Raw genomic sequence first — 72,089 nt, forward strand, 5'->3', positions numbered from 1 at the left:
GGATTCTCAAATTGTTTTAAACCAAACTCAGCACGCATAGCTTAAGATAACATGTTATGTATCCAGAAGAAGTAAAAACTCTCATAAAACGGAAAGATAATTTGAACGTTCCTGTGCTTTAATAGGCATTGTACTGTGAGATTGTACGCACTTTCGTATCTGCGAGCAGACTGACAGCAGTCCATTTCAGGGGAGAATATAGTTAAACACAGAATCTGAAACGCCGTTCACGTATCTTAACTGATAATGATGGTACAGTTTACGACAATCCAGTATCATCCCACACCAGAACAAAATCCTAGGGTAACTGGCGAAAGGCCTGGCCCTTTTAGTCTTGCCAGTTGTCATATAATTGTTGTTAGGTTTGCAACATGTGCATAGCGCAAAACCACTACCTGCGGCAGGCACTTTAGGCAGACGGTGACGCCGGCTTGGCGTGCTCCAGTTGACACGATGACATTTGCATTGTCTGCGCGCGCCGCATCAGATGACATCCGGCCACAGCGACGCGACACCGCTGCTCCCGTCAGAGACCACACCAAGGTCTCCAATATACTGTTTATCTGGCTACCATCTCAATTACAGTTACTGTCATCTGTCACCTATAGGAGTGTCTCGTAGCTTGTGACTGAACCGCCTGAATGACACGTGCAGGACAGGTAATCTTTAAATACTAGCCTAAGCTACTTTAAGATTCAGAGAAGACCAACGTACAGCGTAAAACGTGGGTTTTGGACTTAACAACAGGCTCTAACTTGGCCAGGCTAACTACCGTCTTAAGATTTGTCTAGTAACCAGATAACAACTGAGTGGAAATTTGTCCACTCACAGAATCGAGTCAAGAAGCTGCTGCTTAAACTACAGATAGTGGGGTCTACGCACGTAGGAGTCTTTATAAAAATAATGATGGGGAATATCTACATGTGTGCGGCATATCATACAGCCAGGAGCGTTTCAGTTGTATCCGTTTCACATGCATGAAAACAGACGTACGTAAAGGCCATAAAAAGAACTTTTAAGCGGACTACGTGTGTCTACTACTTAAGCTTTCAGTTTTAAGATCTAAGAACTACTCTCTTTTATTAACCATGCGAACGCGCACGAGATACTCGCGACAAAGATTGTTTGAATCAGAATAGCGCGAAATGCGGTTTTCTGAATGAAATACACTGCGGAAAAACGGAGACAGCGTACTTCATGGCAGAAAAGTGTAATTAATGTCAAGTAAGATAAAACAAAGTCAGAATGCGCGGAGGACTTCAAAGGTAAGTGGGAGATGGTACGGTAATTGAATGCTTCAATTGAGCAACCCACCATTTATCGAAGTGTCGGGCTATAGTAATTAAACTGCAGCGGTGATTTGGAAGATAGGGAGAAGCAAACTTTCAATACAACAGATAAGACGGATGCGCTGACTTTTTGTGCGTTTTATGGTGTGTGTGTGTGTGTGTGTGTGTGTGTGTGTGTGTGTGTGTGTGTGTGTGTGTGTGTGTGTGTGTGACCTCACCCAAGCGCGGCCGCCGCTCTTTGTCAATAAATTTCGGAACTCTAGAAAACTGTTCAAAGATTGTGGTGCTTATCAACGAAGGAAGGAAGGAAGGAACCCAGTTATTATCGGTGCATACTGTATCGTTTGAATAAGTATCTTGACGTAGTATCTGTAAGTATCTTGACGTAGTATCTGTAAGTATCTTGACGAAGTATCTGTAAGTATCTTGACGAAGTATCTGTAAGTATCTTGACGTAGTATCTGTAAGTATCTTGACGTAGTATCTGTAAGTATCTTGACGTAGTATCTGTAAGTATCTTGACGTAGTATCTGTAAGTATCTTGACGTAGTATCTGTAAGTATCTTGACGTAGTATCTGTAAGTATCTTGACGTAGTATCTGTAAGTATCTTGACGTAGTATCTGTAAGTATCTTGACGTAGTATCTGTAAGTATCTTGACGTAGTATCTGTAAGTATCTTGACGTAGTATCTGTAAGTATCTTGACGTAGTATCTGTAAGTATCTTGACGTAGTATCTGTAAGTATCTTGACGTAGTATCTGTAAGTATCTTGACGTAGTATCTGTAAGTATCTTGACGTAGTATCTGTAAGTATCTTGACGTAGTATCTGTAAGTATCTTGACGTAGTATCTGTAAGTATCTTGACGTAGTATCTGTAAGTATCTTGACGTAGTATCTGTAAGTATCTTGACGTAGTATCTGTAAGTATCTTGACGTAGTATCTGTAAGTATCTTGACGTAGTATCTGTAAGTATCTTGACGTAGTATCTGTAAGTATCTTGACGTAGTATCTGTAAGTATCTTGACGTAGTATCTGTAAGTATCTTGACGTAGTATCTGTAAGTATCTTGACGTAGTATCTGTAAGTATCTTGACGTAGTATCTGTAAGTATCTTGACGTAGTATCTGTAAGTATCTTGACGTAGTATCTGTAAGTATCTTGACGTAGTATCTGTAAGTATCTTGACGTAGTATCTGTAAGTATCTTGACGTAGTATCTGTAAGTATCTTGACGTAGTATCTGTAAGTATCTTGACGTAGTATCTGTAAGTATCTTGACGTAGTATCTGTAAGTATCTTGACGTAGTATCTGTAAGTATCTTGACGTAGTATCTGTAAGTATCTTGACGTAGTATCTGTAAGTATCTTGACGTAGTATCTGTAAGTATCTTGACGTAGTATCTGTAAGTATCTTGACGTAGTATCTGTAAGTATCTTGACGTAGTATCTGTAAGTATCTTGACGTAGTATCTGTAAGTATCTTGACGTAGTATCTGTAAGTATCTTGACGTAGTATCTGTAAGTATCTTGACGTAGTATCTGTAAGTATCTTGACGTAGTATCTGTAAGTATCTTGACGTAGTATCTGTAAGTATCTTGACGTAGTATCTGTAAGTATCTTGACGTAGTATCTGTAAGTATCTTGACGTAGTATCTGTAAGTATCTTGACGTAGTATCTGTAAGTATCTTGACGTAGTATCTGTAAGTATCTTGACGTAGTATCTGTAAGTATCTTGACGTAGTATCTGTAAGTATCTTGACGTAGTATCTGTAAGTATCTTGACGTAGTATCTGTAAGTATCTTGACGTAGTATCTGTAAGTATCTTGACGTAGTATCTGTAAGTATCTTGACGTAGTATCTGTAAGTATCTTGACGTAGTATCTGTAAGTATCTTGACGTAGTATCTGTAAGTATCTTGACGTAGTATCTGTAAGTATCTTGACGTAGTATCTGTAAGTATCTTGACGTAGTATCTGTAAGTATCTTGACGTAGTATCTGTAAGTATCTTGACGTAGTATCTGTAAGTATCTTGACGTAGTATCTGTAAGTATCTTGACGTAGTATCTTCACGTATACTTCACAAAATGTAGGAGCGACGCTAAGAACGTCAACGTTAACTACCATACAGAATTCCACAATTTCCCTAAATACCACCTAACAAAAATCAACTGTATTTTCATCTAATTGTGCTGTGCTCTAACTTCTTTGGACTAGCACACACTGGTTTACAAGAAATATGAAACACTCAGAAGAGGAGGAAAATTTTACAGGTTGACAGGTTGCATGTTATTTGAGTGATTACAAAATCGAGGCAAGTTTATTAAGAACCAGGCTGCATACGCCCACCTCGCAGTACAGTACAGTGTTCACCCGTATGGCCTGGATGTGTGCACTGATGCCGGTTGGGAGGGTTGTCGAAGCAGTTTTATCCTTTCTTGGGACAAGCTGATACACAATTGTTTTAACTGGTCCTTGATATCCTGGATGTGGTCACTGGGACACTATTTACGTTTGAACTGGTACCCCAGTTGTACCTATCCGACGATGGTCATTCGGGGTAGCACAGAATCACGATTCGTTGCTGAACAAAACGGACGCCATTCATGAATAGCTCATGCTTCCCTGTCACGGCACCACTCCAAACGCAGCAGTGTGTGGTGGTGTATTAACGGCAACCTACGCTTGGTACAGAAATTTCCTAGTCCGACTGGTACTAATTTCTGACTGGTACTAATTTCTGACCAGTGATGCGGATGACCATGTTGCTGGGAATCCCGTATTACTGCTTGCATGGAGGGCCCACGTGTGAAGCGGTTACGATGTGCTTGGTACAAAATACAACGGGCTTACCTTCTGGTAGTCTAAGGTGGCCAGCCGGAACCTTTGAGAGAAGTAAGTCTGCTTTCGTGCTGGACTGCATGCGATCATTGGGGCACTGTCACAAAGTGTCCCATGAATCTGGCTATAACTGGATTCTACCAGCTGCCAAATGGAGATTCACAACGAGGCCCCTTTGTAACTGTCTAGTGCTGATAACTGTCTTGCTTGACTACGTGTTCGGAGTAATCACTCTCAATCCGACGCTTTTCACGCCATCTTGTATACCCATCAGGCCTGGTAGCAATATAAGTGCACTCTGGTGTCTGTTCTACGTGTCAGAATTAAAACCCCATTTACGCACCCGCCGACGGAGTGTATTTGTACGAAGTTACATTGACATCGGACCATGTATTGTGGTTGCTTCCCATTTTTAGATAGGCAGTGTAATTGTCCTGGTTAAATAAAAAGTGGCGGTGCTTACCATTACGGTGTGAAGTCCAGTGGCAGCCTACGTGTCAGACTGGGTCACGTCCAACAACTGTAAAGGAAACAGAACAGCCATATTAGAGATGCTGAACTAATAAGAAAATATATTAAGTATTACGTACTACAAATGTACTCAAACACATTTCGGTGTAGAATGTAAGAGAAGACATCTACCCGTACCCTATTGCCGTAACTTGTATACAGTGACACACATCTGTGTAATTGCATCGAAACTTGTTTTCGTTTGTTGGTGAAGAACTTTACCAGTCACAAATATTTTTTGAAAGCTGTTATGCTAATCTACAGATGCTTTAACGGTTCCTGTTACATTAATTTCTCAGCAACCAGAAACCCGACTCTCCAGCACGTTTCAGTGGACGGCGCTGCTACATGCTTTCATGCTTCGACTTTTTCAGAACGGTGAGGAAATTGTAGCAATACAAAGATGACACACATTCTAAATGAATCAATGTAGAAGGTGAATAGTTCATAATATACTTAATATCTGCTTCAGCGTCAGATAAGAGAGTATTATGACGGAAATTTATTTATAGCGTGTGTGCTGTCACCACTGCTACAATTTGTGCATCATCCTGAAAATATTGGAGGATCAAAGGAAGACGAAACGCCGTCCACTGGAACATACTAAAAGACCGGAGCCGGCCGGAGTGGCCGTGCGGTTCTAGGCGCTACATTCTGGAGCCGAGCGACCGCTACGGTCGCAGGTTCGAATCCTGCCTCGGGCATGGATGTGTGTGATGTCCGTAGGTTAGTTAGGTTTAATTAGTTCTAAGTTCTAGGCGACTGATGACCTCAGAAGTTAAGTCGCGTAGTGCTCAGAGCCATTTGAACCATTTGAAGGACCGGATGTCATGCTGTTGAGAAATAAAATATGTAACAGGAGCAGTTATGCATCTAAGGGTGATCGTAACAACCAGGAACCGGCTGCGGCATTAAAGTAAAGCTGTTTAAGTATTTGCAGCTGGTTGCTCTCTAGACCAACAGTCATTAACGGTTGCGACCGAGATACAGTATGGATAAAATTGATTGTATTGCGTGGGAACTAAATTTTAAATAAATTTGGCTTTAGATAGCGTGAAATCTGAACATTCACGATCATGCATTAAGTTAGTGTTAAGGCTAAGAACATGCCCCTACAATAAAGGTTGCGAGAAATTAAAACGGTCCAGTCCCATTCGTGCGAAAATATTCTGTTCAGACATCGTGTAGGCAGTTTGGCACCACGTTCCAAAATATTTTCCAGCCTATTTCTACATCACAGTGTTCGCAGAATCAATGCCATATTTTTTTATATACGAGGGAGCATTATTTCATGTCTTATGGAGTTAGACAGTCCTCGCTGAACTTCGCTGTGTTCATTACTGTTCGTGATACGATGTACGTCAGGGAGGAAATGTTTCTTCATGCTCTTTACCTCACTTTCGAAAGGAAGCGAGTGCCTATAGAAGTACACACTAATCATGGCGAATTATTTCGACTGGGATTAACTGAAACATTTAAAGATAGAAAGTTTTGCTGGAAACACACAGGGCCTTCAGTACAGACGAACGTATACCATTAGAATGGCAGCTTGCGCTTCGTACGAGGTATGTACGTAAGAAATTAACAGCAGCCGAGATTGAAATAATATCTTCGACTGTTTAGATATGTCGAGATAGTTAATATTCAATAGCTGAACTGAAGAAGCCCGTTGTTCACGTCTGAAGACACCTCTCAACAGTCTGCTCAAACATTGATAACAGACCGACGTGACGTGTTTTGTTAAGAACAAACATCAATCGTGTATTAAATTATTTTAGGTTTTAGGCCGCGTCACGATGAATCGCCGGAACTATACACATAAAAAAAAGTTTTGCATCACCCCAGTTCGCAGAACTCCGGAAGATAGACATTGACTGTGGATATTTTACCACAGACACAGTACCTTTGACTGTTCAGCATTGTCACTAAGCCCGCCCAAAGATTAAGACAACCATGCATGAACAGCGCCTATTGAACGCAGGGGTCCGACAGCCGATCAGTTCCAGTCATTCTACCAGAAAGGAGGTACGACGACTTGTGTTGTCTGTATTTCAACAATGCCTAGACGGTGAATACCGGGGTTCGATCGCGTCCGCATTGTTACTTTGTGCCAGGAAGGGCTCTCAACAAGGAAAGTGTCCAGGCGTCTCGAAGTGAACGAAAGCAATGTTGTTCCGACATAGAGGAGATACAGAGAAACAGGAACTGTCTATGACATGCCTCGCTCAGGCCGCCCAAGGGCTGCTACTGTAGTGAATGACCGCTAAACACGGATTGTGGCCCGGAGGAACCCTGACAGCAACGCCACCATGCTGAATAATGCTTTTCGTGGAGCCAGAGGCTTCGTATTACGACTGAAACTGTGCGCAATAGGCTGCATGATGCGCAACTTCATTCCCGACGTCCATAACGAGGTCCATGTTGGCAACCACGAGACAATGCAGCGCGGTACAGATGGGCCAACATGCTGAATGGATCGTTCAGGATTGGCATCACGTTCTTTTCACCGATTAGTGTCGCATATGCCTTCAACCAGACAGTTGGCGGAGACGTGTTTGGAGGCAACCCAGTCAGGCTGAACACCTTAGACACACTGTCCAGCGAGTGCAGCAAGGTGGAGGTCCCTGCTTTTTCGGGGTGGCGTTATGTGGGGCCGACGTACGCCGTAGGTGGTCATGGAAGGCACCGTAACGGCTGTACGATACGTGAGTGCCATCCTCCGACAGATAATGCAACCATATCGGCAGTATATTGGCGAGGCATTCCTCTTCATGGACGGCAATTCGCGCCCCCATCGTACGCATCTTGTGAATGACTTCCTTCAGGATAACGACATCGCTCTACTAGAGTGGTCAGCAAGTGCTCCAGACATGAACCCTATCGAACATGCCTGGAATAGATTGAAAAGGGCTGTTGATGGACGACGTGATCCACCAAGCACTCTGAGGGATCTACGCCCAATCGCCGTTGAGGCGTGGGAAAATCTGGATGAACAGTGCCTTGATGAAGTTGTGGATAGTGTGCCACGTCGGAAACAGACGTTTCGCTGTATGGTAGTACAACATGCAATTTGTGGAACTGTTTATCTTGTTCTTTGTTCCTATTTTCTGTACAGGTTCCGGAACTCTCGGAACCGAGGTGATGCAAAACTTTTTTGATGTGTGTATTACACAACATACATCCCTACCTCTTTTGCGGCGATGTTCTCCAGGGCGACTGAACAGCAGTTTATCAGTTCAGTCGATTTTGAGAGAGTAGCTGCGATGACGGTTGAAACGTTGGGTGCTAGTTTTTTCGGTGTTTCATAATTGTGTGTGTCCTAACACCCGAAGGGATGTTTTCAAATTGACGCTGTTTAGCCCACGAAGGCTGAGGCCAATATCTCGGCTAGTTAATCAGAATGTATGGCGTAGAGGTATAAAAGGAAAAAAAAAAAAACGTTAATTGATCACTAAGAACTTTATTGTTCCCAGAGCCAGTGTACAGAGCATACGGGGAGTAACTGTTTCCCAGTGGTACGTGATTAAGTTGTAAGTGCACACCCCTAAGATAATGAACCGTCCAGTGGACAGGGCAGCCGTAATCAACGGCGGTCGACCGTGCAAACTGAGCGCTTTGACGCGGCTAGCGGAGCCGCTAACAATGTTGTGCCAGGCACGGGCGTACGTATTGACGCAGCAGCGGGTTTCCCCGCGCACTGAGTCAGAGGCGGCGCGCCGGACGTGGCCACGTTTCCCCACGCCTGCTGCGGCCGCTGCTGGTCCCGCCCTGCCGAGGTCCCCCACACAACGCCCTTTCCCTCCAGCCGCTCACCGCCAACAGTCAAGCCGCAGCTCCCTGCGTAACACAATGGACCTGCAACTGCGCTCGGTCGATGTACCGAAATAGTCACTGAGTGGAAGGTGCCATACGAGTCTCTGGAGCACTAACTTCTTCTTCTTCTTCTTCTTCTTCTTCTTCTTGTTGTATTAGGCAAATTTCTTATTACAGTATTCATCTCTTGCATCCTCTTCCGGCATTTCTTCTTCCACTGCATTTACAATTTAGGGTATTTACCGGGAACCTTTCTCCACCCGTACTTTCTACATTTTCCTTCGATTGTCTCCGATTTTCCTGTATTTTCTCTTTCGGTTATATATTCCTGTATCTTTCCTAATATCTTTTCGATCTCCCCCTGTACGGCCTTCCGCTCTGCTTAGAAATCTCATTTCTTGAGCTTGTTTTCGCCCAAGCCTCACTTCCGTAAGGCAGGCTTGGTCCTGCTACCGTTTCACGTAACTTCAGCTGGGTTTCTTTCTGGCTCTATTCTGCAAACTTTTTAGGCTGGTTAACCGTATGAAATTTACTTTTAAGTCCAGGTCATGGTTATATTTCAAAGTGATGACGCAAGTAAAACATTTTAAATATCTATGATGCGTCAAGTTTTTATCATTCGAGACAGTTTTAGATCTTACTGGCTGGCTGTCTGTCGGTAGACGAAACGAAAGCGATTGCATTTCAGGGCAGTTTTAGGTTGTCATTTGTCACTATTTGCTGTAACTTTTTTCCTTGTACTCGTTTTTCGTGTTCATTGGCTTTTTTGTTATATTTTCCATACATGTAACAATTTCCGCGTGTGTGTATGGACTCTTAACAATACTTAAGAGGTCAGATGAGTAACCTCGTTAAGCCATGGTGTTCCATAGCGTTTCTCTGCTGACATAATGGGGAGCTTTCTCGTCCAGTACCCTGAACTCAAGGGTAATGGTCTCGGAAAGGTTGGGGACCATTGATTGCAATGAAATATTAGCTAACCCCCCAGTTTTCCCCACCATCAACATTAGCACGAACTACAGAACAAGAAACAACTTTTTTGTATTCCTGTTTTTGTAAACACTTAGGGTAACTGATTTCATTTCCTAAGATGGTTTGCTAAACAGCGAGCTATCCTGTCAGTGAGACAACCGGAACTACTTATTTGTTAGAATAGTTCTTACAGAATGAAACGAACCTCAGTGCATTGTTAATATCACCTTGAACTACTACTCAGAAAATAAAATGAACTACCATATTGAGGACACACGCTTATTAGCAAACCTGCCTCCTTTGCACCTCTTCTCTCCCTAGCACCAATTTCCTCGCCCACTATCTCCATCACCATTTAAAATTAACCATGTTATGCTTAGTTTGGAAATCTCGTGATTGTTGGAGTCACTTATACTGAAATGGCAGAAATTTGAAGACTTCAGGCTGCCAATGCTTCGATTATGAATACTGCCACTCCCCTATACTACTACGTAAGACCAAGTTGTTTCACGTTGTTACCAAAAATCCCTGAACTTAATCGGCCAGTAACTTCCGAATTTTCACAAAATTCACTAATTAGTGTTCACACGAATATGGGCTTTATATTTTTTCAGACAACGATCCACCGGTTTTCCGTTAATAAATACCACAAGAAAGAAAATGCTGTGATATGAAAATGTGCGGACAAATGTGAGTGAAGAAAGGAGATTAGTATGTATATCCAATTTTTTACACGTATTTAGCAGCTACGAAGTATTAATGGGTTTGCTAATAATAATAATAATAATAATAATAATAATAATAATAATAACAACAACGTTAATAGTAATATAGTTTGTAGACCCCATGGCAGTGTAGCGTCCATTGCATGGTTACTATTATGCTGCGCCGCCTTTAATTTCAATTATTTTTGAAAAGTCAATAATTAAGCAATTTCTCGTCTATCGACAGAAGCACCACCAACTCTTAATACACTTTCATGAGAAACTTGAGTTAATATTGGGCTGACTACTAGATTTAGTGGTGAGATTAAAATACCAGGCAAATCAATCGCTTTCATGCTATGTTTCATGGTCTATCTCTTTCTATATTATGTAATTTGAATTTTACTTTATATATTAAGGATCAAGAATATATTAATGTTCAAGAATCATAAAAGAAGGTTGTATACATGGAAGAATCCTGGAGATACTAAAAGGTATCAGATTATATAATGGTAAGACAGAGATTTAGGAATCAGGTTTTAAATTGGACATTTCTAGGGGCAGATGTGGACTCTGACCATAATCTATTGGTTATGACCTGTAGGTTAAAACTGAAGAAACTACAAAAAGGTGGGAATTTAAGGACATGGGATCTGGATAAGCTGAAAGAACCAGAGGTTGTACAGAGTTTCAAGGAGAGCATAAGGGAACAATTGACAGCAGTGGGGGAAAGAAACACAGAAGAATAATGGGTAGCTCTGAGGGATGAAGTAGTGAAGGCAGCAGAGGATAAAGTAGGTAAAAAAGACGAGGGCTGCTAGAAATCCTTGGGTAACAGAGGATATATTGAATTTAATTGATGAAAGGAGAAAATATAAAAATGCAGTAAATGAAGCAGGCAAAAAGGAATACAAACGTCTCAAAAATGAGATCGACAGAACGTGCAAAATGGCTAAGCAGGGATGGCTAGAGGACAAATTTAAGGATGTAGAGGCTTATCTCACTAGGGGTAAGATAGATACTGCCCACAGGAAAATTAAAGAGACCTTTGGAGAGAAGAGAGACACTTGTATGAATATCAAGGGCTCAGATGGAAACCCAGTTCTAAGCAAAGAAGGGAAAGCAGAAAGGTGGAAGGAGTATATAGAGGGTCTATACAAGGGCAATGTACTTGAAGACAATATTATGGAAATGGAAGAGGATGTAGATGAAGACGAAATGGGAGGTAAGATACTGCGCGAAGAGTTTGACAGAGCACTGAAAGACCTGAGTCGAAACAAGGACCCCGGAGTAGACAACATTCCATTAGAACTACTGACGGCCTTGGGAGAGCCAGTCATGACAAAACTCTACCAGCTGGTAAGCAAGATTTATGAGACAGATGAAACACCCTCAGACTTCAAGAAGAATATACACTCCTGGAAATGGAAAAAAGAACACATTGACACAGGTGTGTCAGACCCACCATACTTGCTCCGGACACTGCGAGAGGGCTGCACAAGCAATGATCACACGCACGGCACAGCGGACACACCAGGAACCGCGGTGTTGGCTGTCGAATGGCGCTAGCTGCGCAGCATTTGTGCACCGCCGCCGTCAGTGTCAGCCAGTTTGCCGTGGCATACGGAGCTCCATCGGAGTCTTTAACTCTGGTAGCATGCCGCGACAGCGTGGACGTGAACCGTATGTGCAGTTGACGGACTTTGAGCCAGGGCGTATAGTGGGCATGCGGGAGGCCGGGTGGACGTACCGCCGAATTGCTCAACACGTGGGGCGTGAGGTCTCCACAGTACATCGATGTTGTCGCCAGTGGTCGGCGGAAGTTGCACGTGCCCGTCGACCTGGGACCGAACCGCAGCGACGCACGGATGCACGCCAAAACCGTAGGATCCTACGCAGTGCCGTAGGGGACCGCACCGCCACTTCCCAGCAAATTAGGGACACTGTTGCTCCTGGGGTATCGGCGAGGACCATTCGCAACCGTCTCCATGAAGCTGGGCAACGGTCCCGCACACCGTTAGGCCGTCTTCCGCTCACGCCCCAACATCGTGCAGCCCGCCTCCAGTGGTGTCGCGACAGGCGTGAATGGAGGGACGAATGGAGACGTGTCGTCTTCAGCGATGAGAGTCGCTTCTGCCTTGGTGCCAATGATGGTCGTATGCGTGTTTGGCGCCGTGCAGGTGAGCGCCACAATCAGGACTGCATACGACCGAGGCACACAGGGCCAACACCCGGCATCATGGTGTGGGGAGCCATCTCCTACACTGGCCGTACACCTCTGGTGATCGTCCTGTTCCAACAGGACAATGCACGTCCGCATGAATCCCGTGCCACCCAACGTGCTCTAGAAGGGGTAAGTCAACTACCCTGGCCAGCAAGATCTCCGGATCTGTCCCCCATTGAGCATGTTTGGGACTGGATGAAGCGTCGTCTCACGCGGTCTGCACGTCCAGCACGAACGCTCTTCCAACTGAGGCGCCAGGTGGAAATGGCATGGCAAGCCGTTCCACAGGACTACATCCAGCATCTCTACGATCGTCTCCACGGGAGAATAGCAGCCTGCATTGCTGCGAAAGGTGGATATACACTGTACTAGTGCCGACATTGTGCATGCTCTGTTGCCTGTGTCTATGTGCCTGTGGTTCTGTCAGTGTGATCATGTGATGTATCAGACCCCAGAAATGTGTCAAAGTTTCCCCTTCCTGGGACAATGAATTCACGGTGTTCTTATTTCAATTTCCAGAAGTGTAATAATTCCAATCCCAAAGAAAGCAGGTGCTGACAGATGTGAAATTACCGAACTATCAGTTTAGTAAGTCACAGCTGCAAAATACTAACGCGAATTCTTTACAGACGAATGGAAAAACTGGTTGATGCGGACCTCGGGAAGGATCAGTTTGGATTCCGTCGAAATGTTGGAACACGTGAGGCAATACTGACCTTACGACTTATCTTAGAAGCTAGATTAAGAAAAGGCAAACCTACGTTTCTAGCATTTGAAGACTTAGAGAATGCTTTTGACAATGTCGAGTGGAATACTCTTTCCAATTCCAAAGTTGGCAGGGGTAAAATACAGGGAGCGAAAGGCTATTTACAATTTGTACAGAAACCAGATGGCAGTTATTAGAGTCGAGGGGCATGAAAGGGAAGCAGTGGTTGGGAAAGGAGTGAGACAGGGTTGTAGCCTCTCCTTGATGTTATTCAATCTGTATATTGAGCATGCAGTAAAGGAAATAAAAGAAAAATTTGGAGTAGGTATTAAAATTCATGGAGAAGAAATAAAAACTTTGAGGTTCGCCGATGACATTGTAATTTTGTCAGAGACAGCAAAGGATTTGAAAGAGCAGTTGAACGGAATGGACAGTGTCTCGAAAAGAGGATATAAGATGAACATCAACAAAAGCGAAACGAGGATAATGGAATGTAGTTAAATTAAATCTGGTGATGCTGAAGGGATTAGATTAGGAAATGAAACACTTAAAGTAGTAAAGGAGTTTTGCTATTTAGGAAGTAAAATAACTGATGATGGTCGAAGTAGAGAGGATATAAAATGTAGACTGGCAATTGCAAGGAAAGCGTTTCTGAAGAAGAGAAATTTGTTAACATCGAATATAGATTTATGTATCAGGAAGTCGTTTATGAAAGTATTTGTTTGGAGTGTAGCCATGTATGGAAGTGAAACATGGACGATAACTAGTTTGGACAAGAAAAGAATAGGAGCTTTCGAAATGTGGTGCTACAGAAGAATGCTGAAGATTAGATGGGTACATCACGTAACTAATGAGGAGGTATTGAATAGGATTGGGGAGAAGAGAAGTTTGTGGCAAAACTTGACTAGAAGAAGGGATCGGTTGGTAGAACATGTTTTGAGGCATCAAGGGATCACAAATTTAGCATTGGAGGGCAGCGTGGAGGGTAAAAATCGTAGAGGGAGACCAAGAGATGAATACACTAAGCAGGATAGAGTAGCATGGAGAGCTCCATCAAACCACTCTCAGGACTGAAGACAACAACAACATTAAGGATACATTTTCTCAGGTTAATGGTTGATTTACAGTACCCTTTGTTGATTTCAGGAAAGAGTTTGATATGGTACCTCATTACAGGCTGTTGAAGGTATGAGCATATGGAATAGATTGATATATGTGAGTGGCTCTAAGACTTCTGAAGTAACAAAACCCAATATGTTGTCCCCGACGGCAAATAGTCATCAAAGACAAGGATATTGTCAGGAGTGCACCAGTGGTAAGATCGCTGTTATTCTCAAAATGATTTGGCTGACAGGATGGGTAGCTATCTGCAGTTGTTTGCTGCTGATTCTGTGGTGTACGGCATGTTTTAGTCGTTGAGCGACTGTCGGAGGATAGAAGAAGACAGATAAAATTCTTAATTGATGTGATGAATGACAACATGCCTTAAATGTAGAGAAGTTAATGCTCAGGAATAGGAAGACAAACCCGTGATGGGTGGATACAGCATTACCAATGTCCTGCTTCACACAATCACGTCGTTTAAATATCTGGACATAACGTAGCAAAGCGATACGAAATACAACGAGCATGTGAGGATTGTAGTAGAAAAGCCGAATGGTCGACTTTGGTTTATTACGCGACTTTTAGGAAAGGGTGGTCTACCTGTAAAAAAGACCGCATATAGGAGGCTAGTGCGACCTTGTCTTTAGTACTGCTATAGTTTCGGATCTGTAACAAGTTGTTTAAATGAAGACATCGAAGCAATTTAGAGGCCGGTTTCTAGATTTGTTATCGGTAGTTTCGAATTACACACGAAAGTCACGAAGATGGTTTAAATGGCTCTAAGCACTATGGCACTTAACATCTGATGTCATCAGTCCCCTAGACTTAGAACTACTTAAACCTATCTAAGCTAAGGACATCACACACATCCATGTGAGGCAGGATTTGAACCTGCGACCGTAGCAGCAGCGCGGTTCCGGACTGAAGCGCCCAGAACCGCTAGGCCACAGTGGCCGGCTGTTAAGGAGACGTTTCTTGAACTCAAATGTGAATCCCTGGAGGAAAGGGGATATTCTTTTCAAGGAAAGCTATTGAGAAAATTTAGAGAACCAGCATTTGAAGCTGACCGCAGAACGAATCTCATGCCTCCAACATACACAAGCGCCTGAAGACCACGGATGTAAGATACGAGAAATTCGGGCGCGTACGGAGGCGTGTAGATAATCTTTTTTCTCTCGTTCTGTTTCCGAGTAGAAGGCGAAAAGAAACGACTACTAGACTCAAGGCGTACCCTCCATCACGCGCCGTAGGATCGATTGTGGAGTATCGATGTAGATGTATGTAATGTGTGAGCCTCGTAGTTGCGTTCACGGAGAATGTGTGCAGTGGGCTGTGTGCTGTGTGCTGTTAGGAAGATTATGATCATACATTCGTTTTGTTTGCTGCATTCTCGACGACACCTAGCCACACGTTAATGGTAATACATAAAAAAGTAACCATTGATTACTGACGTAATCAGTACTATAGTATTACGAAATAATTTGTTTTGTGACCGAACCACAATCGAATTTTAATCCTTAGAAAGTTTCAGTTTACGCCTCTGGGTAAATAACCGTCTGGTTGGGAACTATTGGCCTATGTCAACAATGACTTACACACCACTGATGCCAATTTGCACTTGTTTGACAGTGAGAAATTCTAAGTGCTAACATTTGAAAACTTAGTGAGAATGTCTTCGACATTTGTTTTAAATACTCATTCCCGCTGCCAAAATGTTGCTGCCCCTTTCACTTTCTGGCCAATGAAACACTACCAGGTCTCTCACAGACGGTACTTAGGACCAACATTGTTTTTCCTTTCTATTCCATTCACGTAATAAGAAAAGGCAAAATTGTTCATAATTTTTAGTACAGCAACCAGCCTTTTTATGTATTTTACTTATGCCAAATTTCATTAGTATTCGACATCTTTATTCTTTGATCTACATACTTATTTCTGAACATACTCTGGTGACGAACAACGGAAGACCAGTTTGTTATACAGCCTCTGTAGTATGTTTAACTTACTTGAAGGAGAGATCGTTATCTCTGCATGCACCTATTCTTAAGTATCGAAGTGAAGTCCTGGAATAAGCTCTGTTTCAGAAACTGAAAAAAAAATCGGATGTGGCCAAGTTGAGCTAACGACGACCGCTTCCCTCACTGCGGGCATGAACAACCCAACTTCGTACACACTATAGAAATCAGTGATCACCGAATACAGCTTTCATTCTTCTATAAATTTCAATTGGAGGCACGTTTTCTGCGATGAGGAGCTATTACCGCAAGCTGTTTCTCACGTAGCTCCTTCGTTACGTTACATACAGCCACGTTACACGCTGCAATTCGGAGCTCTCTAGCGACAGTTTGTTGCATCTGTTATCAGCAAAGCGCGAAAGTCAACCGAGTAACATGTAGGGCATGGAATACCTAAACCGATGTTGAGAACAAAAAATTGAAGCATTACTCCGCAGTAAGCTTTCTCACAAATTTAATTTTTAGTTAGCACGTCGTTAAGAACATTGATTTAAATCTGGGTGTTTAAGATGCTGTTCTGCTTCTTGTTGCAATTTTCGCTTTTATAGTCGTGGTACAAACACTTTTACTTGTCTGTTGCACAAAAACACCGTTGTATACGCCAAGTTATCAACATTTGTCTATGATTATAAAGGCGAAAATTGGAACAATAAACAAAACAGGAAGGCGGCTGCACCATCCAAATTTCTGTCTTATGTATTTAACTGTGAAATAACTGAAGATTGTTTCACCTCAGCTGAAGATGAGTGAAAGCCAGCAATTTTTATTGGCATAAAAAACACGAAAAACTGGCTGGTTCCTAAATTTCTTAAAATAATAATGCATATCTACTGAGCTCAACAAGCAGTAAAATGGGTAACTTAATGTTGACTGCAAATATATTTCTTTACGTGCCAGTATCTCTCTCGCCTTATCTCTACGCGAGATATACGATGGAGCTATCGATCATAATGCAGTAGTGTGTCCCGAGAACTACATAGTCATTCTTACAGAAATTTCCGTTTAAATTACCTAAGCATTTCTATTAATTTCTTATGGTCTCTAGCGACCTTTTGCCATTCCCACAGCAGGTGTCTGAATTAGTTCGGATTTTCGTCACGCCTGCAGCAAACAACTGAACAATGCTGTAGCATTTAACAATTTAAAACCGCGTTACTGTTAAACGAAATCACCGATTTCGAAACTCTCAGTCCAACTTTAACTGAATATTGTTAAAACAGAACATGCATAACAATTAAGAATATGTATGAATCTTGATTCCAATAGCACTATCTTAGTAAAACTTTAAAGTAATTTTTATATTGTCGTGTTAACGTGAAATTGTTTATCTTATTGTAATATTTTTGATCAACTAACATCAAAGGTGCGACAAATAAGATGAGGAGAGGACGATGAAAATGTTTGCTAAGATCAGGATCGAAAAGCCATTAGTTGATCGAAAGAAGGCTTGTTTTAACCGCCATATAGCTTCTACTGCACAATCGAGTTGATTGTGATGTATTTGGCGTGTCCTTGTTAAGTTTACAAACACTGGTTAGTAACATTCAAGAAACCGTAGCAATGGAGGCAACTGAACACACCACAACAAGGCAGCAACTCGTATGAACAAAATACGTTATTCAAGTCCGTTAGCTTTCACGGGCAGCGTCAATTTAAATGCTAGAGCAAATAAACTGCCGATGTTTCGGCCGATTTGCTGCAGTTCTCTTCAGTGAAGGGGGACCACAGCAAGTCTGTGGAAATGTTGGCAGTTTAGTGGCTTCAGTGTTGCACAATGACGCGGTTTAGTTTGTTCAAAAGCGAGTGAATATTTAATATTCTTTATCTGAGACGCAGAAAAAGACTATGTTGATATTCCTTAACATTAGGATGACCACAGCACATGCCAAGATTAACGGAAGTGCGCATTAATATTAGTACAATGCTTTGTATGGCCATTGTAGCCTGAAGATTGTTGCTTCATTAAGTAATTTAAGTAAGGTAACAAATTTGAATGGTAGGCGTCTGGAAAACCTCCATGCTCTGTGATTGGTCACACTAGCGTCTTATGGCATTTTCTTCGAATATGGATTGTATTTTATTTCCATCACAACCCTTCCATTCGCCTTCCCTAACACTTTCGGTTATCATCCCATTTCATATCACTTCTCAGAATTATCCCTGAACGCTTGTACGATGTGATATGTTCACCACGCATTTTTTAGTCAGACTATCGTGTTGTCTTTGTTACAGACATAATCTAAAATGCACCCACATTGAAAGGCAGCTTCAACTAATTGGACTAAAGGAAAAATTTTTGTATAAGTCTTTCTCCATTTGTTTACATTCATTAAACGACGATACTTTCCTGTAGGTACCAATATCGTCAATCTTATAGTGCTGTTGCTCCTGTCTGTTAAGTTGTTTATACTGAGAACATTGGAGGTTTTGTGACGCTTTCTCATGGCAGATCACGTTTGTTTATTTCTGTGGATCATTCGCCGCCCACTGAATCGCACTAGGTTCCGTTTATCAAATGATCCTCGAGCCAACTTCACACTTACGTGTATCGTACCTCTGTTGCTTGTCAACGATATGGTGCTCTGCGTGTGCAGCTTTCGGAACCTAGGAAATAATCTGCTCTTTGACCTGCATCTACTGTATAGAAGCTGTGTATGAATGGAGTAAGCTTTGTTCCACATGAGTGTTTGCAACTGAATCCAGGCTCTTTCTCTGACAGAACGTTGTCTGTTCCAGGAACGCCATTTTTGACCTAATATTATTCTCTGGGATCCTTTAACAGGATACCTGTCCATACTTCTGTGCATCTGACTTATGCCTTTTGTAAACAGGAGTGACCTGCGTTTTTCCTGTAACGCGGGACTGTCCTCTGGGCAGTAAATCCTCGACAGAAATGTGGTCGGAAAGCTTGTAATTCCGTAGTGTGTTCAGTGTAAAATCTGTGGAATTCCATCGAAGCCTGGAGCCTTGTTTGCATTAAATAGTCTTAATTGTTTTTCTATATTTAGACATACTTTCTCCTGTGCTAGTTGCCACATCGGGAACCAGTTTCTTCCAGCTAACTATCAGCTAACGGGTGTTCCGGTGCCTTCCATTTCATGTATTTAAGTTCCTTTCCAGGTGTCGCGAGGTCTGCTTCTGTATCTATCCGTCTGTTTCCACAACACTGCTGATTACGTGTTTCTTTCGTGTGGGAAACATGCCACACAAGCTTCTCCTATTTAAGCAACTAGTTTATGCAGGCTACGTAAACCACTTCTCAGCACATCATTTCAGATATGATGGCGATAACTCCTCTTCAAAATTCGCCTCAAACATTGCTGCTGAGAAACAATGAGCTAGTGTGCTAATCTTTATGACATTTTCCAGGTCTCACCTATATATGGCCATCGCAAAGATGATAGAGTTTTATGGACATACTTTGAGCGTCTAATTGCCATGTGTCTAACGTTTGTTGTAAGGCTGCAGAAACTTTCCCAGTTCTGCTGGTGATGTCTGCATCTACATCCCCGTTATTATAAATGAGAATGCCAAAGAATGTAAATCGGTCGACACTTCATAGTACTTTTACTGACTGTAGTTTGAGTAAACATTTCCACTTTTTATGCACAGTGCTTTTTATCCATATTTACTTTTACCCTTGTAGAACTTGCCATTCCATCCTGCCTGGAAGTCATTAGTTGTAAACTGTTATGTTTCTGGCAGATGAACGACGTCATTAGCAAAATCCGTAACTTGTGGAATTTAAAAGCGACTACTCCATGGAAGAAATGCAGGTCGTTTGAAAAACATCACTTGATTACTCGCTTACGAAAAAAGAGAGACAGAGAGAGAGAGAGAGAGAGAGAGAGAGAGAGAGAGAGAGAGCGAGCACTAGCTTTCCTACCATTGGCAGCCATCTGCCTGCAGTATCGCCACACCTTCCCAGAAACCTGGCGAAGAGAAACACGGCTTTCAAAGAGTTGTCTCGAATTTCACAAATGGCATACAACATAGCAGCACGCTTGCAAATAGCAAAGAGACAGATACTGTTAACAGCGTTAATACCTGTCTTCCATCAATTACTAGTGAACCCTCCAATGCTTCGCCAATTGCTAAATATGTATGGAGAATTCCAGTTTTTTCAGCAATTACTTTTGAGTCCTTTAAGAAGAGAAAGGAGAAAACAAGAATAGCACGATTACAAAGCAATAAGCAGGAGCGTGTGATATTCGTAGTGTTAAGTCAAGCCCAAGAAGAAGACTGGCAAAAAATTTTCAATTGAAATCCTTATTGCGACTATGGTCTTGAAAATATGAACAAATATTTGTTAAATCAAACCGAACGCATTGCGATCTGGTTTCACCATGCTTTATTGTACTCTAAACTGTGAATTCTAGCTAAAGTGATAACTTAGTATGGTCGTGAATTATACTGAAAATGACATTTTGACGTCTTATTCCTTTGGTATTAACCAAAGCTCCGTGTGCAGCATTAACTCCTCGTACTTAATCAACAAGTTATCTTTGACGAATGTAAGCATAGTTGCGATGCAAGTGCGGTATTCTGTATACAGCGTTACTCCGTCCTACACTACGTTATCCAGTATTGTGTGCTCTATACGGATTTATGTACACAACCCACTTTTACAATTTGGCTGCTACGGCTCAGCTTTTACATACAGAGACGTTTTGTGCAGAATAAAGGGAATGGCCGGCCGCTGTGGCCTAGCGGTTGTAGGAGCTGCTATGGTCGAAGGTTCGAATCCTGACCCGGGCATGAATGTGTGTGATGTCTTTAGGTTAAATGGTTCAAATGGCTCTGAGCACTATGGGACTTGACTGCTGAGGTCATCAGTCCCCTGGAACTTAGAATTACTTAAACTTAACTAACCTATGGACGTCACACACATCCATGCCCGAGGCAGGATTCTAACCTGCGACCGTAGCAGTCGCACGGTTCCGGACTGAAGCGCGTAGAACCGCTCGTCCACAGTGGCCGGCTCTCTAGGTTAATTAGGTTTAAATAGTTTTAAGTCTAGGGGACTGATGACCTCAGATGTCAAGTCCCATAGTGCTTAGAGCCATTTGAATAAAGGGAATCATTGCAATGGCTCGTATCTATTAAAAGTCGTTAACAACTTAATCTGTGGCAATACTGCTTTTGCACTCTACACATTGCTTTCATGATGGCGTGCAGAGAAAAGGAGAGAGGAGAAGAGAAGACACTGCAACCAAGTTCAGAACTTTTACACGGGGATTACAACCAATTTCTACATGAAATCAAAGTAGTAACTGGAGTCAGAATCACAGTTGGCTGCTTCTCAGAGAAAGACTGGTCAGGAGCTTGTTAAAACACGGTATGAAACACTCAGTAATACCACTCCAATTTTGTTTCATTTCACAATTCAATGAAAACGTTCTCTTAATTTTGCATTACGAGAGCTCCTGGCAGAATTTTGTTTTTACACGTCATTCCTGGTTAGTGCGAGTACAACAACAATAATTCCTGTGTCGCTAGGTTTTCACCGAATGTGGGCAATGTCAGTGGCAGAATGCGACAAGTACCAACCTCCCCGTTGGGTAATTAATGAGTTAATTATCGTGTACGATAATCTCTACCCTGCTTTTACAAAAAGAAATTAGTGGTTATTTGGTTTTCTGATTCAGAACGTGGCTGTGCCTAGCATACTCGTCAGGTCACACAACTACTACTAATACACTCGTGCCGTTAGCTTACCATACCAATAAAACCATACCTAATGATGAACGCGCAGGTGGGTTACAAACTAACTCCCACTGTTTAAACGTTAGAATTAAGTTCCATTCGCATAGAAACCTTCATCGATGTAGCAGTAACAGAGACAAGATGATGATAGTAAGCCTGCAGGGACTATGTTGTTACTAGTACCTAAATCCTCTTGACGTCGCACGATCTAGGTACGAGTGTTTTTCGTATCTATGCTTAACAATAAGGAAATTATAATGTACTGGGTACGAAGTCCCACGTGTTTTGTATTACGTGCATGTATGGTTAAATAGCTTATTAAAATTGCACAGTCAAAAATAAAAGGTGAGCGTGTAAAAGTTGAAATGGCAGTCTAATCATGTAGTTTGTATCTTATGTTCAGAGATCTATGTTTAGTCGTCCATGGTGTATTTAGGTGCCAAGAACGGAATGAACGGTGACAGGCCCGCTCTCCCATTTCCTGCCCATGAGTCAACATACATGGAAGCGCCGAAGAAACTGGTATAGGCATGCGTATTCAAATACAGAAATATGTAAACATGGAGAATACGACGCTGCGGTTGGCAACGCCTATACAGGTAAAGTTAGTGGCGCAGTTGTTAGATCGGTTACTGCTGCTACAATGGCGGGTTATCAAGATTTGAGTGTGAACCCGGTGTTGTTGGCGCACGAGCTATGGGACACCATCTCCTAAGTAGTAATGAGGTGGGGATTTTCCCGTACAATCATTTCACGAGTGTACCGTAAGTATCAGGAATCCGGTAAAACACCGAATCCCCGACATCGCTGCGGCTGGAAAGAGATCCTGCAAGAACGAGATGAACGACAACGTTTAACGTGACGGAAGTGCGAACCTTCCACAAATCGCTGCAGTTTTCAATGCTGAGCCGTCAAGAAGTGTCGGCCTGAGAACCATTCAACGAAACGTCATCGATATAGGTATTCGGAGCCCAAGGCCCACTAGTGTACCATTGATGACTGCACGGCACAGAGCTTTACACCTCGCCTGGGCCCGTTAACTCCTACAGCGGACTGTTTATGACTGGAAACATGTTGCCTGGTCGGACGAGTCTCATTTCAAATTCTATCGAGCGGATGGATGTGTACGGGCATGGAGACAACCTCATGAACGTGTGGACCCTGCATGTCAGTAGAGGCTTGTTCAAGCTGGTGGAGGCTCTGTAATGGTGTGAAGCATGTGCAGTTGTAGTAGTGTGGGATCCCTGATACGTCTAGATACGACTGACAGGTGACACGTACGTAAATATCCTAACTGATCACCTGCATCCATTCATCCATTCAAGTCCACTTAATTCCGACAGACGTGGGTAATTCAAGCAGGAATTGTCCAGAATTGCTGCGGATTGGCTCCAGGGACACACACCTGAGTTTGAACACTTCCGCTGGCCCCCAGACTCCCCACACATGAAGAATGTTGAGCGTATCTGGGATGCCTTCCAACGTTGTTCAGAAGAGAACTGCAGCCCCCTCGTACCCTTAAGGATTTATGGACAGCCTTGCAGGTTTAGCGGTGTGATTTCCCTCCAGCACTACTTCAGCCATCAGTCGAACCCATGACGACATGTTGCGGCACTTCTGCGAGCCCGCGGGAGCCCTAAAACATGTATTAGGCAGTTTCTTTGGCTCTATTGTGTAACCGCGTTGTCTTTGTGTTTTGTAGTATCTATTTATTAGAGGTGAAAGTAGCACTCAGCTTAATGTTGTTTCTTTGCCCGCTAGGCTCTGGTAAGTATGTCCGTCCGTTTGTACAGTTACAAAAGAACTGTGATGTCAGTCTTCGAGTATGTAGCTTACTGTTAACGTTTGTTCACAGGCACACTGCAGGGTTTGTTCTTGTCGTAGAAGAAATTTATGAGTTATTTCGGTGTTTGCAATTCTGAGACGGACTAAAGCAATACCTTCACTTCTGGAGTTTCTTACCGAAGTCTGCCAGACCTAGGTGGTGTGTTTGATGGCCTGTAGTTTATTAAGTTGTGTTGGGGTGTTTACATCCCGTTGCTTTTGGCAGCTCATTACCTGCAATGCAGAAGTAACACTGCGTTCAGACAAGAACGGTAGGTATCTCTACACTGCGGAGGGAGCACAGTTGATCATGGATGGTGCCGATCAAATACTGATCTGAATAGCACTTTAGTATATTTTGCAGTGTAGTCAAAGTCACCACATTTTAAAAAATCTGTCGAGGTAAAGTCATGTTTTGTAGTGCTGTAAGTATGTCTATTACTTCTGCAGTATATATATGCAGTATTCTTTTGGTAGGTAACGTTGTTTTGAATTCCGGTTGTGTACGTATGCATAGCAGACTAATTACCCATGGAACCGTCTGTATGAAGTAGATTATATTGTGGACACGCACGGGGCAGACTGACAAGGGAAAGAAAAAAATCTGCATTGTCCTTTTTAACAAATCAGTACCGGAAAAGCAAAAGAAACAGTTTGACCGGGCGGAGATAATATAGTCGTGCGTGTGCGTTTGGGGAACGAGCGCGGGGAGGGAGGGAGGCTCATTCATTTCCTGGTTGATTGGACTGACAGTACGCACATCCGTATTTGTTCGTGGTCTGACATTCTGGACCAAGATTTGCGTCAGTGTTTGTAACAGAACGATGTTTAAGAAAGCATTGTTTTGGATTCCTGATGTGGCGTGTCACTGGAGTGAGACGTGGTATGACGTCAGCGCGGCGCTCACTGGTCTGCGTTTAGAGTCTCGCGGGACACTATTCCGGCTACAGGGCTTGGCTTTCGCGTCCGTCCCCACTCACAGCCTATGAGCACTGCTACAGCCCATTTCCTGCGCCATTCGGGCCGAGCACCGGATATGTCGCAAGCGATCATCACACTTCTGCGCCACAGCCCAGCACGCAGCTATCTTCTCCCGTCGGCCGACCTCATGCTCTGAGGTCACAGCACTCTAGAACATCCCATCTAGTTTAGAATTATGTATGCTCTATGACCAACGAACGGTGGACATTTCTAGAACGTAACTATCCAAAAATTCTCTAAAGCCAGCTGTCATATTTTGATGATGCCTCTTAATAGACGAATAGCTGTCAGTGGGTTTCTATGCATTAGCTCTTATATCCTCATCGTCAGTCCAAGGACTGGTTTTAAGTAGCTTTCGCAAGCTAGTCTGTCATGTACGTAAATACTGCGCTGCACTCTACATCAATTTTAACTTTCTTACTGTTTCCAAGCCTTTAGCTCCCTCTTAAATATTTACTCTTATCCCTTCTTTACTAAATTAACTACTCCATGTTGCCTCAGGATGTTTTCTGTGAACTTTTTCCTTTTTTAGGTCAGTCTGTGCCATAATATTTTCCATGTCTTCTTTGCTTACTCTATTTACCCAGCTGGAAACACAATCTTCAAAAGTTAATATCTTTATGTCCGTACCGCTTACCATCCTCGTTTCACTTTGATTCAAGTCTACATCACCGACAAATACTTTCAGAAAATATTTTAACACTTAAATATACATTGAACACAAGGAAATTTCGCTTTTCATAAAAGCTTATTGCAAGTCTGCATTTTATATACTCTGTACTCGGGCCATTATTTTGCTGCTGAATGGCAAACTTTCATACTTTTCGATTCATTTCACAATCTAATTTCCTCAGCGAAACTTAACTGAATTCGAGTGAATTCCTTTATCTTATGAACTCTTTTCAACACGCCGTCCATTCCCTTCAGCTGATCTTTCTAGGTCTCAGAAAATTACAGTGTCGTTGCGAAACAAAGTTTTTGTTTCTATTCCCTGAACCTAGGCTTACTTTCGAGCTTTCTTCTCGATTTACTTCATTGTTCTGTATAGACGGATCAACACGGGAAGGGAGGGGGAGGGAGAGGGAGGGAGAGAGAGAGAGAGAGAGAGAGAGAGAGAATAGACTACAATCTTTGCTAACTCCCTGTATAACTGTAAATTTTCTGATTCCTATTTTAATTACTAATTTCACAGCCTAACTAAAAGACGTGTCATAATTACATGGAATTTTCATGTTACATGCTACTTATTTAATGATCAGTATATATGAAAACAAGACATTAACAACAACATTATTAAGCTATTATTTAATATATGTCGAGTCACCAACCCATTTACGTAACGGCTGGGAGGTGACAAAAAATGTTTTGTTGAGTGATGTAACGCCACTTCTGTTGAGTAATCAAACTTTATTTTAAGATATTTAAGAGCATACAATGTCTTTAAATGAAGCCGTATTACCTGCTCTCAAAATGCTTTGGAAAATTTTAATTTCTCTCGCAGTGAGCTAAAGTTACCACTTAAAAGTGGAAAATGTGCTAATATGGACGCAGAAATGCCAACAGTTTTCGGAGGTGAAACTGCGCTATGCAAATAATCATGCTTCCATATTTAGCACGTTTCCCGCCTCTTTCACGGAACGTCTCTGTGAAAGCCGTAATAAGCGTAGTATCTTTCCTCTTGGGAGAGTTCTCAGATTGCATTAGTGTAGACAATTTTGTTGTAAAGGCCGTATTGGCTTCTGTGTGTCAGTTTACTAAAGAACTGAACACTGAAGGAACAATGAAATAATCACCCAATGTTTACAACAGTTACAGGTACATTTTAAATTGGCAGCATAGGTGTCTCCCACCGTAACCACTCCAGGTTTTCAAGTTAAATTCTGTGGAATGGAAGCCACCAGCGTTGAAGAAACAACATTTCTTTCGTAATTTCCTCTACCATTTGCCAGGTGGGGCAAAATTTGAAACTTTTTATGGTACGATTCAGATTCAAGATTTAAACGAGTAACAGGTTTTAAAGTTCCATGGACGATGAGGTAGTCTGAGAAGAAAAAGCTTGGTACCCAGAAATATGAGACTGGGAGCTTGCCATGACTTTCAGCGGACCAGCACAGCTCTGTTTAGGCAGTTTTCCGGAAATTACGGAAATCAGTGAGGGTCCAGTGCTTTAATTCTTTTAGATTTCAATTTGCCGCCTACCACTATCGCCATTGTATTATTTAAATATACTGCCACTGCGTTGACCGAAGTTTATGCGTTGTGAAACGGTGTTGACACAACAAGAGGAAGCTAGAAAGGAGCGGAAGAGCTCGGGAGGCGAGCGCTTGTCAAATATTTAATGAGCGCTCGCCACTCGCCGCGGCCCAACTCGGCTGACAAGCTATTTCAGGCTGTCAGTCCTCGCCGCTATGCTGCACGCGACAGTCGCATACCTACACGGACTACTTTAATAAACCGCTTCCGATCACGATTAACATTCTCCATTACAGGCGTCCAACACCACAGTGTGAGATTCACGAATTGATTATTAAGCAGCTGCGAGGCGAAGCTTCAGCGTCTGAACTGACACAGCTACACAGACCACACGATATCGATGTGCCTTTCACAGACTAGACGGTTCTCACCGCTCGTCAGGGCAAACGCTGAACTACTCACATCTACAGGTGAAAGTAACTATCACTGGTTCGAAAGCAGCATTTATAAATGTACTCAGGCGGCTCTCTTGTGCTGTGAGCACAAACTCGTATTCAGCAAAAGCTGTGTGTGCTCTTCACATATCTACATCTGCACTCTCCAAGTCAGACCACAGTATATCGCGCACTATCTACAGGGTTTCCTAAGTACCTCGTTGACACCCAGTCTATAGTTTTGATCACCGTATTGTCTGTATTTAGAGCGCAAGCACTATTTTCATCGTCTTGTTCAACTTTTCAGTCTTCAGACGTACAGTTCTCGCGAAACATTGCTCTAGTGTGTCAAGTATTCCAACATCCCAACGACTAAGAGATCGCCACGGACGGAGCAAATTTTTCCTACCCCCTTAATCCGGCCGTGTAGTGTTCCTCACACACGAGCGCAGTATCATAGGATAAATGCGCTGTACTTCACTTTAAGCAATGACTGAAAAGTCTGTATGGGGAGTCTATATTATCACAAACGTTATAGCGTGTAGTATTACTCTGAAGTACGTTCCGATGCTCTAAAGCTAGGAAAATGACTAGTTACCGGTAGTCTCTGATTCTGCGCCATGTAGTTATCTGTATGCTATTAACTAAAATGGTTCCAATGGCTCTGAGCACTATGGGACTAAACATCTGGGGTCATCAGTCCATTAGACTTAAAACTTCTTAAACCTAACTAAACTAAGGACATCACACACATCCATGCACGATGCAGGATTCTAACCTGCGACCGTAACGGTCGCGCGGTTCCAGACTGAAGCGACTAGAACCGCTCGGCCAAAACAGTTATAATGCTGCAAGGCATTTAGAATTAGTATTGATTATTTTACAAGTGTCTCGCGGGTCATAGCGCAGCTGGTGACGTTTATCGAAAATTTTTCGGAAGTGTAGCAGTCCCTTCTTTGATTAGGGTCCGCCTATAAACGTTTTCTTAGGAGTCTGAAGTGGCGTATGTCATCTAATTCGTCTCGTGCTCCGTACATCGTCCAGTAAGCGAGTCAGATTTCACGCGACCTCGCGGAATTTCAGAGGAGGTAACTAATACCCGTTTTAACGTATGTTCATGACTTTGAATTATTCAAGAAACAAATATTAATAAACCTACAAGGAGTACAACTCTGCTTGCGCCGTTTGCCGATAGGTGGCGATAACGGTAAGTAGCGGTGGAAGGAAACAGATCGCAGACGTCAGGCAGTTAGCTTCGACCTCGATCAACATAACCTCATTCAAACATTGGTCGATTTGTGTCTGCATCGTGAAGTTGTTCTTGACTCAATGTCACTTTACGAGCCTAATTCTCGTAACGGAAGGCGTTTCTATTTTGTTTCAATATGAAGAAAACAGCTGCTGAATCTCATAGAATGCTTTCAAGTACGTATGGTAAGGAAAAGAACGTGTCGTGAGTGGTTTCAACACAGGAACGGTGATTTTAACGTCGTAGACTGGAATTGTGGTGGAAGAGCGCACGTTTTCGAAGATGTAGAACTGGAGACATTGCTGAGTGAAGACTAGCGTCAAACTCAAGAAGAATTGGCACAATTAGTGGGAGTGACAGAGCAAGCCATTTCAAAACGTCTCTAGGCTTTGGGCATGATTCAGAAAGAAAGAACTTGGGTCCAGTGTGAGCTGAAACCAAGAGATGTTGAATGGCGGTGTGTGTTTGTGAACAATTTCTTCAGAGGCAAAAACGGAAGGGATTTCTGCATCGCATTGTGACCGGGGACGAGAAATGGGTTCATTACGATAAGCCTAAACCCAAAAAATCATGGGGATATCCCGGCCATGCTGCCACGCCGACGGCCAAACGGAATATTCACGGCTCCAAGATCATGCTCTGCATTTGGTCGGACCAGCTCAGCGTCGTTTACTAATGAGGTGTTGAAACCAAGTGAAACAATCACAGGTGCTTTTTATCCAACACAATTAATGCGTCTGAGCAGAGAATTAAGACAAATGGCCGCAATACAGCGAGAGGCACGATAAAGTGCTTTTGCAGCACGACAACGCTCGACCCCACGTTGCAAAAGAGGTCAAAACGTACTTGGAAACGTTAAAATGGCAAGTCTTACCCCACCATCCGTTTTTTCCAGACGCTGCTCCCTGGGTGTGACCTGTTTAGATAATGGCGCATCGCCTGGCTGACAACACTTCCGACCTCATGAAGGCGTCACAAATTGGATCTATTCGTGGATGGCTTCGAAAGATGAACAGTTTTTTCGACACGGGTTTCTTGCACTGCTCGAAAGATGAAAAAGTAGTAGCCAGCGATGGAAAATTCTTTGAATTATGCATGTGTAACCAATTTGTTTCATTAAAGCCTCAAATGTTGGGAAGAAACGGCGGAATCAAAGTTTTACACCTTGTGTATCATTCTTAATTCCCAGTATCAATTTGCAGGCAATTAGTGTTACTTCGAGATTCGACGAACGGCACCAATATAATGCTATACAAATTGTGCAAAACCATCTCCATCCGAACTGGCCCAACGCAACTGATCGACCGCAGTGTCATCCTCAGCCCATGGTGGTCACTGGACGCAGGTTTGGAGGGGCGTGTGGTTATCATACCACATTCCTAGTCGTCGTCGGCGCAAAACTATAGCTTTGTTAGAAGGTTTCGTGAAGGAAAGATCGGGTGGTATACGATATGTAACACATGATTAAGACCACGCAATGTACACTATCTGTTCGAAAGCATACGGAACCTATTAGTGGACATTAATATGGGGTGTCTCCACCTTTCGCCTTTCTGACTGCATTAATTGTACAGGGGATATACTCATTAAGATGTGTCTCTGGAGGAATGGCAACCCATTCTTCCTAAAGAGCCGAATCCAAACAAGGTACTGATTTGGGCACTGAGGTCTGTAGCGAAGCAAAAAGGAAAAAAAAGGGCGAAGCAAAGGAAAAAAAAGGGCGAAGCAAAGGAAAAAAAAGGGCGAAGCAAAGGAAAAAAAAGGGCGAAGCAAAGGAAAAAAAAGGGCGAAGCAAAGGAAAAAAAAGGGCGAAGCAAAGGAAAAAAAAGGGCGAAGCAAAGGAAAAAAAAGGGCGAAGCAAAGGAAAAAAAAGGGCGAAGCAAAGGAAAAAAAAGGGCGAAGCAAAGGAAAAAAAAGGGCGAAGCAAAGGAAAAAAAAGGGCGAAGCAAAGGAAAAAAAAGGGCGAAGCAAAGGAAAAAAAAGGGCGAAGCAAAGGAAAAAAAAGGGCGAAGCAAAGGAAAAAAAAGGGCGAAGCAAAGGAAAAAAAAGGGCGAAGCAAAGGAAAAAAAAGGGCGAAGCAAAGGAAAAAAAAGGGCGAAGCAAAGGAAAAAAAAGGGCGAAGCAAAGGAAAAAAAAGGGCGAAGCAAAGGAAAAAAAAGGGCGAAGCAAAGGAAAAAAAAGGGCGAAGCAAAGGAAAAAAAAGGGCGAAGCAAAGGAAAAAAAAGGGCGAAGCAAAGGAAAAAAAAGGGCGAAGCAAAGGAAAAAAAAGGGCGAAGCAAAGGAAAAAAAGGGCGAAGCAAAGGAAAAAAAAGGGCGAAGCAAAGGAAAAAAAAGGGCGAAGCAAAGGAAAAAAAAGGGCGAAGCAAAGGAAAAAAAAGGGCGAAGCAAAGGAAAAAAAAGGGCGAAGCAAAGGAAAAAAAAGGGCGAAGCAAAGGAAAAAAAAGGGCGAAGCAAAGGAAAAAAAAGGGCGAAGCAAAGGAAAAAAAAGGGCGAAGCAAAGGAAAAAAAAGGGCGAAGCAAAGGAAAAAAAAGGGCGAAGCAAAGGAAAAAAAAGGGCGAAGCAAAGGAAAAAAAAGGGCGAAGCAAAGGAAAAAAAAGGGCGAAGCAAAGGAAAAAAAAGGGCGAAGCAAAGGAAAAAAAAGGGCGAAGCAAAGGAAAAAAAAGGGCGAAGCAAAGGAAAAAAAAGGGCGAAGCAAAGGAAAAAAAAGGGCGAAGCAAAGGAAAAAAAAGGGCGAAGCAAAGGAAAAAAAAGGGCGAAGCAAAGGAAAAAATAGGGCGAAGCAAAGGAAAAAATAGGGCGAAGCAAAGGAAAAAAAAGGGCGAAGCAAAGGAAAAAAAAGGGCGAAGCAAAGGAAAAAAAAGGGCGAAGCAAAGGAAAAAAAAGGGCGAAGCAAAGGAAAAAAAAGGGCGAAGCAAAGGAAAAAAAAGGGCGAAGCAAAGGAAAAAAAAGGGCGAAGCAAAGAAAAAAAAAGGGCGAAGCAAAGGAAAAAAAAGGGCGAAGCAAAGGAAAAAAAAGGGCGAAGCAAAGGAAAAAAAAGGGCGAAGCAAAGGAAAAAAAAGGGCGAAGCAAAGGAAAAAAAAGGGCGAAGCAAAGGAAAAAAAAGGGCGAAGCAAAGGAAAAAAAAGGGCGAAGCAAAGGAAAAAAAAGGGCGAAGCAAAGGAAAAAAAAGGGCGAAGCAAAGGAAAAAAAAGGGCGAAGCAAAGGAAAAAAAAGGGCGAAGCAAAGGAAAAAAAAGGGCGAAGCAAAGGAAAAAAAAGGGCGAAGCAAAGGAAAAAAAAGGGCGAAGCAAAGGAAAAAAAAGGGCGAAGCAAAGGAAAAAAAAGGGCGAAGCAAAGGAAAAAAAAGGGCGAAGCAAAGGAAAAAAAAGGGCGAAGCAAAGGAAAAAAAAGGGCGAAGCAAAGGAAAAAAAAGGGCGAAGCAAAGGAAAAAAAAGGGCGAAGCAAAGGAAAAAAAAGGGCGAAGCAAAGGAAAAAAAAGGGCGAAGCAAAGGAAAAAAAAGGGCGAAGCAAAGGAAAAAATAGGGCGAAGCAAAGGAAAAAATAGGGCGAAGCAAAGGAAAAAAAAGGGCGAAGCAAAGGAAAAAAAAGGGCGAAGCAAAGGAAAAAAAAGGGCGAAGCAAAGGAAAAAAAAGGGCGAAGCAAAGGAAAAAAAAGGGCGAAGCAAAGGAAAAAAAAGGGCGAAGCAAAGGAAAAAAAAGGGCGAAGCAAAGGAAAAAAAAGGGCGAAGCAAAGGAAAAAAAAGGGCGAAGCAAAGGAAAAAAAAGGGCGAAGCAAAGGAAAAAAAAGGGCGAAGCAAAGGAAAAAAAAGGGCGAAGCAAAGGAAAAAAAAGGGCGAAGCAAAGGAAAAAAAAGGGCGAAGCAAAGGAAAAAAAAGGGCGAAGCAAAGGAAAAAAAAGGGCGAAGCAAAGGAAAAAAAAGGGCGAAGCAAAGGAAAAAAAAGGGCGAAGCAAAGGAAAAAAAAGGGCGAAGCAAAGGAAAAAAAAGGGCGAAGCAAAGGAAAAAAAAGGGCGAAGGAAAGGAAAAAAAAGGGCGAAGGAAAGGAAAAAAAAGGGCGAAGGAAAGGAAAAAAAAGGGCGAAGGAAAGGAAAAAAAAGGGCGAAGGAAAGGAAAAAAAAGGGCGAACGAAAGGAAAAAAAAGGGCGAACGAAAGGAAAAAAAAGGGCGAACGAAAGGAAAAAAAAGGGCGAACGAAAGGAAAAAAAAGGGCGAACGAAAGGAAAAAAAAGGGCGAACGAAAGGAAAAAAAAGGGCGAACGAAAGGAAAAAAAAAGGGCGAACGAAAGGAAAAAAAAGGGCGAACGAAAGGAAAAAAAAGGGCGAACGAAAGGAAAAAAAAGGGCGAACGAAAGGAAAAAAAAGGGCGAACGAAAGGAAAAAAAAGGGCGAACGAAAGGAAAAAAAAGGGCGAACGAAAGGAAAAAAAAGGGCGAACGAAAGGAAAAAAAAGGGCGAACGAAAGGAAAAAAAGGGCGAACGAAAGGAAAAAAAAGGGCGAACGAAAGGAAAAAAAAGGGCGAACGAAAGGAAAAAAAAGGGCGAACGAAAGGAAAAAAAAGGGCGAACGAAAGGAAAAAAAAGGGCGAACGAAAGGAAAAAAAAGGGCGAACGAAAGGAAAAAAAAGGGCGAACGAAAGGAAAAAAAGGGCGAACGAAAGGAAAAAAAGGGCGAACGAAAGGAAAAAAAGGGCGAACGAAAGGAAAAAAAGGGCGAACGAAAGGAAAAAAAGGGCGAACGAAAGGAAAAAAAGGGCGAAGGAAAGGAAAAAAAGGGCGAAGGAAAGGAAAAAAAGGGCGAAGGAAAGGAAAAAAAGGGCGAAGGAAAGGAAAAAAAGGGCGAAGGAAAGGAAAAAAAGGGCGAAGGAAAGGAAAAAAAGGGCGAAGGAAAGGAAAAAAAGGCGAAGGAAAGGAAAAAAGGCGAAGGAAAGGAAAAAAGGCGAAGGAAAGGAAAAAAGGCGAAGGAAAGGAAAAAAGGCGAAGGAAAGGAAAAAAAGGAAAGAAAAAAAGGAAAGGAAAAAAAAGGAAAGGAAAAACCATTGCCTCGAAGATGCTGCTCTGCGACAAAGTCCATTGTCACACTGGTACAGTATTAGCCTCCGAACTTTTCCTCTTGTGTACGCTATAGACAACCCTTTAAAACTTATTCATATCCTTCCATCTTCAGCGTTTTATTACGCATAGTAAGTGGACCACGACCTAACCGCGAAAAACATCGCCATACTTTAACTTCACCACCGCTGTACTTCACTACTGGCATTTCACCTGACGGCAGGTAACGTTTTCCTGGCTTTCAGCTAACTCTAAGCGTACCATTGGAATGCCAAAGGGTATGGCGTGATTCAGCTCTTCCCCTGTACAGTGGCGTCGCTCTGTTTCCAACTTCAAGCGTCACTTAGCTTTGAGTACAGGAATGTGTGCCTAATGAGGAGATGCTCGACCACTGTGCCCCATTCTTTGTAACTCACTACGCACGGCCACTGTGCTAGCTCACGAGATATTCCTTCTGTTGATTTCGTGAGATTTTTTTACAGTCATCCTTGGCTTTGCACGCGGTCCTTGTTCGTCAGGACAAGAGGTCTGCCTGGCCTTTTATTAGCTGTGATAGCTCTTTCGCATTTCCACTTCATAATCATATCACCAACACTCATTTTGTGCATCTCTGAAGGGGCTGAAATATCCCTGACGCATTTGTTACTTGAGTGACATCCAATAACTTGTCGCTCCTCTGCTGACAACACAACAATCGGCGCCTCCTTTTATGACTGTAGGTCCGCCTCCCGTGACACCTTTTAGTCATTTGCGCATTACATGTTCGCATACTTTTTATCAGATCGTGGATCTTTCACGTCGCACAAATTTAAGCTTCCTTCACAGTAAAATTCTCTCTCTCCCGCTACACAAAGCGTTCTCTATTATCGTAGCTAATAAGATCAACAACTGGTAAATCTAGAAAAAAAAAAAAAACTTTAAAGTTAGCAGCAGTTTACGAGGATCATCTAATGTTTGAATAATCCTCTCTCTCAGCATATACTACATCCGTCCGCCGACTGTATAAGCAAGAGGTACAGGTTTATAGCTTGAGCCTTACACAAACATGCATAGCACATTTTATATAGACTAAAGACTACGAGGCTGCCGGCTGCCTTGTAGCAGTTTGCCTTGCGGAAAATCCCGACATCACGAGCTGGCAGCACGTCGCTGCTGGCTATTTCCTTTTACTGCGAAGTTGTAAGTGTGCTATTTGTCAGACCCAAAGTTTCTATTTGGAAATCATCTGTGTTATTCCTGTATATATTGGGATCCAATGGAAGGAGCACCTGCATTTTGCTATAAAAATGTTTTTCCCGCAGCTTATGTGGAACCAAGGGAACTGTCTTAGCGAAATAATTAGATTGATTGATTAATTAATTAATTAAGAAGGGTTATGGAACTAAACGGCGAGGTCATCAGTCTCTCTATTCCGAAGTGACTCACCGAAGATAGAGCGTCCGCCAACAGTGGATGGATTCAGTCAGAGGAGTCAAACTATGAAACGAGGAAGTTAACACACACAGTAGAAAGCATGAAAAGGTAGATCAAATATAAAAACTGGGACATAACAGCGCTCTTTCCCCGGGGGAGTGGTATGGGCTTCCACACCGAGGAAACACGAAGAGGCTCCAACCACAGCCACCCTGCCACTGCTCCCGAAATAAAGTAAAACCCACTTTCATGGGGGAACTGAGGGGTAGTTCAACCATCCGTGAATCGTCTGCTAATATTAAAACTGAGGAATCTTGAGGACTATACTTACTATGAAGGCCAAACGTAGGGGACATTACACCAGTATATGGGATACCGTTAGTCTGGCTCTACAGCCACACTGTAGGGGGTGGTTCGTTACGCAAGAGGAAACAATAGGTGAGCCTGGCGTGACCAATGTGTAGACGGCGCAAGAGAGTGGACTCCTTCCCGGAGGAATGTAATGAAGGGCACCAAGCCGCAGCAGTCTCCTTGATTGTGCAGAGTTCATTACTGAATACAGTAACGCACCAGATGTCATTCCACTTTTCGACGGAGAGAGATTAAGATGATCCGCATATCTGCAGCTGGAATAATGAAAGAGAATGAGGAGGTAACTATCTGCTTCTCTAGCTAAACGGTCAGTCAGTTCATTCCCTCTGACACCCATATGACTTGGGACTCAGAAGTACAACAAAGCAGGCAGTACAGCCAAAGGCAAAGATAAGGTCATGGATAGCAGAGACCGGAGGGTGACGAGAGTAGCATCAGTCTACAGTCTACAAGCTACTCATTTAATCGGTGCATGTTAGAACACTGTGGAGGAAGGGCTGAGTAACGAAATGGAGGGCACATTTAATAGTCTGCAGCTCTGGGAGGTCATCTCCCTCGAAAGCCAGAATGAAAGGGGTGGTATGGGTACGGTCGTCTTTACGATCCTTCAGCACACGTCAGACAAAAATGAACGTCACGTCGCTCCAGATTAGCCAAGAGTTCATCAGTTTGCAGGATGAGGCCCTATAAATATGGTCCAGGGGGGATGACTTTTCAGAGACTGGTGAGGTGTGACAGACACTGGGATACTGCCAAGAATATCAGAAGCATGAACAGCTGCAGATTAGGCGGTTAGCAGCAGCTCTGAATAACAGGGAGCCAACCACATCTTACCGAGACTCCACTTCAGCAAACTTGTCTTCTATGTTCTCCACAAAAAACAATGGCTTTTTGCCAGAAAATGTGTTACCGTTCGTCCTAGTATAGACGTGGTAGCGGGGAAAGTGTTTAATCTCAAGAGGGGGAAACTAGCCGTCCTTCCAGAGAGCAGCCAGGCAAGGGGAGGCTGCCGAATCATACGAAGCAGCATTCAATGACCGTCCGCCATTCGTACAGACGGCCATTTGAGAACGGCGAGATGTTTGTCGCTTGATACTCTTCTTGCACGAAGCATCTGCCCTGATACCACCCCCTCATACAAGCGCTCTCCCCGTGGATGCCTCACAGCAACCTCAATGTCTTCCTGGCACGGCGGCCGTTGCCGAAATTTCCGATGCTCCAGAAAGACAAGCGGGAAACGGTTGACGTATCGGTAGTGTGATCCTTGTGTTGTCAGTGGGCTCAGCCAGATGGGTATGTAACAGCCCCACCACAGAGTGGCTACACGCACTGGTGATCCAGCGGGTGGAGGGAAGTACGGTGAGGAAGGAAGAAGGAAGGAAAGGAAAGGAAATGGGGAGAGGAACCCAAGCCCTAGAACCTAGGAATGGAGTTCTTCCCCAAACGTCTCTCACTGAAAACAGAAAAATTTAGAAGTAGACGTCGTACCTCAAGTGGGGACCTAAATGCCAAAAAGGATTCGAGAGAATAGGCAGGAGAAACAAAATTGCAAGCAATACAAGTGGATAACGAGGTCGACATAAATCGGAACACCGAGAGAGAGGGGGGGGGGGAGGAGGAGGCAGCAGGGAAGGAACGAGGATAAGGAGGGAGGAGCATGATAAAGGAAATGCAGTCAGGGAAGGAAGCATGGGTTGAAATAGCTCGTGGCCCCATGTTCACCACGTACGAACTCCTCGAAGGACCGTGAGCCCTTGGGATGGCGGGGGGTGGGGGACAGCAATTAATTGTAACTAAAATTTTTTGTGAACGAGTACTGTTTAAGTTACAGCTGTCTCCCACTCCTAATTGTTCAGACCACTAACATATACAGCATATTTAGCGTGTGAGTTTAACAGCACTTAACTGATTAATTCATGCATGTATCCATTTACAATGTTGCACGTGACCATAGCATACAAGCAGTACAGCAGGGAAGTTCTAGGTTTATCCGGTTTTCTGAAAGGGAACAAGATAATCCAGCAAAGCAAATATGCCACTTCAGCTTTAAATATTATCTGAAGGCCAAGTGGTGTGAATAAACTATAGTTTCGTATTGCTCTTTCGTCCAAGAATGACTTGGTTTTTTTGGGGGGGAGGGGGGAGGAGAGATCAAACAGCGAGGTCATCAGTCCCATCGGATTGAGGAAGGATTGAGAAGGAAGTCGGCTGTGCCGTTTCAAATGAACCATCCCGGCATTCACCTGAAGCGATTCAGGGAAATCACGGGGAGCGTACATCAGGATGGCCGGACGCGTGTTTGAACCGAATGCGAGTCCAGTGAGCTAACCACTGCACACCTCGTAGGGTAAGAACCTACCAACATTGTATCAGCAACTTTTCACATTTTTGTATGCAGTATGAACGTCAGTTAGCTGGACATATTCGAACTACGGTTCGTTTATTTATTTACTTATTTATTTTTATTTATTTATTCATTCATTCTTGTCGTCTTCGTTCCGAAGATCACTTTTGACTTCTCCCCTTGCTAGTCTATCCCTCTTATATGAAACCTTATTTTAATAGATAGTTTTTAGTGCTGAACGTTAAGGAATCTTATCTCTGTCGATGTTGTTTGGAAACACAGTTATCATAAATCACAGAATACGACTTTTGCTGTTAAGGTGGTATCTTCCCACTGTGATAAATGGGAAAGGTATCCAGCAGACGCGTATCGTGACCATCGGCTACAAACTGGACTGCAGTCTTTATTCGTAATAACAGGCAGTCGTTTCAGCAGCAGTCCACCAACTGGGCAGTTACGATTTAAAGGCACTTCCTCCCAGAAAGCTCGCGTGCGTGTAATTGCTCTTATTAGATCTTACTGAAGATTTTAGCTCACACAATTTTTCCTGTAGGACCGTTAAGTGTCCCACGGAGAAGTTAGATCGTTGAGGCGGTGAAGGTGTTTCTAACTTGCGTCACGGGTAAGCACTAAACGCGGGATATATTTACCCGAGAATTTCGAGTGTGTGTACACGATTGCGTAAGCGGCGCAGCTACCCGAGAATTAAGGCGATGCTCTTCAGCTTCAGCAAGCGTGCGCTTACGTACGAAAGAATTTGGAAGAGTCACGAACTTTTTAACATTGTGGTACCCCAGCAAATCAAGTTTATGGAACGTACGCTGCAAGTCTTTACTACTTTTCTGTCGTTCTTCATCAGTTCCAGGAGGCTCATGTGGCGTATACCACAGGGCGAGGGGGGTGCAGCACTAAGATATTAGACTCGTGCTGAGGAGGACCTTTGTTGCCGTCTCTGCCCAGTCATCCAGATTTAATTTCTTCATGAATCACTTAAGAGGAATACAGGGATGATCATCTGGAAACGAAACTTCCCTCACTATCCTTCCCAAATCCTTTATCTCAAATGACGACGTCGAAGGGACGTTAAAACCTAATTAAGTAGATAACTTCTTGTTTGAAAAGTTGTCTCAGTTGCATTACGCAGCATAATGCTGTTTGGCAACTTTTTATGCTGCCGCACTTCATAATTTGTATGTAAATTACCACAGTAACTATGAATGAACGCGGCCTCTTAACGGTCAACGGCGGTACCTAACGTTCAGATGACTAAGTGTACACCAAGCTTATATGAAGCTCACAAATTTATGTATAATTCAGCCAGTCATGGATAAACCCATTCTACCCTATTGACAGAATAACTTCGCAGAAACTAATTCGACAGTGACATCTGTTTAAGAATGTCCCGACTACTTCGGGCCGAATTTCACATATGATATCAAATCTAAAGGACTCCTACGTTCCTTTTGCCAGTTATGGAAAAAGCAGACAATCCGTCAGAAGAACGTTCACTGATTACCCGTGTGTGCTGTAATATAATAGTACTGCTTTACCAAGGCATGGGTATTTTGTTTTAAGATTAGTATACTTTGCATACTTCATTTTTAATTCAAGAGAAAAGTTTCATTACATAGAAATACTCAGATTTCTCTGAGTGACGATCACGAAAACTCTTACAAAGCTTCCGCAACTTGCAGGTCCTTACTGAAAGAAGTGGGCTTTAATGTCCCGACGACGGCGAGGTCGTTACACAGCAAGAGCGAACTGAATGAAGGATGGTAAGGAAACTGGCCTCATCCTTTTTAAAGGAACCATTCCTTCATTTGCCTTACGCAGTTCGGAGAATCACATTAAACTAAATCTGGATGGCCGGACGGGGCTATGAACAACCGTCTTCCCAAAAGAGTCTTCTCTCTTAACAGTGCGTCAGCTCGCCCGATCAGTACACTGAAGTTTTACGGCAAACACTGTAAGCTACGCATATTATTAGATTAGGCCTCTGAGGATCCTAAAACAAGTTCCACGACTAAACCAGTACAGTGGTTCTACTCTTTGCTAACACGGCCGACAATTTCAGCCAGGAAATCTGCAATGCAGTGCAGTGCAGTCGATAACAAAAAGCCTAAGCTGCACCCGCTTGCCGCTCTGTTTACGAGGCGACGTGCATAAACAATCCCGTCTGTGCAAAAATCCGGCCAACAGTAACTGCGAGAGACAGGATTAAAAAAAGTTATGGAACAAGTGTAGAGCGCGTAAACGCCGAACCAAATGAACCGAAGGCTCCTGCAGGCGTATTTCCCTGCCGCTTATATCATGGCTTGCAGGCTTCTAAAATCGAGGTCACGCCTACTCTTGTAAAAGACTATGTGAGAACGAACTGAAGTTGCAATACCTGTGGATGTCATAATTACGATGCTCGATCGCTGAAACATTGGACCAAGAACATCTTCATATTGTGCTGTTGAATAGTTGCCGAAATATTCCCCGACGAAAATGGTTTACGCTGATATGAATTCAGATCATTTAACAGGATGTTGAAACTTCGAGACAAATACTGTGTGTGGACCGGGATTTTCACCGGAACCTTAGTTTTCACAGGCAGTGCTCTTACTGACGTAGTACACCTGGGAGAAACCAACTGCGGAGAAATGGCTTACCCACAGCCTAGGGGATTATCTACAGAATGCATATTTCACGATGCGGCAGAGTGTACAATTATACAAAACGCATTGTCACAGGTGAATGACCTTTGTGAATGGCAGTACATAAACACAGATTTATTCCTACTTTTATCAGTTTCAGCCGTTCACTCTGCTCCACCTCGCTCCTGAGAACTGCCGTCTTGAGTAGATGTGCAATTGAGTATCATTTCCCAGCAACAAAATTAAATTTGAGATGTTACGGGTTGTAGGTAAGTACGATAATTTACGTGAAGCGGAAACTTGAGCCTGTCGGCAGCTGATCTGATCGTACCCTGCTTGTTAGACAGCTGCAACATAGGTTTAAATCCAGTCCAAAATTACTCCGCCGTACGAAGAGAAAGTAATGCGATATTTTATGTACAGTCTCTTTATTCTAGGTTAATAGAAGTAAAATGAGTATGTTGGTCACACTAGGATATTTCTGAGTGAATTATAAATCTAACATCTCTGATCGAATAAATTTAGTCACGCAACTGCCAAATAGTCTTGCGTTTCGTGATTTACTTTGCCATTGTCTATATACATCAAATTTCGCGCTGTGCACTTTTAATTCCAGAAAGGAGCAGAACAATTTGTAGATTTTAAGCTTTTCACTGGAACGCTTTACTGTGCATTTCAGTATAAAACGGGCGCACGTTAAATTGTGATTCAATAATTCTTAAATGAAAAACGCATGTAGATATCCAAAAAAAATAATGATGTAGGAACGGTACGGTCGTTACTTCGTTTCTCAACTTATTTCAACTGATATTCAGAAATGCTACCGCAAATGACAGCGTATTTTGCAACTGATATATAGACATGTATGTTCGTTTGGTAATCAGAGCTGATGACTAACAACCACGTCTGTAACACTAACAAGACTGTTACATCTGAGGGTAACGTAGCGTCGTCAACGCAGGTGTAACCTTATGTCCCAGGAGGGTAGCACAAACGCTTCATGTTCGTATACTCATAATCTCCGTGACACCAAGTTAACGTAATCAGAGTTTACATTCTGGCTCGAAAAAGAGAGATTATAATCTGCATTACAATTGATTGCTTTTCGTGACGACGACAGTGGAGGTTATTATAGAAGGCTGTAAATGTTAGTCGAATTGAACGCAGTAGCTACGCGGGGAACTTTCTGTTCAGTTCTTTCCACTTTGATCTTTTACAGACCACAAAGTGGAGGAGATGCCGAGACAGTCGAAAGCATTGATCATCATAGCAACCAGAACAATGGACATGTCCAGTTTGATCGGCGTACTGCATCACTTGCTGCAAAGGCTACTGCCCCTCGATGCAAGAATATTACAAATCTGTTCACCAGAGGAACATCGTCGAACTTGTCTAACTATCGAGCAAATCAGAATTAGATGCTACACACTTGTGTATCTGAAGTGTCACACTATATATTGTACGACTTGTTTCTTCAGAATAGTTCATAATTCTGATCTCTCTTCCAAGATGATATACATAGTGAAATTTAAAGTCAAGAATTTATTGAAGAAATTATGCTCGTAATTTGCTGCATCTTCATACAGTCAATATATTAACAAGTTTTAGCAGCCACTTGCCTTTTAAATTCCCGTTTGGAGTAATGTTTAAAAATGCTTCAAGAAACTTTTTTTCATAGATTTCCGTCTTTTACCAGTGAGTAATATTTCTTACCGTCCATAGACTTCTTGCGAGTCTAGCAGGTCTCATAGGTCTTCACCACCGTCAGGCCACCACTACCCCAGAACACTGGGACGGCAGAACCGCATAACCATCTTTTATCCTCTTCCATTGACCTATCCCTGCACTTCAACAGATCTGTCTGTTTTACTTTCCTGTTACTGGTTTCATGTGTTCATTAAGAAGTCTTAGCGTAACGACATCATAATAATTATCAACATTAAAATGACGTTATTTGACTGAATCAGAAGTTGTGATCCGGTAGTATCTGATCCTCTGTTCTGTTTCCGAACACGATTTGTAGTTATTCAAATGTACAGAAACAGCTACTGCTAAGGGAAACAGACACCCAACGAGTCACATATTAATGTAATCTTTCGCACTGTTGGTGGCACGTATTTCGATAGAAGCGTTTTCATGAAGTCACAATTTAGAGTTTTACTATATGACAGGAGAGAACTAATGGTTGAGCAGGCATGTCAGAGCAACAGGCAAAGGCACGAAGTTAGAGTCACCCCTTTTTTACCCTAATCTTCAAGCGAATAGTTTTCTCTGTACACAAAGTCACGTTTCTGGGAAACTAGTAACAATGATAGCAATGAGAACTATAATAATAAATTACTACTATTACCATTACTATTATTATTCAATATGATGATTTGTAGCAATTTAAGTGTCTAGTGGAAGATAAATAATAAATGCCGCGTGACTAGGGCCTCCCGTCAGGTAGACCGTTCGCCAGGTACAAGTCTTTCGATTTGACGCCACTTCGGCAACATGCGCGTCGATGGGGGATGAAATAATGATGATCAGGACACAACAACACCCAGTCCCTGAGCGGAGAAAATCGCTAACCCAACCGGGAATCGAACCCGGGCCCTTAGAATTGACATTGTCGCGCTGTCCACTCACCTACCGGGGACGGACAGGTGGAAGATTAGGGGATAAGGAAAAGAAGAAAATAGTGGCAATAATGCTGTCATCATCTTATGGTTGGAAATTGACTTATCTAGCGTACCCAGAATCCACGTTGGCAGTTTGAACCACCGTTTCGTCAGCCTTAAGAATAAAGGAATATGAAACATTCCATCAACTTACAGTCCGAGCATTGATTCGGCCTGTGAAAGAGGTGATAAATCAAATGACTGCTATCACACGTCGATTGCGTGCACGATTATCAATAAAATTCTTCAGAGTACGTGGCCGCACTGTCAATATGCAAAATTAGATGTTTCGGCCACTTTTGCAAATGTGTCTCAATGTTTTGCTTCGAGTAAGGAAAACACCCTGTGGTATGCCATTTGCAACAGTTGCCGAAACGTCCCAGTATATTACAAAGGTACTGACAAGCTATGCCTTCTAAAATCTTTTTTTTTCTGTTCTCAATAGCGGTTTATGTATTACATGTAGCGTTTAATACTCGGTCGACTTTTCTGCTTCGTTGACTTAAGTTGCAACCCTGTCCCCCAAAAGGACTCCGGATAGTAGCGTGTAACTTGGCCGTGTGCAACTTAACTATGTCTGTGCGCGAGAAACAGCGTGCTGTAATAGAGTTTCTAACCGCAGAAAACGTGCCTCCAACGGAATTCATGTCGGAATGAAAGCTGTGTAGGTGGTGATTGTATCGACATCAGTAATGTGCGACTTAGGGTTGTTCGCGCTTATAATGGAGACGGTGGTGTTAACGTAACTTGGCCCCATCCGATTTTAGTCTGTTTCCAAAATTTAAAGAACACATCTTAAGACTTCATTCTTGTAGTGAGCAAGCTGAGTTTATGTCTCCGGTAACTAAGTCAAAAATTTTACGGAGACGTTATCAACCATATAGTCTAGTTGGGAGAAATATATTCGTCGCCAGGATTACTATGCTGAGAAATGAATATGTAGACACGAGGAATAAAGATGCAGAACGTCAATAACTTGTTTTGTTTAAAAAGATGTGTTTCACATAAACATTTGGAAGACACTCTGAAGAATTTTATTGACAGTGAGAACGGCCACGAAAGCTTACGCTTGTATGAATAATTGATCAGCTGATAATTTGATGGACAAATTTCACTCTTAGAAGTAATTTTCCCGCTTATTCCGAACTGACCGACATGGTGACAAAGGAAGGACCAGTGGATGAAGAGATCGGTCAACTTACAGATTTATAAAAATAAATTCAGTAAAATTGTCAGAAGATGGTGTGTCCGTTGAAAATGAAGATATGAGCCGTTAAAATCAACTTGCGCCGCAGACACGCGTATGCAGTTTTCCCGAGTGTGCTGGTCCAGCGCCACTGCGGAAGAACCAGCTTTAAACACCAGGTGGGTCGGCCCCGCAAGTGTCAAACGCTGCAGGAGGGTGTCAGAACTACCTCCCTGGTCAGAACCACTTTTTTCCTGAGTAGTCACTCCAGGGTGGAGCCACATAGACGATAAAACCGAGAGCCCTCTCCCTGAGCTTTCACGCTAAAACAACAGGTAGTCACGGTTGTCTGATTTCGGGGCATAGGGAAGATTGGCGTAGAAGTCAGCCACCATCAAATTTGTAAGATGTGCTGACTTCTAAGCAATGAAATCCCCAAGTGTTTAGTAAATTTATGTCATGAATCTGGAACCATCAATAATCGTGATACTGACGCGATTGCGTTAACGACATGCAATCGCTATGCGTCCTACAAGCAGCCCATCGACTGTTCGTCAATGCAACTTTGACAGAAAACGCACTCAGCCCCCCATTGCACATCTGTATTACCTTCAAGGTTCTTCACTGCTTGTTTATTATTACCTTCTGATTGTCTCTCAACACTTCTAGTTTTTTCCCTGAAGGCTGGAACGACGTCTTACCACTATGCTCTTGTGCATTTTATATATTCTATTTCTGTAGACAGCTTTACTGTGCCAGTTGTATTCCATACTTGTGGATTCACGGCTTTTCTCACACTTCGAAGGCTGCCTCGCGGTTTCCTCAACATGCTGAGTTTAACGTAGTTGCAACACCTTTGTTACTCGTCTGCAAGTCTTCCCCCGTCCGTAAATATTTCTCACACGCCACTAGTGAAGCCTACTATGGGTTCTAGCTCCCGTGCTGAACGTTTAAGACAAAATGCAGTTTTGATTTGTTTGTCAAATTACAGGAATGTGATCGTTCACACCCCCGCCTTCTCATTTCATTCCTCTCATCAGGAGTGGTAACGATTCAACGCTATAATCTGCACCATTCAAGTATTCACTGTAATCGTGCGGAAGATAGCCAATATGGCTGACCCGTTAAGTTTATGCTTTCTTATGCGTCAGCCTGTGTCCCATAACACTTTCCGGATATGCGAATCCCGAGCACTAGCTAGAAAATGTAATGAATGACGTTGCTGTCGGCTTGACAGAACGTACAGTTAGGTTTGAGATGCGCGCAGCGGACCGTTAGCAGGCTGTGGCTGGCGACGCGCCAGCGGTCGCAGCTTCCGCGACCTCTGCAGGCGCAGAATGGGCCGGGGTCGCGCCCCGGCGGACACACACTGCCAGCGACGCTTCCGCTACTACAGACACGCAACGCGCAGCGCCTAGCGGAACTACTCAGCTACGACTTATATGCGGCACTACGGGAGGGAAAATGCAAGCGAGCTCAGTTATGGTGCCCACGGAAATCCGAGTGTAGTTCTATTTCTCGCCTGTTTGCGGCATCAGGATATGCAGCGAAGGGAACTTCCTTTACCTGACCACCATTAAAGGTAACTTCTTAGCAGTTACGTATCGGACTGGAATTTTCTCAGTCTGGACCCTTGCCTTTCGCGTATAGTTTTCTGTGCATCCGAGTTACAGAAGTATGATGAATACTGAAGTTGTAATTGTCACACCAAAAAATAAAGTCGCGAAATTTGTTTTGTTTGTAGGTACATACTACAGTCTTCGTACAGAACTCTATTCTAGCAGGCCGCTAGATGAGCCAAAATAATGTAACGCTGTCCTATCACAACAGAAGCACTCTACTATACTTTTCTGTTTATGAACGGGAACAACACCGCAACAATCTACGCTGTGTTAGTGTAAGTGACAATGCATTGTATGGAAGCTGTTAGGTATGCATCTACTCCTACACACTCCTGAAGCCCCCGTATGGTGCGCGGTGGAAGGTACCTGTACCACTACTAATTATTTGCGAGTGGAACATGGAAGGAAATAGAGGGGGAAGAATGACTGATTATGCATCCGTACGAGCCATAGTCTCTCTAATCTTATTTTCGTGGTCCTTACGCGAAAATGGACGTTGGCGGCAGTAGAATCCTTCAGCAGTCAGCCTCAAATGCCGGTTCCCTCAATTTTCTCAACAGCGCTCCTCGGAAAGAACGTAGTCTTCCCTCTGGTGATCCCATTTGAGCTCTCGAAGCCTCTCCGTAATACTTGCAAGATGTTTGAGCCTACCGGTAACAAATCTAGCAGCCCGCCTGAACCGCGTCGCTATCTTCCTTAAATCAAACATGAAGCGGATCTCCAACACTAACAGCACTCAATAGTGTGCCGCGCCAGTGTCCTATAAGCTGTCTTCTTTACAGATAGCCCACACTTTCCCAAAATTCTCCCAATAAACCGACGTCTACCATTCACTTTCCCTACTAAAACCCTCATGTCCAATTTGCGGGTTTTCAGTGCAAATTTGTCTTTTTCTTGAGACGCACTTGGGGTACAGTCTAAGGGTGCTTCCACTGGTATTAACAACTGGCCCGAAACTTGGGAACATCACTTGTTTATACTCTGCACTCTGATTAAGCATTCGTGGATTTCTGGCTACATGGATGGCCTAAAACTAGGTCGCGGTGAACGAAAAACGCTCTTACGTGAACTATGCAAATGATAAACCAGTAATTAATAAAACATTGTCAAAATGAAAATAGACTTCACATTGTGCCCACTTACCCAATAGACATGAAAATATCCTAATAGACTCCAGGACGAAAGCGTGCATTTTCTTATGTCTACGCTACGCTTTGAGTACCAGTTTGCTACTGAATAGGTTGGGGTCACATGCTCGTCTGGTATGTACACACAAAGGCGTTGGGTGCCCACTGGAGAGGTGAGGGTTGGGGGCGGCTGGATACTTATTGAATGGTGAACTTTTCGTTGACTGACTAAATTTAATTCGCTACGTAAGTCTATTTGCGTGTAACGCAATGCAGTTATGAAATTTACACTAACGTTTTTCCCATTGGATTTGTTTGAAATGTTCATCGCTGTTAACTGAGGAATCATGCGGAGGGGGGGGGGGGGGGGGGCACGCAACGCAGAAATTTGAATAACTTTGTGCAAGAAGGGGTAACTCACATTTTACAAATTTGACGTCGAACATAGGCTGTGGTCCAAAGTGATTTCACTGAGTATGTTCGGTGCATAATAGTGGTATCTCCAGTACTTATCCTTTTCTTCCCCCGAAGTGATACAGCAGGTAAGATTCTGAAGGTTACAGAGGCTGGTGTATATTGCGGGAAACGCGGAGTTATCCCCTTCCTGCACGGAGGTCTTCATTCATATAAAGATAGAGACGCTTGGATACGTAAATGTAAGGAACGACTTTATGAGCTGTTTAAGTCTATATAGTTGTCAGGCGCATTTTATCTGGTGTTCGCAATTTCGCTTCTTGCAGCCTAAAGAAATACAGTTTGCTCTGTTTCATGCGACTTCCAGCGTCGACGGGAAGGGTCGTTCGTTTCCCATAACAAAATGATTTTTGAAGACTACTTTTGCGTGTCTATTCTACAGAGCGGAAGCAAAATAGTTTCGTGCGAAACTCATTTTTTAGGTTTGTAATTACAGGGATAGCAGAACAAAACGAAGAACCAGATCTCTAGCAGCTACTGTGCAACTCAACTGCGTGCCGGTGGCAGTCCGTGCGGCTTAGGGCGGTATTCTCGCTGCTGGAGTACTGGATGTTTGCTCTACCGCTGTATAGAATAGGGACGTAAAATTCCGCTTGGAGTATTTTGTTCGTAACGAAAAACAAATCTACGATTTCCGCCGACACTCTGCGTAGCATGAACGTAACGAGCAGTCTTTGCTTGGAGGTAATTCCAGCTACACATAGCAAAAACTGAATTGCAACCATCTGCCGAAACAGCAGATGAAATCTGTGTGATGACGTTTAGGAGAGAGACCCTGTGTATATACTGTGCGCGGGTATGCGTAACTATTTCGCACTTGGTGTTAACGACACAAGAGAGAATTACGGCCGAAATGGTGCAGCTCTAGTGAGTGGCGCAGAAAGCAACGAACTCGCTGGCCACGCAAAGGCTCGGGCGCGTGGCTTGGGTAATTTCGCTAGTGTGCCGCAACAACGTACTAAGCCAATTAAGGCCGCTAAACAGAATGCAATTTATCGGCAATTCGCAAACGTCACACTACAGACCGCTAGCCACAATCACGCAGTTTGCTGTCCCGCCGAGTGAGGTGACAACCAGACGAGATTCACCAACGTGTCCTTTCACATTTCGGTCGCATTTTCAGTGGTCGTTCCGCTTTTAGTTCTCTCTACGCTCCCTTTCCTAATATAGCGCGAAGACCTACATGCAATGTAAATTTACAAGAATTCTAACCGATTTTTAAGACACTACACAAAACTTACTGCAGTATCTTAACTCTAAACGATATTGCGAAACAAAATTGGACGTTTTATAAACTGGAAACAATGTTCACGACGAACTGCAATGGTACTCCATGGATACCCTGAATCATTTATTCTATGAGACACGTACGCATCTTAGGAAGCTGTCACTCTTCGGAGTCGTCAATTAGTTCCTTCAGAAATGAACCGTAAGCAACGTATTCGGCTCATCTCACGATGTAACCGATCCACCAACACGAATAATACGTAATTGTGCACATTATTCTGTAACATAGACCGAAAAAGTGTGTGCTCTGGTACGTGTAAGCTTCATGGCCCAACTACTTATTAGCGACTGCTCTCCTAGAATACGCGACGTTGTTCCGTAGGACGTTTGATAAATAATTCTGTCCCGTCTTCCTGCGAATATCCTTCCACAATAGTTGTTCCACGTAACGGAATTCAATCGATATCCATGAACTATCCTCCTTGTCTGTTATTGGCTTACACCATGTAAGTGTGTACTGGACGACGTTTGTCACCTGGAACCCGAAACTTTCATCTATATTTATCCATCTTCTGGTTGCAGTAGTGTCTATTCTTGGCAGAAGTGAGACAAAATGAATGGACATCTTAATAATGGCAACCATTTATTCTCTTTTCAAGAGCATTTTAGCTTCACCAAAAGAAGCTGTGAGCGCAGTGTAATTAGCGATTCAGTTGGTTACGCAAGAACTCTGCAAAATTCACAGGTATATCTTAAGTTTTAACGAAAGCCTACACATATTCTTCCGTAAATGTGTGTATTTTCTACCACAACTTCATGAATTTAAATTACGAATTACTCCAAAGCAACACATACACGCATTTTTGGCGTGTTAGCATCGCAATGATTGACTTTGAAAAGCCATCTGAAGTCTCGCAGAAGCTTTGCTTCTGGATGTACACTGGTGGACCGAAAACGCTTTTGAGCACACGGTGGACGGTTATGACTGTTAGTCCCATACAGCTGTACATTTCGTCGTCTTCACAATTCGTCAACAACAAACGGCGTGCGAGTTTCACTGACGAACTTTGTATTTATATTCTGAAGAGTATCTATACTCAGATCACCTGCCGGTGGCTACACTGATCTTACTCCCAGGAGCGAGAAAAGCTGTATTATTCGCTGGACGGTGTATTAAATCAACGTAAAAACTAAGTTACAATATTAAAATATTTGCGACATATAATGATCCGACGATTTTTCGCTGCTAGATTTGGAATTTTCCGGAAATAGTTGCAAATAAATTTGGATCCTGTGTATAAAACACGGTCTGATAGCCGCAACAACTCACGATTAACAGTACCTACCTAGCCATTATTGGGTGCACCGTCTGGCAGTGTGACGCTTACGTTAGATTAAGCGATAGCCCTGAAAAGGGATAAAAACCTGCAAATACTTTTAGTCGAAATAAGAGTGCTCAGCCGTATTAACTGATGCTAGTTTTTTTCTATTTAGTAATGGCTACACTCAAACTACAACTTGAGAGAAGGTCTTCCAAGCCGTCGTAGTATTTTGTTCGTTGTTATTCGAAAATGTTTAGGTACTACGACAGTGTTCATCAACCTAGCTATTAAACAATCTTTCTGTAAGGCATATAAATTAATTTTTCAACTTTTCGTGTTTCCTGATTTGACTTCTGTGGAAGAGTGGTTTACGAGGCATCCTAAGACAAACATCTTTCCCTTAGCATTCCTAGCAGAACTTAATCTTCAGAATCATTCTTTAGGGAATTCAGGGCGTTTCTGTAACTTATGATATAGGAGATTCAGCTCTTTCAGTAAGACGCCACAGAATTTTGGCATTAAAGACAGCGGCACAAAAAGTGGTGTAGTTGGCGTCAGGACTACAATTACGAAAGTTTGAGCTTCGACGCTTACTTCTGGCAATGAAATATGTATGAAAAATGTTAAGCTGCGCCGTGGTTCGGGATGAGTCAGTTCGAAGTTCTAAGGAAGCGTATCACCTCCAATATGACGACCATGCCCAAAAAAGCACTTGTGTTCAACCTTCCGGGAGGGCCGTTTCCACTTAATGCACATTTTGCTTCACGCGTTTCACGTTTGGTCAGAACTAAAATACATAGCATAAACAGGAGCAAGAAATGTAACGGTTTCTCTAGAGTCTTCGTGTATGCAGCGGAGGCACTATACCGAGCCAACAGATTCTGCTCTGACAGTTCATTCGCCCAAGTGTCGCCTCGTGGAGGTGTAGCTAGAAAAACGGCTTTTAAAAACATTTATGGCAAAATTACCATACTTACGTCTCAAGTAATACGTATGAAGTGGCGACGTGACTGTCTTTCATCAAGCAAGATTTAAAATTCACCGTTACAGTAGGGTAAAGAGTGCAAGAAAAGGCTTAGATGCCAAAAATCAAGTCACTTTCGGGGCCAGATTAAAATTTATAGGTATTTAGAACAGGAAAGTGGTGCCATCACAGCATCTGCACTATAGTTTTTAAATTGAAAAGTCAATCGACCAATGGTTGAAACAAATTACCTGTTCTTCGAGTCCACAGCCGTCCTGGTGTACTTTCCACACTGTGCGCTAGGTGACAACTGCGGAAATCTTGACACGACACTCTCCTTCAGGCATAGCCTTGGCGTGACACCCTCGAATGATATTGAAGTGCGTCACGTAAAGGCAAACAAAGACCTCCCATGCGATGTGCGTGACTCGCGAAGAAATACATCCTCATGGACGCTTTTCATATTGTTTGATCCATTTACGACGTGTTAAATCGCGAAACACCTGCCGCAACACAAAGCGCTGAGTGGCAAGGATATCTTCTGCAAGACGGTCACGTTAAAGCGTCAGCTCCCGCAGTGCCACGACACGAATAATGGTACCGTAGCATGTGACGCTGTACGCGCTTTTGCGCTGAGAACTTGGCCGCGCAACTTGCTGCCTCGTCTTTGGCGGATTGATGAAGTTTGTAACAACTTCCCATCGACAGGAAATTTAACAGGAGCAAGAACCCATCTTGCAAGCTGAAACGTTACGAACATAACCTGTTACTTCCCGTCTATGAAGTGTGTGTAAGGGAAGGATCATCATGCAGTTTATGGTTTAGCGTCTCGTCGACGAGGTCATAATGTACTGCAGAAGATTAGGTAGTACAAGAATAGGAAAGGAACTTGGTCTTGTCCTTCTCAAAGGAATCGTTCCAGTATTTGTCGTGTGCGATTTAACAGCAACACAGAAACCCTGAATTTTTATGACCAGATGGTCAGTTGAAAAAGCCAAGCCGCTCCTCCTCCCGGACGCGACACTACACAAAACGGACTAGAGCTCGACTATGGGAGACTCGGCTCCTCAGTAAGATTATGTTAATCCTCTTAAGTTTATTTATACGCTATCAAAAGCCTTGTGCTAATCCGCTTACGTTCATTGAAATGTTTTAATATATGTCTTAACACATATCAGCGAACTGGTCATTTAGCTTTCTCTGGCTTCATTCGGCTTACAGTACTTCCCATCCCTTAGGAAAACCATGAATTTATAACCCAGTGCGAATAAAATTGATAAATAGAAACCATCAAAGAGGCGGGAATCATTTGATATTAATGATGTAGTTGATTATGATATAGTTTCTCACTAAGGTAATACTTCAACTGACATATATGATTGTAAGAATAAGAGAGGGCGTAGAAGATGCAAATAGTTCCTGTATTAGGTTTCAGTGTTTCCATAGACACGCCATTTACATTAGAATGTCTAATATCTACGGTCATTCGTGCGAAGTTAAACGAACTAGGACGAGAAGCCGAAAGAAACTAACAGTAGCAGTCTATATTTAGCAGACTGCGTTCTACAAGAAACTTATGTACAAGTCATTCCTTAAATATTTTTAGAGTCTTGAGTCCTTACAGAACGGACTTGCTTGATGTTCTTCCTTCTCTTTTGTTATCAGAGGAGGAATTCACACATGCGCTGCTGGTGTTTCAAATGCTCAGATTACGTGGGTGTATCGAGGGGATGGTCAACCATGTCGACGAAGTATGAGTTAGTATTTGCTAGTGGCCTGAAACCATTTTAGGTCTGTTATACACAGTCTGTGTAAGAAGCAGCAGAAGAAGAAGGAGGAGGAGGAGGAGGAGGAGGAGGAGGAGGAGGAGGAACCGCCAACAGGTTTCGTTAGTGAAGATTGTCTTATCTGCTACCGATATTTCGAAACGGTGGCGAATCAATTAAAAACTATGTTAAAAAGACGCAATCATGTATATGAGACTGCCTTATCTTTTACGTATCTCAGTAAGTATTTTTTGGAGCAGAGTTATTTTAAACGATCATCACAATGAAATCAAGATAAGACATCGTCCATCAGCTTTATGACATTTAGCAAATACGTACACTCAACTGTCCCACACTAGTCACAGGCCCCGTATTCGTTAATTTAACACGTACGCTATATGGGGAACCACTCTTAACAGTACTGTGACAATGCAGTGTAGGAGTCCTACAAAATGTTTTTATTAAGAAGGGTTGACCAATGAGCACATGCCATTACGCTGCATTTGATAATCTGATGAAAGCTATGTACTAGCTGAAGGCTTCACCGCATATACGTCAACCTGCGGGTTATTGTGAGGTATTGTCTGTAACTCTCTTCAGTTCAGACATTTAACTGTGAGACGACGTGTAAATATCTCAATTTGCCTCTTGTAATATGGCTCTAAGTATTTCTGGCTTCAACTCTCTCTCTGCTACCACCAATTTTCTGTTACTCTACACACATTGACACTAATTGCCGTAAACGCAAATGCCAAGCAGTGTCCGCAATTAGGAACTGCATTGAACTACAGATAAACTCCTTTGGAGGGGATTAACAGTTTGGAGGAATCTGGCGAGATGCTACCCCAATAGTGCTATACCTAGGTTATCACTTGTGATCTAACCACCTCTTAGCTGCCTTGCCTAAATTACATGATTAGTATTAAACTACATAATTCCCATTTAAGCTAGTTAAATATAGTAAACCAGTTATTTATGAACGATCAGTCTTCTACGAAGTTTCTCCATTTAAGTAACTGGAAGCTTAGATCTCCTATCTGTCTAGTTTTTAGCAATTTACTTCCGACTGTTTACGCTGGCTGTTACTTGGGGACCAAAAAATTATCTACTTTGCGATTACAGACTTGCAGCTCTGCTTCCGTCTTTATTATGTGGACAAAATACTCTTGACGAATGTTACAGCACAGCGCACTAGTTAAAATTAAGTTTGAAATCATCTTGTCGCCAGCAACGTATGTTTGCAAGAATGAGAAAGCTCAAACCACTGACTGAACTGACGGAGTCCTCTTGGCGTAAGATGGCAATTACTGGCAAGAATTGAGACATTTAAATGCGTCGTAATGTAAATCGATTTCTTCTGAAGGTTTCTGATACGCACAAGACAATTATGAGGAGGAACTAGTTGTTCTAGTTGTAGTAGAGTAACAGACATTTTACATCTAATTCATGGAGTAGTGACACGTAATTGAGCTTGTGAGAACATTAAGTAGTACAAAAATCTAGGTATAGGTTTCTAGTTCTGGAGAACAGAATTTTTGTAGACGGAGCACTGACCGAAGATTTGTGATAGGGGGAGGCAGATGTGTGTCCTTTTTATAGGCATTTACTTTGATCGATTTAAGGAAACTACGATTATCTCAATCTGAAAGACTTCAGAGCTGTTTGAAACAAATAATCCAGAATGAATGTTCAGTGCGCGAACAACTACGCCAATGCAAATTTTTATCGACACACGTTACGCAGTTACAGTGTCTGGTGAATCCGAATGTGTGTCCGTGGACTTTAACGTCATGTCGCAGCTATTTCCAATTATTTGTCACGTTTCACCGCAAATCTGAACCGCTTTACAGTATCCAGGACAGCGTTACAAATAGCCGTACATAGGAGAATGGGTGAAAGACCAGTTTCCAGCAACAACCGTATGCCTCGAGATCTGGGCTAACGATTTGCTGCCAGCAGCCGTAGGCCCTGCACAGCGATTACATCAGTACAGGCACTCGCGTCAGGGGTGCGACTAACTTACCGCCTCTAAAACGGATGCAAGACGTACCTTAAAACTATCAAGCTATTTTCGTCGCTCCTGGTGTGTGTGTGTGTGTGTGTGTGTGTGTGAGAGTGAGAGTGAGAGTGAGAGTGAGAGTGAGAGTGAGAGAGGTGGGTGTGGGGGTGTGGGTGTGGGTGTGGGGAGGGGGGGTGGGGGGTGGGGCGCAAGACAGGTTTGTGTTATTGCAACCACTGTGTTGGGGGACGTACACGGAAGTAGTACAAATTTTTTTCCCCTCTAAGGGACTGAGTGAAGGCGTTGTGAAATTCAATGGGCGGAAAGCTATGTGAGTATTCTGATAATGTCGTAGTTTACTCTGATTGGAAATACATTTTTTATCTTTTTTTCAATTTTCATGACTGTGCTTATTTATGTACCACTTGGATTTTGAACACTGCAGTTTGTTCCACGAAACACTTTACTATATTTCTCTTCATTGAGGAAGAAGTGACGTGACGTAATACAATATCCTTAGCGTTATCGATCATTCGGATCACACGGAATATCTGTTGTAACAAAGGAAGAAAGTATAAGTTAAATGATACAACTAGAAAAAGCGGAGACGTCAGATTTTCATTTCTGCTCGACAACGAATGATAATGGGATTTAGCAAGTTCATTTCTGGTTGACAGTCATGTGACAGCAAAATATACTTTACCAACAATAAACCCAATCATCAGTCCTGTGGTTCACTTCGAGATCGCTGTTATCTGGAAGCCGAATGTATGTGGTCATGAAGCCTGGAGAAGTCGGGAAAGACTACGGCTATCTAGCGACTGACCCCCGAAGCAATCTATTATTAATCGGACTTTCTATTAACAATTAGCTAAATATTAACAAAAACAATTATCTTAGATAAGCGTCATGTTGAATTATTTACTTTCACGATACGCAATGATCAGTTGAAAAAATTCTTGCACTTCTAAGGAAACTTATCGCTTCCTGTGTATGGCATGTGTAACGATAAAGGAAAGTAATACATAAAAAAGACTGACTATGCTATTTTCTCTAAGATTACATGGTAGTTATTTCTCCACAGGTTGAACACTAAGAACTGCTTAAACCATGAAGGTAATTTAATTTTAACGAGCGATCAAGTGAATAATAACTGTTGAAAATGAACACTATTCTCGATATTTTGGCGAAAGCTGATGCGAATCAGTGTCGTTAAATGTCGTCAAGGTACAGTCTCTCAGTAGATCACTACGAGAAAGAAATTACACTTTATGACGAAAAATTCCTTATAATAGTGGTATTAGTGAGAACTGTTAAATACCCACAGTTGTATTACCAACAAATTTTGACATAGTGTATCGAACAGCAGCGACCGCTAACCGAAACTAATGTTGATACAGTCCACATGGACTTTTAATTTGCGACCGGTTTCGGAGATTCTACTCAGGTTAAAACTGTGAAACTATGGCGTTGTAAGAATCCAGGACCAATTTATTAACAGCCGACCCAGAGACGTAGTATGACTGTGAGGACACAACGAGAAGTTGATCTGAAGATGGTTTAACCGAAATCTGTCGCCAAAAATAGATAAAGTAAGCTACTTTTACTGTATCAAGTTTAGTCTCTATGACCGTCAAAACGAGTTAAGTGTTTTATCATTTTCTGCAGATCAGTGGCTGAAGTTACGAGAAGCTACACCGTTATGTTTGGATTATCGACGTTACTGCAATAAATCTAATGGATTTACTGAGCTACTGCGCCATACATTTTTACATTAATACCTATATAACATACTACCAAAAAAATTCAAATGTGTGTGAATTTCTAAGGGATAAAACTGCTTAGGTTACCGGTGCCTAGACTTACACACTACTTTAACTTATGCTAAGAACACACACACACACACACACACACACACACACACACACACACACACACACACCACGAGGGAGGACTCCAACCTCCGGTGGGAGGGGCACGGCGTTAGTAGAAATGTGTGAAGATCACGCTCTGGTTACCAAGTCTAACGCTTCGGTTTTTTTACAAATACATTACTTTTTTAACTGATCGTGCAGCCATTCCTAAGGGAATAACAAGGTCGGTACCATTAGTTATTCCTTTGCATTGAGAATCAGCATGCAGTTTAGCATTTCCTGACCAACGCGCGGAAGGACTGTTAAACGTGTGAAAATTCGCAGCTGCCGCTGGTTGCGGGCGGACCACAAAGCATTTATTCAATCGTATCGATCACTGAGTCATCGCCCACACAGTTGTTGCATTTTGTGGGGGGACGGAGCGACAGGAGGGGCACAGCAGGAACTAAACTCAGTTAGCTGACAAGACTTGAGTATATCCCACGTGTCAGTTTCGCAGATTTTTGTCGGCTTTGCTCAGCGTTGTGACAAGACGAATGCTTATGCTAAGGGAGAGCGAAAATTTTCGAACAGATCTCTGGTTGTTAGGAACTGTAGCGTGGGCTATTCGTGAACCTTTTCGCCTCTACGAGACTACTGTATAATCAGTTTCTTCAGTTCCACGGAAGTACACATACATCCCGTAAAGTTTCGGACGCCCTTACAATGACACGGTGAGCGGATATCGTTGATTTCTTCCCAGCAGTTTAGAAATTTAATGGGAATGGCGTTCACTCAATGACCCAGTAACGAACTACGTTGAAACTGCATTTATTACTTCGAAACTGAGTGTAAGACCAGGAAATTTTCGCGTTCCCGTATTTTTATTTCTTTGGAAATTCTATCTTTGATTTCAGTCGCAATAAAACAAAAGTTGACAATTTCGTTCACCTACGGTAATTCAGTTACAGTGTTTCTCCAGTTAGCGCAGCGCTCCTGAATGTTTAAATCGCCAATTACACAGCGACGCACTGAATGACAGTGTCTCAACATCTGTAGCTGCTCGCTGCGCGTGTATTTCTGCTGTCAATTTGGAACATGACAGAACTTTGAGCTATATCTGCATAACAGTCGAGCAGCGGCCTATGTGATTCAGCCAGTCAGCGTCCTGAAGTCACTAACACACGTCTTTACTCACGGAAAATTAAACGTTGTCTGCAAGTGTGCTAGCAAAATTCTGAAGTTGCTGCAGTGAAAGTGCCGTCGCCGTCATAAGCGGTTTTCTACCGTTTCCTTGCATCTGTAAGTTGGATTCAATATGGATAGATAAGTATTTAGAGCCATAGACAAGCATATGTCTTATGGAACAAGCATTTTACTATGAGATATTTGAAAATAAACGATCTTAAAAGTAACCGTTACTCGGCGCAACACTGAAGAGCAGTTTTCAGCTGAGATTAACTTTCGCGCTTTTGAACGTACTGTATGTATACAAAAAATAATGCAAACTAACTTCTCCAAAATTGGTTTTGGTATGACATCAGTACAAAATGAAGATTTCTTCCCGTCAACGAATACAAGAATTTTTATCACATTACAGAATTACGGATATATCTTTGCAGCTTTCCACAGTGGTGAGTGAGTACAGGCGATACCAGGAATCGATACGAATGAAATCAGTGCGAATCAAATCAGTAGCTAGGAAACGCAGTACGTTTAAGATCCAACAGATGGATTCTAAGAACGTACGCTGTACCTGATCATGCATGCAAGACCAGTGGTTTCTGTTCTACAGAAATGTTCCAACGTATGAGGAAGCTAACCAATGCGACAAGATGTTTCCACGAAGTTTTAATCACCAACTTTCTCCTCCGAATGCAACAGTCTTTTGTCGTTGCCCCCTTACATAGGGGGATATGATAATAGTAACATAAGAAGAGAAATCCGAATTCGCACAGAAAGAGTTCAGTGTTCGTTTTTATCGCGCATTGTTAGAGAGTGAAACGGTAGACAAACAGCTTTAAGGTCTTCGAAAAACCGACAGCCAGCCACTAAAATGTTAATCACAAAGTAGCAATGGAGATTTAGATCAGACGTGAGGACGTCGTTCAATACAATTATCATTCATACGGCAGGTACAAACCAATTGCCAACAAGTTTTCAATCGCTGTTTATCTAGAAATTCAATGATAATAGTTATGAACAGCTAAACTTTTCGAAGCGCAGGTACGAAGCTAAGGACTAGAGTTAATTAACCTTAATATCAGTTGAATCGTTGGGATGGGAAGCAGATACTGGAAAACCAAATGTCAGAATGTATTGTCCTAGTGGGCCAGCTCCAAGATCTCGTCGAAGACCTCTGTACTTCCTTGCTGCTACTGCCGTCGTCCTATCATTATGCTTGAACATTACATGCTGCCAGATATACTCTTTCTTCCGAATCAGATCCGCAGAGAGAAGTTTCGTGGCATTTGTAGCAGAAGCATCAGTAACAGCAATAGCTGTAGTCTATAGTACAGACATATCGCATGGTGGGACAAATACTTCAAACACTCGTATTTTGAAGTGAATAATCGCACTCGCCTTCGAGCAACTGATTCATTAACTGACTTCACGGAAAGCTGCCCGTATGTCTCGTTGGACTTCCGTCTCCATTCCGGTGATTGGCACGAGTGCCTCACTACTCTTACACAGCATACAACGTGTGAAAGCGGGCTATATCCACATTAAAAAATTTGTTGCAGATCCATCCACTGGGCTTCCTTTCCTGATGACCAAACCTGCACAGCCACTACTTAATCTGGAAAATAAATATGCTATTGTGTGATAACGTTATAGTCTGTACCACTGGAATAAGAAAGACATTCTTGCTTAAGGATTTTAAGAAAAATCTCGAGTAGTTTTTCAATATTTACATGAAAATCTGAGTGGCTGAGATATTAGTATGCTGAAGTAAGTCAACTGTTTCCTATTTGATAGGTCCTCCTGTGTATTTCGTGTGACTATTCAACATTTAATGACTATTCAACATTTAATGACTATTCAACATTTAATGACTATTCAACATTTAATGACTATTCAACATTTAATGACTATTCAACATTTAATGACTATTCAACATTTAATGACTATTCAACATTTAATGACTATTCAACATTTAATGACTATTCAACATTTAATGACTATTCAACATTTAATGACTATTCAACATTTAATGAAATTAACTTTGTCTCCATTCACTAGGCATATGAATTATTTTCTCTGTAGGGAGCGAAAAGATTTAGGTCACAACAAGACGACCTAAAGCAGCAGACATTCCTACGGAGGTATTTAGACCCTTGCGAGATTCATCAATCACAAAATTATTTCGTCTGGTATTCAAGTTATTAGAGGCGAAATACCGCTGGACTTCACGACGAACGCAGTAATTCCAATAAAAGATTAGGCAGGTGCTACAGGTGTGAATATTACCGAACTATCATTTCACTAAGTCATGATTGCAAAATACTAACACGAATAATTTACAGAAGAACGTAATAACTGTTAGAAGCAGACGTCGTGGAAGACCGGTTCTTGAGACACGTAGGAACACTAAATACTGACCGTACGACGTATCTTAGGAGAGACATTAAAGACAGCCGAACCTATGCACTGAAGCGCCAAAGAAACTTGTATAGACATGGGTATTCAAATACAGAGATACGTAAACTGGCAGAACACGGCACTGCGGTCGGCGACGCCTATATGAGAACACGTGTATGGCGCAGTTGTTAGATCGGTTATTCCTTCTGTAATTGCAGGTTATCAAGATTTAAGACCGTATGAAAGTGTTGTTATAGTCTGCGCACGAGCGATGGGACACAGCATCTCCGAGGCAGCGATGGGGTGTGGATTTTCCCGTACGGCCATTTCACGGGTGTACCTTGAATATCAGAAAACCGGTATAACATCAGATCCCAGACATCGCTGCGTCCGGAAAGAGAATCTGCAAGAACGGGACCAACGACGACCGAAGGGAATGCTGGACCATGAACAAGTGTCAGCGTGCGAACCGTTCAACGAAACATCGATATAGGCTTTCGCTGCCGAAGGCTCAGTCGTATACCCTTGACGACTGCACAACACAAAGCTTTACGCCTCACCTGGGTCCGTCAATACCGGCAACGGACTGTTGATGACTGTAAACATGTTACTTGGTCGGACGTGTCTCGTTTCAAATGCTATCGAGCGGATGGACGCGTACGGGTATGGAGACAACGTACACGATATTAGGCAGGTGTACCAGCTTCTTTGGCTCTTTAGTGTATTTATAGCAATTTTAAATTTAGAGAAAACTTCGGACAATGAGGCCAAATGCACCCAAATTATGAAGGTAGCGGGACAATATTTTCAGGTGTTTCAATTCTCTTCAAATAGTTACTGCTTTTTATTCGCTACAGAGCCCGCTTAACACCATTTTTTACTAAGCTCTGCACCGCAGACTTTGCTGGCGGCTTTATCGAAACACCTCTAGTGTCATACTACTGAGCAAACTGTTCAGCATACGTTTTCCGCGAACTGTGCCTCACATATTAGGCGACAATGAACACGCACTACCTTATGGTATTTTGTGTTGCATTCAAATGATCACTTTACATGTTTACTCTTTCCTGGCAGTTTTCGGTGTTAATTTAACGAAAGATCAAATATTTTCGGGTAGTAAGTGTAGTATACAACAACTCCTTACGACAGTAAGACCATTGGAGGTAGTAACTACTGTAGTATTATTTCGTGCATCAGGAAACTGCTAGGTTCGACTGGTGCAGATTTCTACAAGAAATCAGCTTAACATTGCTAGTAAACACGGAGATTGAAAAGGAAGCATCATTAGATTACCAGCTCAGAGCCGCGTTCGGCTCATCTGTTACGGTATACCATGTTTTCATCAGCTGGCACACTCTAGAGGAAGGAGGAAATTGAAGTGTCTCCAACCCACAGGTCCTTATGGACTGGCCACCAGCGCAATTAGGAATTGCAGAAGCACTTCAGAATGAAACGTTTCGGAATTTAACTAGTTTATGCAGATCACTGAAAAGTAAAATCTCTGTGGTCCGACTTTACGAGCTCACCCCTTCCGAAATCGAGCTCAGAAAGTTGCCCTTCTATCAACTGTCCCATCTAGAGGTAAGGTTTTCATCTATTTGAACGGGCGGCTGCACATCGATGTGGCCAATAGACAATGAGATACGAGAAGCACTTATCCGTATCACTATCTGCTTAGTAGGCAGAAATGAGGTCCAAACGCGCCCGGGTACGATTCCCGGCGTGATCAGAGATTTTCTCTGCCTCGTGATGAGTGGGTGTTGTCCGATGTCCTTAGGTTAGTTAGGTTTAAGTAGTTCTAAGTTCTAGGGGACTGATGACCATAGATGTTAAGTCCCATAGTGCTCAGAGCCATTTGAACCTTTTTTGAGGTCCAAACTGTTCTACAGAATTACCGATGTTTAAAAGCTTACATGTTTCTTTCTTCACCTCACCCTTTCTAAGCAGAGTGCTGTAACACATCTCATACATACAGCCTCACATTTTCTCCTACATAGTGCCTTTTGTCACTTTTAGAACGAATTATTTTGCAACAGCAATTTTTGCGTTATCATGTAACGGAAGAACACATTTTAACAATGTCGACTCTTACCGATTTAAATTTAATGCACGGTATTTAGGTATCATTTTAGTAGTGCAACAATACGCTACGATTTGTATTTAGTATGGTCTAGTAGTTGACAGAGAGAACCACTCCTTCCCCCACAAGGTTATCATTAATAACTGCGCCAGTTAGATATTGCATGCGCAAGATACAGCAAAGAAATTGGCTTTTTAGCAGAGACTCAAATATTCTTCAGAATACGCTTGAAAAGCAATAAAAACGTGAAGAGTGATAATTCCGGAAGTATTAACTCGTTTTTATTCAGACTGCCAAGTAAAATAATGAATTTACAGGTTACTTGCACATAGGACTGTACTATTAAGCTATTCCTGAATGTCAGAAGCCTGTGACCCGGCATCTGGAATCCTGTGGGCGAAGTTATTCGTGGCAGTCTAACGAGACAATAGTTTTCTAAATTTATACAATTAATATCCACTGCTGTAAGTATGTCTTCCACTCTCAGGCCTAAGCCATTTACACGAATCATTTAAGGCTGTCGGAGCAACGATCTCCTTCATTCACAAAATCTTCATGCATTACAGAGAAGGTTGTTTACTAGCATCTGTTCTCAGATACTAATAGGTGGCTGTCAGGCGGCGAGGTATGTTAACAGCGTGGACGCTGAAACGGCCACTAAACCTATTTCCCAAAGCGTTGTCCTCAAAAGCTTCGAAGCCGGAATATGAACATCACTGTCTTTCGAAAGCGTTCGAAGGACTTTCGCTTTCCCAATGCATTCTGCAGTTCAGTTCTCTCTCTCTCTCTCTCTCTCTCTCTCTCTCTCTCTCTCTCTCTCTCTCTCTCTCTTGCTAATGTTTAGCTACTTACAGACATTCATGGTAACCCTATAATAGCGTTGCGTAAGTGCCAACATATGAGGTATAGGGAACTAGTCCGTCCAGATAACTGCATCACCCTTTCATCGAGTGAATGAGGCTCTGTTAGTGACTGAGAAGCATTTTGTCCCGCTTGGCGGGCCCGAAGTTGCCCGGCCGAGCCCAGTCAGCAGCAAAGTTGTGACATGCTGTCAGCTGGGTACTTACCCAGAAAGTTTTAACGGTATAGCCAACATGCGCACATTAAACATGACACACACAGTCACTGAAGATGCGTAAGTAACTATGTTAAACGTTTGGTTAAAAACAAAAAATGGAAATTAATTTGGAATTAATGTGATTCATTCTTCAGTGTCTAACATTCAAAACATTGTGTGTACAGTGCTTACACTAACCTGTACTGAGCAACCCGCCTGGTCATAATCACATTTCTATTTTTCTATTTAGTCAAAAACAGGCTAGTTACGAAGACTACAGATAGTACCACAGGAAGGCTGCTTGAGCTGCTTTGTGGCTAGCAAATTTAGCATTCCTCACTAAATTCATGACGCTTTTCTTGTATGTATGCCTAATTTGCTATACACTGTATGTATCACTTCGCTCCACAGCAAGTGTCTGACAGGTGTAACTAGACTGCGTAGCGGTCGACAGAACACAGATCGCAATTCCGTTAAGTCAGTGACGGGATGTGGACGTAGTGAAATTTCAATGACCGTTCTAGTGTAGGGTGACACCCCTCCCCCTGAAAATCTTTTTCATTCAGAGATTTATCTTCTTAGTTAGGGTCTCAGTAACTGCAAAATGGTTCAAATGTCTCTGAGCACTATGGGACTTAACATCGATGGTCATCAGTCCCCTAGAACTTAGAACTACTTAAACCTAACTAACCTAAGGACAGCACACACCACCCAGCCATCACGAGGCAGATAAAATCCCTGACCCCGCCGGAAATGGAACCCAGGAACCCGGTCGTGGGAAGCGAGAACGCTACCGCACGACCACGAGATGCGGTCGAAATGGCTAGAAAGGCAGTGCCCTATACGCAACCTAGGCAAAATGATGATCTCACGGTGAGAGAGCCGAGGAGGAGGCCGTCCAAGCCTCTGGGAGAGGTTTAATTTCCCGGAGCTTGTTCCCATGAAGGGAGGACCAGTGGTGATAGCAAAGTGACACCACCTGCTAACAGACAGCAACACAGAGGTCACTGGAGGGAATGAAAGAACTAGCGGGCCAAGGTACCAGGGACTGCAGCCTCGGCAGCCTCATTTTCCGTCAGCCTGACGAGACCAGGAACCCACAAACATCACAGTGACTCCATCAACAATGACCAAGTGACAGCTTTACTGAACCAGTCGCGCTAAGGGATGGACGGGATAGAGCACACAGATGTTGTGAAGGGTACAGAGAGTAGGAGCAGGAAACAACTGAAAAGTGTCTCAGGATATATTGTGTGACCTGATACGGTCTACTGGACGAAGATCTCTGCTGTGAATACTGAGCAGTGTTCCGGAAGCCCGTATAGAAAACGTCGGTGCCATTGACGAAAGCACACCACACAACGCTGATAGTCCGAGAGCCGTAAGTACAAACAAAAGTACCATCGCGAAGTTGCGTGCGAAGGTCGTGAAACTTAGGGCGATACAGCGAGGAAGGAGTAATGTCCTTAGGAAGCGAATGAATGCCAAAGTAAAGCAAGCCGCCGTACGAAGCCAAGGTGGTGAAGGGGTCACACCCATCAGGAAAGTGGTAGGTAGCGCCAAGTTACGCTGCCGGAGCAAGAGCTGAAAGCGAACTCCAGGAGGTAGCAGAAAAACGACGCGCCCCTTACTGGTGATCAAACTAATCAAAGGAGGAGGCGTGGGATGGGTGGCGAGGCATGGCAGACTAACGGCATGTCTATCTGCCGAGGAGGAAGTCACGGCGGTGTGACTGGTAGTTCGGCTGCTTTTGCATACGGCGTCTCAACCAGGCTAGTGAAAAAGGCGCCAATGGCCAGATGCCACGATGGTGGCTAGTACTGAGATGGTGTTAGAGGGACCGACATGCAGATGCATAAAACAAATATTCATCGTTTAGTTTAGAATGGACAAGGGACTGATACAACGAAAGGAGGAAGGTGGTCCGACCCGCTGGCCTGGACGCTCCCCTGAGGGACCGCGTACAGCGGGCGGCCAGGAAAGACAAGTACGAGGACCAGGAAGTTTTACTATCGAGCACGAGACCCAGGAATTTCGTAGTTTTAACGAACTAAAGAGCAACAGGCCCGACATGTAAAGATGGTGGAAAAAAGCAACTGCGCCGCCAGAAATTCATGCAAACCGTTGTCAGTGGTAAAGCATTGTCGATGCTCCACAAGTAAAGACGATAGAGACATCGCTGAAGACGCCGCTAGAGGAGACAATTCCGTGAGAACTTCAATGGATGGCAAAATCGTCAAAGAAGAGAAAGCTGCAGATGTCCGGTGGGAGACATGCCATTGTAGCGTTAATGGCGTTAGGAAAGACGACGACGCTCAGGACGGAACACTCCGTTTTCCTGGATAAATGTGTCCGACAAGGCAAAAGCCACACGTACCTTGAGACCAGTATTTTAGCGAATTCCTGAAGGAAACGTGGCATGCGGTAACGGAAGCCCCACGTGTAGAGAGTACAGAGGATACCAGCCTCTGGCCCTGGGGGAGGAGGATTGGGATGAGGTGAATGGTTCAAATGGCTCTGAGCACTATGGGACTCAACTGCTGTGGTCATCAGTCCACTAGAACTTAGAACTACTTAAACCTAACTAACCTAAGGACATCACACACATGGATGCCCGAGGCAGGATTCGAACCTGCGACCGTAGCAGTCGCGCGGTTCCGGACTGAGCGCCTAGAAGCGCACGGCCACCGCGTCCGGCCGATGAGGTGAATGTACGACCTATTTCCCTAATAATAAAGGTGGCACTGCAGCACTCACGATTCTGAGAGCCGCCTCCACTCGTTTCCGAGGAAAGCAGGCAGGGTGATAGTGGGTGAGCTCGAAATCTCCGGAAAAAGGCGGCCCAAAGTGTTGGAGATAGCAGTAGGGTCCGCTAAGACATCGTGCACTACTGTCGGGTCGGCAATTGGTCCACGTTACGGAAGACTGTGTGGAACTGTTAAAAGATATCTAACTAGCCCTTCTGCTATCCCGAAGATCGCGACGGCACTGTACGCACCTATTTATAACGAATGTAGTTTGCCATCTTAAGGTTACAGTTAAAAACTGTGAGCACGTCTCGGCGCACCTCAGTCCACCAACGGACCGGAACACAGCCTGACAGAGGAAGTGGAAGGAATGGAACGTTCTGTGGGGTAAAGATAACATTTTAACATCTTCTACCTGGTCATCGCAACTGGGGAAATATTGTTCGTCGAAGGTCGCCAAGGAAGAGTAAAGCCTCCAATCGGCCTTAGAAAGCTGCCATTTGAGTGTTCACGTACATGGGGTAGGAGTCATCAATCTGATAGCATACGGGATATGGTCGCTCGAATGTGTGTCAGAGAACAGACCGCTCGAGGTGATGGTCAAACTGGGCAGTAAAGAAGGAGAGTTCCAAATGGGAATACGTATGAGTGGAGTCGGAAAGGAACGTGGGTGCTCCCATGTTAAAGCAGATGAGATTAAGGTGACAGAAGGTCAGCCAAGAGGGTATCTCTCTGACAGGTTCTGGGCGAGCCCCAAAGGGGATGGTGTGCATTGAAGTCACCGAACAACAGGAAAAGGTGAGGGAATTGCCCAATAACCTGGAGGAAGTCTGCCCTGGTGACACCGAATGGTGGGAGGATGTAAACAATACAAAGGGAAAAGGTCGAGCGGGGAAGGAAAATGCAGACTGCAACAGCTTCAAGCCTAGTAGTCAGGGAGACAGGTTGACTATTGTCATCCTATTGAGCACCATGACTCCCCATGGGATGGGATGTCGTCCTGGGGCAGAAAGGTCACAGCTGACTGGGAAGAAATGCGAGGGCTCAAAGCGGTCCTGAGGAGGCAATTGTGTTTCCTAGAAGCAGAAAAGAAGCAGACACGAATTCTAAAAGAAGCTGTAAGTTCTCTTTGTGGGATCGAAGGCTGCGAATATTCCACTGGAGGAGTGTCGTAAGGAGGGAAGGGGAGGAGGGCAAAAATGAAGTGCTGTCACCTCGACAGCTGCCAAGTGCCAGCTTCAGAAGATTGACTGCTATAGGGCACAGAGGCTGTAGGATCCTGCTCCATTAGTTGTACAGAGGTGTCGGCGTTCTCCCTCTGTCTGCAGAGTCCAGGGTAGAAGGGCGGTTGGTGGTGGCGATACAATCAAAGAGGATCTCAGAGTTTGCGAAGGAGAAGACCGGTTCCCTTTGTTTAACTTCTTGGAGCCTTTCCGATTGTCAGAGAAAGACTCAAGATGTTGGTTGGCTGGATGGACGGAGGCTATCTTTACGGAGTATTCCTTCAATCCTTTCCAGCCCGCCTATTGTGTAGCAGCTGACTTCGCCCCGCGAAGCGAAAGTTTCGTGGCTTGTTGCACAGTTGGAGAAGTAGACGGGGATGCTGCCATGGCACTGGACGATTACACAACCGCAGCGCCGAATTTGAGATCGCATGTCTGTGTGGCCATGTCTTGTGGAGGGAGATGTAGCAAGAACAGTACTGTAAGTGACGGAAGGTAGAACGCAGCGATTCTGACTAGCCAAAAGCTTGCGAGCGACCGGATAGGGCACTTCTTCCTTCAGCCGGATCTCCTGGACAACCCGCTCATGGGACACGGGACAATCTCCGAAGGAGGCGGCATGGTCGCCATTACAGTTTACAAAACTGGCAGAAGGAAGCAGACTATCGCCCTCCCACAGGTTACACATTTGTACATGTATCGACAAGACTCACGAGAACGATGAACCTGGTAGCAATGCATCGGGTTTGCAATATACGGTCGGACTGTGATAGCTTCATAGCCTGCTTCGATCTTTGACAGAAGCACCATCCCATCAGAAGTGAGAGTGTGCGCGTGGACACTAAGGACTCATCTACTTTTTTCATTACCCAATGGACTGGAAAGACACCCTGATCACAGATGTATGTATGGATTTCTGTCTCAAACAATCGAAAGGCGAAGAGTAAACAACACAGGAAGAATAAAGCGTCCGCTAGGTATCGACCCGTACAGGATAGCTGTGGAGGAGCGAAACTGTTTGCCGTAGTTGTGCTTGGGAATCAGAAGTTGCCTCCAAAAGCGAAGTGCCACTGCGGAAACGAGAGCAGGGTTTCACAGGGATAGCAATTTGATCAACGCCTTCCTGAACAATAATCGCATATACCATAGGAAAGGACCGACTGTCTTCGGTACGCAAAAGCACTAGGAACTGTGGTGCAGCTGGCAGGGTGTTGGAATCAGTCTCATTCCATTTAGTAGACGCTAACGGTGAAAAAGACGATTTACTCATTGCGAGAAAATCCCCGAAGATTGCCAGCATCTCCGATGGCTCGATCTTTCCACCCGTGGGGCACCTTCAGAAGGGGGCGCACCCGCCTTACGTGATTGTTCACACTTCAGGTCACACCTCGCGAACACATGACAGAGGGACCAATCGGCAATTTATGAAGGTAGCAGCTCAGGCCATTACCCCGAGTATAATGTATTTTCTGGAGACTAGAAATCTACTCTGTAGGAATCAGCATGGGTTTCGAAAAAGACGGTCGTGTGAAACCCAGCTCGCGCTATTCGTCCACGAGACTCAGAGGGCCTTATACACGGGTTCACAGGTAGATGCCGTGTTTCTTGACTTCCGCAAGGCGTTTGACACAGTTCCCCACAGTCGTTTAATGAACAAAGTAAGAGCATGTGGACTATCAGATCAATTGTGTGATTGGATTGAAGAGTTCCTAGATAACAGAACGCAGCATGTCATTCTCAATCGAGAGAAGTCTTCCGAAGTAAGAGTGATTTCAGGTGTGCCGCAGGGGAGTGTCATAGGACCGTTGCTAGTCACAATATACATAAATGACCTGGTGGATGACATCGGAAGTTCACTGAGGCTTTTTGCGGATGATGCTGTGGTGTATCGAGAGGTTGCAACAATGGAAGATTGTACTGAAATGCGGGAGGATCTGCAGCGAATTGACGCATGGTGCACGGAATGGCAATTGAATCTCAATGTAGACAAGTGTAATGTGATGCGAATACATAGAAAGATAGGTCCCTTATCATTTAGCTACAAAATAGCAGGTCAGCAACTGGAAGCAGTTAATTCCATAAATTATCAGGGGAGTACGCATTAGGAGTGATTTAAAATGGAATGAACATATAAAGTTGATCGTCGGTAAAGCACATGCCAGACAGATTCATTGGAAGAATCCTAAGGAAATGCAATCCGACAACAAAGGAAGTAGGTTACACTACGCTTGTGCGCCCACTGCTTGAATACTGCTCAGCAGTGTGGGATCCGCACCAGATAGGGTTGATAGAAGAGATAGAGAAGATCCAACGGAGAGCAGCGCGCTTCGTTACAGGATCATTTAGTAATCGCGAAAGCGTTACAGAGATGATAGCTAAACTCCAGTGGAAGACTCTCCAGGAGAGACGCTCAGTAGCTCGGTACGGGCTTTTGTTAAAGTTTCGAGAACATACCTTCACCGAAGAATCAAGCAGTATATTGCTCCCTCCTACGTATATCTCGCGAAGAGACCATGAGGATAAAATCAGAGAGATTAGAACCCACACAGAAGCATACCGGCAATCCTCCTTTCCACGTACAATACGAGACTGGAATAGAAGGGAGAACCGATAGAGGTACTCAGGGTACCCTCCGCCACGCGCCGTCAGGTGGCTTGCGGAGTGTAGATGTAGATGTACCTGGGTCTGGGCTGCACCAGGATTACGTGCGAACCCTACCTGACTGCCCGGGACTGGGAATTACGCGTTACCCAGCCACCTGTTACGCGTCAGACGCGTGGGGGTGGCCTTCAGAAGCCCACAGGGAGGATGAAGGAAAGGAGGAACCTCTAACGCCAAGGCGGCGGAAGGACTGAAGAAAAACGAAAAACAAAAAAGGAACGAAAAAACAGTGGAGAGACTGCTCTCCAAGGAGGAGAAAATCAGTAATAGGATACACATGCAGCACGGAAGGGAAACGATGCTGCAAAGGTTGGGGGTCCTGTGGTAGCCAAGCACGAACCCGCTAATGAGCGGCGAGCCCCTTTGGTTGGGGAAAGAGGGGGGGGGGGGGTCATTGTCACCAACTATGTACTTCAAAGACATTAAGTTTACTCCATTTCAAAATGCACTTCCTGAAGACATTTTTCATTTCGTATAAAGAAAGTTTGTTTTAAGGCTTGTTACCAGATTCCATTGTAAAGGAAGAACCCAACCCTTTATCTTTTCCTTAACAGCCAAAGGAAATAATGTTTCTAAATTTTTCTGTTATAGTGCAGACGTTTTCTATACTAAGTAATTTCTTTCTTTTAATATAAGCTAAATTTTGTGTGTGATCGATTTGGGTATTTGCCACAGTGCTCGGCAGTGCCTTCATGCCAGGAAGAGGAAGGATTTTCCCTTTACTTTTAATTTTGCATGGAGAATGAAAAGTGCCCATTATTTTCACGACTCAGCAAAGTATTGAGCCCGATGATCAGGGTTTCCGAAACATGTATTTAGCGAACATCGTGCGCGCACCTCGTACGTAGCTAACTGTTAGATCACAGTTTCTAAATTTATCAGTACCTGCTCGGCTAATCTTCGTACCGTGGAATGGGTTATCTGGTTTTATTCAATGCGTTCAGTGAACTGTGGACCACATGCTTCTTCACGTTTCTGATCATTGTGTAGCAGCCTAGGTCCCAACTCATGCCGCTCGTGTTGCACACCATTCACGTATTCCAGGTCCACTGCTTGAATTTATTTACTTCACGGAATCTGATTTTCTAGGCAGTAGAATTGACTATCATGTATGTATTGTCATATCTTCCGACTGCGTTTAGCACACCTAGAGAAGAAAGGTCAGGCAGAGAATTACGCCTTAAGTCCCAGAAACTACATTCCACGGGGAAATGTCCTAGAAGACTGACATAAGTAAGTGAATGGTTGGTCGTTGGTTTAAGCCTTTCCACTCTTAAAAGTTACGTAAATTAAGTACTCCAGATACTTTAAATAATATAGATTTAAGATCTGGCTAGTGCTGTTAATGCTTTTGTCATTTAAGCTCATACCTAAACAGTCACTTTTCCGTGGATTGACAATGTAGTACTCAATACAAGCCTTTTACAATCCATCCGTGTTCAGTTTCATGGCTCCAAACGTCCGTTTAGTGCCTGTGCGCTCTAGAGGCTATCCGCCTATTGTGCGGCGGCAGACGAAAATTAATTAGTGTGGCTCAAAATAGAAGACGCTGCCCGTGAGCGCGTCGCCACAAAGCGGGCCTGTTTGAACGCGTCGTCTTACTGGAACGCGTCGTCTTACTGCTACACCTTGTCACTACACACGTCCTCTAACATGTGAACAACGTCTGCTCGTTCAAGCACGTCAATGTATCTATGCCTAATAGTTAACACATTCTTATACCGTAAAATCGCTGCATTATCTCCCTTAACCACTTACCAGAAATTAATTTAGCGACATCATATACATAATGTCTTCACTACTCACGCACTGGTTATGCGCTCACTACCATTCAATGAAAAATCCTCAGTGCTTTGCAGTGTATCAGTTTCAGCAAATTAAAAATGTAATATTTGAGTAAATCTTATCTCTCACTCATATTGTGCAGCATTGTTTCCGAGACCGTATGGGCTTTCTTTTAAGTTATTCAGCACATCCGTATGTTAATTTGGGAAACGGTTACACGTACATTACATGTGACACGAGAAACCGCAGCATGATTGAAGTACTTCACTTGCCGTTCAGACGAAAGTTAGGCATTCCGTGAATTTTCGATCAAGATGGTGGCCATACACAGGCGTGGCATACCACTAGTACAGAGATTTCTTGGATGA

General features: G+C 43.3%; 1 protein-coding gene across 1 annotated transcript; it reads left to right on the forward strand.

The window, feature by feature from the left end:
* Positions 1 to 1,245: 1,245 nt before the first annotated feature.
* LOC126320374 (uncharacterized) lies at positions 1,246 to 59,357 on the forward strand. Its single transcript, XM_049993817.1, has 5 exons — positions 1,246 to 1,265; positions 31,674 to 31,811; positions 33,297 to 33,464; positions 52,760 to 52,856; positions 59,331 to 59,357. The coding sequence occupies exons 1-5, from the start codon at positions 1,246 to 1,248 to the stop codon at positions 59,355 to 59,357; spliced, it is 450 nt and encodes a 149-aa protein (XP_049849774.1).
* The last annotated feature ends 12,732 nt before the right edge of the window (positions 59,358 to 72,089 follow it).

The sequence above is a fragment of the Schistocerca gregaria genome, unplaced genomic scaffold (genome assembly GCF_023897955.1).
Source record: "Schistocerca gregaria isolate iqSchGreg1 unplaced genomic scaffold, iqSchGreg1.2 ptg000718l, whole genome shotgun sequence".
NCBI classification, from domain to species: Eukaryota; Metazoa; Arthropoda; class Insecta; order Orthoptera; family Acrididae; genus Schistocerca; species Schistocerca gregaria.

What these genes read in the sequence shown, in the direction of transcription:
- LOC126320374 (XM_049993817.1), top strand. Translation starts at nt 1,246, where the DNA reads ATGCGCGGAGGACTTCAAAG. An exon ending in AAAGGAAAAAAAAGGGCGAA is followed by an intron (nt 31,812 to 33,296) that starts GCAAAGGAAAAA and finishes AAGGAAAAAAAG; the next exon opens with GGCGAACGAAAGGAAAAAAA. An exon ending in AGGAACCGCCAACAGGTTTC is followed by an intron (nt 52,857 to 59,330) that starts GTTAGTGAAGAT and finishes AATTTGTTGCAG; the next exon opens with ATCCATCCACTGGGCTTCCT.